At 40.2% G+C, this 72,089-nt stretch overlaps 1 protein-coding gene across 1 annotated transcript; it reads left to right on the top strand.

Moving 5' to 3' along the window:
* Positions 1-21,456: 21,456 nt before the first annotated feature.
* On the top strand, positions 21,457-66,978 carry SPATA5L1 (spermatogenesis associated 5 like 1). Its single transcript, XM_053717451.1, has 9 exons — positions 21,457-21,570; positions 25,464-26,550; positions 27,218-27,403; positions 36,658-36,816; positions 37,596-37,805; positions 39,169-39,387; positions 39,528-39,662; positions 40,891-41,016; positions 65,145-66,978. The coding sequence occupies exons 2-9, from the start codon at positions 25,483-25,485 to the stop codon at positions 65,295-65,297; spliced, it is 2,256 nt and encodes a 751-aa protein (XP_053573426.1). The 5' UTR covers positions 21,457-21,570; positions 25,464-25,482; the 3' UTR covers positions 65,298-66,978.
* Positions 66,979-72,089: the final 5,111 nt, after the last annotated feature.

The raw sequence follows: 72,089 nt of genomic DNA, 5'->3' as shown, positions 1-72,089 counted from the left end.
CTCTCTCCTGCGCCTCTCTCTCTCTCTCCTGCGCCTCTCTCTCTCTCTCCTGCGCCTCTCTCTCTCTCTCCTGCGCCTCTCTCTCTCTCTCCTGCGCCTCTCTCTCTCTCTCCTGCGCCTCTCTCTCTCTCTCCTGCGCCTCTCTCTCTCTCTCCTGCGCCTCTCTCTCTCTCTCTCCTGCGCCTCTCTCTCTCTCCTGCGCCTCTCTCTCTCTCTCCTGCGCCTCTCTCTCTCTCTCTCCTGCGCCTCTCTCTCTCCTGCACACCTCTCTCTCTCTCTCTCTCTCTCTCTCTCTCTCTCTCTCTCCTGCGCCTCTCTCTCTCTCTCTCTCTCCTGCGCCTCTCTCTCTCTCTCTCTCTCTCTCCTGCGCCTCTCTCTCTCTCTCTCTCCTGCGCCTCTCTCTCTCTCTCGCGCCTCTCTCTCTCTCCTGCGCCCCTCTCTCTCTCTCTCTCTCTCTCTCTCTCTCCTGCGCCTCTCTCTCTCTCTCCTGCACACCTCTTTCTCTCTCCTGCGCCCCTCTCTCTCTCTCTCTCCTGCGCCTCTCTCTCTCTCTCTCTCCTGCGCCTCTCTCTCTCTCTCTCTCCTGCGCCTCTCTCTCTCTCTCTCCTGCGCCTCCCTCTCTCTCTCTCCTGCGCCTCTCTCTCTCTCTCCTGCGCCTCTCTCTCTCTCTCCTGCGCCTCTCTCTCTCTCTCCTGCGCCTCTCTCTCTCTCTCCTGCGCCTCTCTCTCTCTCTCCTGCGCCTCTCTCTCTCTCTCCTGCGCCTCTCTCTCTCTCCTGCGCCTCTCTCTCTCTCTCCTGCGCCTCTCTCTCTCTCCTGCGCCTCTCTCTCTCTCCTGCGCCTCTCTCTCTCTCTCTCTCTCCTGCGCCTCTCTCTCTCTCTCTCCTGCGCCTCTCTCTCTCTCTCTCCTGCGCCTCTCTCTCTCTCTCTCTCTCCTGCGCCTCTCTCTCTCTCTCTCTCTCTCTCTCTCCTGCGCCTCTCTCTCTCTCTCCTGCGCCCCTCTCTCTCTCTCTCCTGCACACCTCTTTCTCTCTCCTGCGCCTCTCTCTCTCTCTCCTGCGCCTCTCTCTCTCTCCTGCGCCTCTCTCTCTCCTGCACACCTCTCTCTCTCTCTCTCTCTCTCCTGCGCCTCTCTCTCTCTCTCTCTCCTGCGCCTCTCTCTCTCTCCTGCGCCTCTCTCTCTCTCTCCTGCACACCTCTTTCTCTCTCCTGCGCCTCTCTCTCTCTCTCCTGCGCCTCTCTCTCTCTCTCTCTCTCCTGCGCCTCTCTCTCTCTCTCTCCTGCGCCTCTCTCTCTCTCTCTCCTGCGCCTCTCTCTCTCTCTCTCCTGCGCCTCTCTCTCTCTCTCTCCTGCGCCTCTCTCTCTCTCTCTCCTGCGCCTCTCTCTCTCTCTCTCCTGCGCCTCTCTCTCTCTCTCTCTCTCCTGCGCCTCTCTCTCTCTCTCTCTCTCTCTCCTGCGCCTCTCTCTCTCTCTCCTGCGCCCCTCTCTCTCTCTCTCTCTCTCTCTCTCCTGCACACCTCTTTCTCTCTCCTGCGCCTCTCTCTCTCTCTCCTGCGCCTCTCTCTCTCTCCTGCGCCTCTCTCTCTCCTGCACACCTCTCTCTCTCTCTCTCTCTCCTGCGCCTCTCTCTCTCTCTCTCTCCTGCGCCTCTCTCTCTCTCTCTCCTGCGCCTCTCTCTCTCTCTCTCTCTCTCTCCTGCGCCTCTCTCTCTCTCCTGCGCCTCTCTCTCTCTCCTGCGCCTCTCTCTCTCTCTCTCTCTCTCCTGCGCCTCTCTCTCTCTCTCTCCTGCGCCTCTCTCTCTCTCTCTCCTGCGCCTCTCTCTCTCTCTCTCTCCTGCGCCTCTCTCTCTCTCTCCTGCGCCCCTCTCTCTCTCTCTCTCTCCTGCGCCTCTCTCTCTCTCTCTCTCCTGCGCCTCTCTCTCTCTCTCTCTCCTGCGCCTCTCTCTCTCTCTCTCTCCTGCGCCTCTCTCTCTCTCTCTCTCCTGCGCCTCTCTCTCTCTCTCTCTCTCCTGCGCCTCTCTCTCTCTCTCTCTCTCCTGCGCCTCTCTCTCTCTCCTGCGCCTCTCTCTCTCTCCTGCGCCTCTCTCTCTCTCCTGCGCCTCTCTCTCTCTCCTGCGCCTCTCTCTCTCTCCTGCGCCTCTCTCTCTCTCTCTCTCTCTCCTGCGCCTCTCTCTCTCTCTCTCCTGCGCCTCTCTCTCTCTCTCTCCTGCGCCTCTCTCTCTCTCTCTCTCCTGCGCCTCTCTCTCTCTCTCCTGCGCCCCTCTCTCTCTCTCTCTCTCCTGCGCCTCTCTCTCTCTCTCTCTCCTGCGCCTCTCTCTCTCTCTCTCTCCTGCGCCTCTCTCTCTCTCTCTCTCCTGCGCCTCTCTCTCTCTCTCTCTCCTGCGCCTCTCTCTCTCTCTCTCTCTCCTGCGCCTCTCTCTCTCTCTCTCCTGCGCCTCTCTCTCTCTCTCTCTCTCCTGCGCCTCTCTCTCTCTCTCTCTCTCTCTCTCCTGCGCCTCTCTCTCTCTCTCCTGCGCCCCTCTCTCTCTCTCTCCTGCACACCTCTTTCTCTCTCCTGCGCCTCTCTCTCTCTCTCCTGCGCCTCTCTCTCTCTCCTGCGCCTCTCTCTCTCCTGCACACCTCTCTCTCTCTCTCTCTCTCCTGCGCCTCTCTCTCTCTCCTGCGCCTCTCTCTCTCTCTCTCCTGCGCCTCTCTCTCTCTCTCCTGCACACCTCTTTCTCTCTCCTGCGCCTCTCTCTCTCTCTCCTGCGCCTCTCTCTCTCTCTCTCTCTCCTGCGCCTCTCTCTCTCTCTCTCCTGCGCCTCTCTCTCTCTCTCTCCTGCGCCTCTCTCTCTCTCTCTCCTGCGCCTCTCTCTCTCTCTCTCCTGCGCCTCTCTCTCTCTCTCTCCTGCGCCTCTCTCTCTCTCTCTCCTGCGCCTCTCTCTCTCTCTCTCCTGCGCCTCTCTCTCTCTCTCTCTCTCCTGCGCCTCTCTCTCTCTCTCTCTCCTGCGCCTCTCTCTCTCTCTCCTGCGCCCCTCTCTCTCTCTCTCTCTCTCTCCTGCACACCTCTTTCTCTCTCCTGCGCCTCTCTCTCTCTCTCCTGCGCCTCTCTCTCTCTCCTGCGCCTCTCTCTCTCCTGCACACCTCTCTCTCTCTCTCTCTCTCCTGCGCCTCTCTCTCTCTCTCTCTCCTGCGCCTCTCTCTCTCTCTCTCCTGCGCCTCTCTCTCTCTCTCTCTCTCTCTCCTGCGCCTCTCTCTCTCTCCTGCGCCTCTCTCTCTCTCTCTCTCTCTCTCCTGCGCCTCTCTCTCTCCTGCACACCTCTCTCTCTCTCTCTCTCTCCTGCGCCTCTCTCTCTCTCTCTCTCCTGCGCCTCTCTCTCTCTCTCTCCTGCGCCTCTCTCTCTCTCTCTCTCTCTCTCCTGCGCCTCTCTCTCTCTCCTGCGCCTCTCTCTCTCTCTCTCTCTCTCTCCTGCGCCTCTCTCTCTCTCTCTCCTGCGCCTCTCTCTCTCTCTCCTGCGCCTCTCTCTCTCTCTCTCTCCTGCGCCTCTCTCTCTCTCTCCTGCGCCCCTCTCTCTCTCTCTCTCTCCTGCGCCTCTCTCTCTCTCTCTCTCCTGCGCCTCTCTCTCTCTCTCTCTCCTGCGCCTCTCTCTCTCTCTCTCTCCTGCGCCTCTCTCTCTCTCTCTCTCCTGCGCCTCTCTCTCTCTCTCTCTCCTGCGCCTCTCTCTCTCTCTCTCTCTCCTGCGCCTCTCTCTCTCTCTCTCTCTCCTGCGCCTCTCTCTCTCTCCTGCGCCTCTCTCTCTCTCTCCTGCGCCTCTCTCTCTCTCCTGCGCCTCTCTCTCTCTCCTGCGCCTCTCTCTCTCTCCTGCGCCTCTCTCTCTCTCTCTCTCTCTCCTGCGCCTCTCTCTCTCTCTCTCCTGCGCCTCTCTCTCTCTCTCTCCTGCGCCTCTCTCTCTCTCTCTCTCCTGCGCCTCTCTCTCTCTCTCCTGCGCCCCTCTCTCTCTCTCTCTCTCCTGCGCCTCTCTCTCTCTCTCTCTCCTGCGCCTCTCTCTCTCTCTCTCTCCTGCGCCTCTCTCTCTCTCTCTCTCCTGCGCCTCTCTCTCTCTCTCTCTCCTGCGCCTCTCTCTCTCTCTCTCTCTCCTGCGCCTCTCTCTCTCTCTCTCCTGCGCCTCTCTCTCTCTCTCTCTCTCTCTCCTGCGCCTCTCTCTCTCTCTCTCTCTCTCTCTCCTGCGCCTCTCTCTCTCTCTCTCCTGCGCCTCTTTCTCTCTCTCTCTCTCTCTCCTGCGCCTCTCTCTCTCTCTCTCTCCTGCGCCTCTCTCTCTCTCTCTCCTGCGCCTCTTTCTCTCTCTCTCTCTCTCTCCTGCGCCTCTCTCTCTCTCTCTCTCCTGCGCCTCTCTCTCTCTCTCTCCTGCGCCTCTCTCTCTCTCTCTCCTGCGCCTCTCTCTCTCTCTCTCCTGCGCCTCTCTCTCTCTCTCTCTCCTGCGCCTCTCTCTCTCTCTCTCTCCTGCGCCTCTCTCTCTCTCTCTCTCCTGCGCCTCTCTCTCTCTCTCTCTCCTGCGCCTCTCTCTGTGTATCTCACTTTTTCTGTTTCTCTCTTGCTGTTTCCATCTCTCTCTTTTGCTGTCACGCTTTCTTAAACTGTAAATAAGTTGTGTTTGTGGGTGGTTGTAAGTATTGATGGTTGGTAGTAGAATATTATATTTGTGTTTAACATTTTTTTTTCTTCACAGATATAAAGAAGATGTACAAGTTTTTGTCTGTTCAGCAGAAAATGCACTTCTATAAGAATAAAATAAACACTGTGTTATGTGCGTGATATACATCAGCAAAGTACCAAGTATACACCTGCTGAAAAATCCTGATGAGATTTCTGTTCCTGTTCTACCTTGTTGAAGCTAATTGGAGTCTTATCTCAAGTGTCATTTGAGACTCCTACTGACCCCTGCTCCTAAGTCTTTAGAAATAAATGCTGGAGCACATATTTTATCCCTTTAAATATGCATTAAACACTAGTTTTGTGATATAAAATGTTTAATAATGTGCAATTAAACAACTTTACCATATACTGTCATTATTTATTAATATGGCAGCACCATTACTTTTATGGAGATTAAAACTTTACTCTTACATTAGTTGTTTTAAAGGGAAAGTCTACTCTTTAATTGTTATAGTTTATAAAGATAGATAATCCCTTTATTACCCATTCCCTAGTTTTGCATAACCAACACAGTTATATTAATACACTTTTTACCTCTGTGATTACCTTGTATCTAAGCCTCTGCAAACTGCCCCCCTTATTTCAGTTCTTTTGACAGACTAACATTTTAGCCAGTCTGTGTTGACTCATAAATAACTCCACAGGACTGAGCACAATGTTATTTCCATGGCATACCTGAACTAGCACTGTCTAGCTGTGGAAAAACACAAAATGCACTGAGATAAGGAGGCGTCAAGTAGACTGCCCCTTTTATTATTTTAGATTAATTTAAATATATTGCATTTTATGTTATTGTGAATTGCATTAAAGGGACATTTCAGACAAAATTGGAATCCGCATGGATGCATTTGTTTTGAATAGCAGCATTTCCGTAATAAAGATGTATTAGCAAAAATGCTTCTAATAAAAGTTATAGCTGTTTCAAAAGTGTATTTAAGTATGCTCTGTGCACCAGCATTTTATACACAACACTTGCTCAGAGAGCCTAAGGTGCTTGTACCATCTGGTAATGACCCAATATGTTAATTGCTGACATAATACAAGCCCTACTGATGCTCTGTACAGCTGCAGTATTTAAAATACTGTTGAACTGAGAATATTTATGCCTCACATGCACGTGCAGAGAAAAATGTTAACACTAAAACAGTGATAACTTTTACTAGAAGCATTTTTGCCAAAACATTTATATTGCAAATATGTTTTTATTCAAGGATGTAATTCATCTGAGTGCATTTAAATTTTGACTGGAATGTCCCTTTAATACGTGATATTTAGTTTTGTCCTGAACAATCACAATCCCCCTTAGATCCATAACACATTAAGGAGAATATCGACTATAAACAAAGATGTAGAAATTCTTATAAATGTTTATTCTGTACAAAATAAATATTTCTCTGTTCCTACAAAACTGTCATCGGCATCACTATAAACTCACTATACACAAGCACTACTATAGACGCACTATACACAAGCACTACTATAGACACACTATACACAAGCACTACTATAGACTCTATACACAAGCACTACTATAGACACACTATACACAAGCACTACTATAGACTCTATACACAAGCACTACTATAGACGCACTATACACAAGCACTACTATAGACACACTATACACAAGCACTACTATAGACTCTATACACAAGCACTACTATAGACACACTATACACAAGCACTACTATAGACTCTATACACAAGCACTACTATAGACGCACTATACACAAGCACTACTATAGACTCTATACACAAGCATACTATAGACTCTATACACAAGCATACTATAGACGCACTATACACAAGCACTACTATAGACTCACTATACACAAGCACTACTATAGACGCACTATACACAAGCACTACTATAGACCTATAGACTCACTATGCACAAGCATACTATAGACTCACTATACACTAGCATACTATATACTCTATACACAAGCATACTATAGACGCACTATGCACAAGCATACTATAGACGCACTATGCACAAGCATACTATAGACGCACTTTACACAAGCATACTATAGACGCACTTTACACAAGCATACTATAGACTCACTGTACACAAGCACTACTATAGACCTATAGACTCACTATACACTAGCATACTATAGACGCACTGTACACAAGCATACTATAGACGCACTGTACACAAGCACTACTATAGACTCACTGTACACAAGCACTACTATAGACTCACTGTACACAAGCACTACTATAGACTCACTATGCACAAGCATACTATAGACTCACTATACATTAGCATACTATATACTCTATACACAAGCATTACTATAGACTCACTGTACACAAGCATACTATAGACTCTATACACAAGCACTACTATAGACGCACTATGCACAAGCATACTATAGACTCACTGTACACAAGCACTACTATAGACTCACTGTACACAAGCACTACTATAGTCTCACTGTAAAGAAAATGACAGGGGTAATTGACTACGTCCGGAAAAGAAAACAAGCTCACTATAAAGGGACCTCCTAACAAAGGACCCAGCTAATTACGTGGGAAAAAGTGACAGAATAGGAGGGCCAAAGGCTAAAGTAATCTATCAGGGCTATAAAAGAAACCTGCAACAGATAATGTTGCAGTGGGCCACTTAAAGACAAAGCATACAAAAAATGGTGACCTATCTAACAAATAGATAGTGGCCTATCGAACAAATAAATATTGGTAGCAGATATAAAAACAGATATTTAATTGTAGCAGATATAAAAACAGATATTTAATTGTAGCAGATATAAAAACAGATATTTAATTGTAGCGGATATAAAAACAGAACTATTTATACAGTTTACTAAATCTGGCTAAGCATAAGCAGATACATTAGGACCTGTGATAAGTGTGTGCCACCTTAAGGTGCAAATTATGTGCCAGATATAGTGAGTTACAAATAAATAACAGACACTGGCATATATACAATGTACAATAATACAGTCAAGTGGGTACCCAAGTGAATAAACGCCCCTCTTGGGGCAAAAAATGATTAATTGAAAAATGCAAAAATAGTGTACAAAAAGCGTCTCTGAGTGTTTTTAATAATCCCAGTGACAGTCTGTTCTTAGAACATATAAGTGAAAGGATCCTGAATAGTGTCCTATAGAATTTCCTGAGATAATATCCTAAAAGGGTGTCCTTAATAGTGCTGCAACAGCCTTGGTGGTGCGGAACAGCTAGGTATAACAACCAGTGGTCACGGGTCCTGGATATGCTCAGCCTGTAACAGTAAAAACAAATGCAAAAACCATCTAACCAAGAGAGTAAAATAGGGAATTAACTCACCAGTGAAGAATACAAGCCTGTCTAGCAATGATTTATTTGTTAGATAGGTCACCATTTGTTGTATATTTTGTCTTTAAGTGGCCCACTGCAACATTATCTGTTGCAGGTTTCTTTTATAGCCCTGATAGATTACTTTAGCCTTTGGTGCTCCTATGCTATAGACTCACTGTACACAAGCATACTATAGACTCTATACACAAGCATACTATAGACTCACTGTACACAAGCATACTATAGACTCACTGTACACAAGCATACTATAGACTCACTGTACACAAGCATACTATAGACTCGCTGTACACAAGCATACTATAGACTCGCTGTACACAAGCATACTATAGACTCTATACACGAGCATACTATAAACTATACACAAGCATACTATAGACTCACTATACACAAGCAAACAAAGTTTATATGTAGAGAAATGTAAAATAAAGTTACAGTACTGTTTGGTTTGTGGCCTTTATTGGGAAAAGCTGCCTTACTGCTGCTATAGTCTGATGATTCAAATGTGACTGATATTAATGAGAGAGTAAACTGACAAGTCAGATAGAACATGCAGTTTTAAACATTTTCCTATTTACTTCTATTAACTAATTTGCTTCATTACTTGGTATCATTTGGTGAAAAGCATACCTAGGTAGTCACAGGAGCAGCGATTCACTTCTCTCAGCTAGCTGGTGATTGGTGGCTGCACTAATATGCCTCTTGTTATTGGCTCACCCAGTTCCCAGTAGAGCACTGCTGCTCCTTCAAGAAATTATACCAAGACAATTAAGCAAATATCACAGTAGATGTAAATTGGAAATTTCTTTAAAATTGTATTCTTTTATCCCTTTAGGTGCTAGGAACATAATCTCAATAAACATGTAGAAGGGATTTTAACTTGGCGAAGAGAACATTCTAAACACGAGTTATATGATATCCTGGTCTTATCAATACAAGTGTAGCATAAAAAAAATAGTGAAACCATGCAAGGCACAACTCCATTACCTGGTGGCATAAAATTAGACACATTACAGTGATGCATTTTGGTTTTAACAGACACTTTTTTACAATAGACTTGTATTAACAAAGTAATGATACTGTCATCACTATATCAACAGCATATGCACATATGCTGTTTATGCCATATACACAAAGATTTAAACATGGCACCTTTTTAAAGAAAGGGCCCTGTTGAATATTGACCCCATTTATTTCATACAAGATGCCACAGTCTCTCTGAGCAGGGTGGTGTCTGATTGCTGGTGCATGGGGTGCACACAGCATATGTCATTGAAACACTAATAGCTTCTAAATACATACAAAGAATTATGTGGTTTAGCTTAGAAATGATCGTTTAGACAAAGGGCCAGGTGTACTATTGGCCGTGTGGACAGGGTTCTAAACTTGAATCTGTATGTACCAAAATTTACTGAGTGTGTACTGCCACCCCCTTCCCGCATGGCAGGGAAGGGCCTGTCAATCACTCCAAGCAAGCGTGCTCAGGGTGATTTCTCTCTGCCAACTCAGAGGTGACGGAGATTGAAAAAAGCAGCGGTTATCACACTACTTAATAAATGGAGCCCTTAAAGGGACAGTCTAGTCAAAATTAAACTTTCATGATTCAGATAGGGCATGCAATTTTAAACAACTTTCCAATTTACTTCTATTATCTAATTTGCTCAATTCTTTAGATATCCTTTGTTGAAGAAATAGCAATGCACATGTGTGAGCCAATCACACAAGGCCTTTCTGTGCAGCAACCAATCAGCAGCTACTGAGCATATCTAGATATGCTTTTCAGCAAGTGATATCAAGAGAATGAAGCAAACTAGATAATAGAAGTAAATTAGAAAGTTGTTTAAAATTTGGTTTCATGTCCCTTTAAAGCCTGAAGAACTCCAGGGTTGTCTCATCCACTTGTCTTCTATTTAATGTGTAAATGTTAGCGGCTTCTATGATCATTACAGAGAATTCACCACTTATAATCCCTATGCGTCCTATTGATGAGGGGCAAAATAACCTGCAGTCCCTGCTGCAGCTCTCCCAGCCCTTATAAATGTACTGTTTTGCTGAGGACCACCTGACCATGCCCTGATTTGCTTACTATCTGCCCTGCTTCACGCTGTCCTTTCTGGAGGAATCTTTTAAGGTTTGAAGTTTAATAGGGCATATTAGTATAATAAAAAGTTATCATTCTGTACTAAAACGCCACTGAAATACCTATCTTATAACGCCTTTCAGTTACTATAAGAGATGGGACACTAAACAGCTGTATAAGCAAGCTGTATATGGGCAACATGTTTTGCAGTATGTGATTTAACTCTGTCCCTATCCCTATACAGGACATGACCACTATGGGGCCAAAATGTCCTTTAGTAGTATGTGATCTAGCTCTGTCACTTTGAACAGGCTAATTCCCATCCCTATACAGGACCTGACCACTAGGGGGCAAACATATATTTTAGCAGTATGTGATCTAGCTCTGTCACCTTGAACAGGCTAATTCCCATCCCTATACAGGACATGACCACTAGGGGGCAAACATATCCTTTAGCACAGAGCTTTCCAAACTTTTCATGTTGGTGACACACTTTTTAGACCTACATCATTTCGCGACACAGTAATTTAGTTGTACTAGCAAACAGGAGGTTAAACTAACTTGTTTTAAGAGATACGGACACATACATAAATGATATAATAACAAAATGTATTTATAAGTAACAGTATATAAGTATGTGCAAGAATTAAAAAAAAGTTTTTTTACCACCAATAGCTACTTACTATTTTACTGGGCTGTGTGAGGTTGATGGGATGAACACAGTTTCTGAATATTTAGAGGAATTTTAGCTAAAGACACTCGCATTTCATCATCAAGCATTTTTAAGCTTCCACTTCCTATCCATATATCAAGAGCAGAAGCAGCAATGCACTACTGGGAGCTAGTTGCAAAAAAACCCCTACTGACTTCAGCTCAGCGTTTAAACTGCCGCCCTCAGAGCTCAGTGAGTCTGATTGACTACTGCCCACGCTGCAAACACACTGCTATCCCACTCACTGACTACACATGCAGTCACGAGCCGATTAAGAAAACTACAAGTGCAGTCAGGAGCCAATGTGCCGCCAATGGGAATAGTTTCAGTTCCCACTGAGCTGCGCCAATAGGTTAAGATGATCTGTGTCCCCCTAGGTATCAATCACGTGTCAACCATGTGATATGCGTAGCAGGCAGGCGGAAAGTCAGAAACCAAAATTTTTTTTTACAAAAAATGTGTGCTGAAGCAGGGACACACCTACACACTGCTGCTGACACACTAGTGTGTCCCGACACACAGTTTGGAAAGCACTGCTTTAGCAGTATGGGATCTATCTTTGTCACTGTGAGCGGGCTAATTCCCATCCCTATACAGGACCTGACCACTAGGGGGCAAGATGTCCTTTAGCAGTATGTGATCTAGCTCTGTCAATTTGAACAGGCTAATTCCCATCCCTATACAGGACATTACCACTAGGGGCAAAAATATCCTTTAGCAGTATGGGATCTATCTTTGTCACTGTGAGCGGGCTAATTCCCATCCCTATACAGGACATGACCACTAGGGGCAAAAAACAGAATTTATGCTTACCTGATAAATTACTTTCTCCAACGGTGTGTCCGGTCCACGGCGTCATCCATAACTTGTGGGAATATTCTCTTCCCCAACAGGAAATGGCAAAGAGCACAGCAAAAGCTGTCCATATAGTCCCTCCTAGGCTCCGCCCACCCCAGTCATTCGACCGACGGACAGGAGAAAAAAACAGGAGAAACTATAGGGTACCGTGGTGACTGTAGTTAAAGAAAGAAAATCATCAAACCTGATTAAAAAACCAGGGCGGGCCGTGGACTGGACACACCGTTGGAGAAAGTAATTTATCAGGTAAGCATAAATTCTGTTTTCTCCAACATTGGTGTGTCCGGTCCACGGCGTCATCCATAACTTGTGGGAACCAATACCAAAGCTTTAGGACACGGATGAAGGGAGGGAGCCAATCAGGTTACCTAAACGGAAGGCACCACGGCTTGCAAAACCTTTCTCCCAAAAATAGCCTCCGAAGAAGCAAAAGTATCAAATTTGTAGAATTTGACAAAAGTGTGCAGGGAAGACCAAGTCGCTGCCTTACATATCTGATCAACAGAAGCCTCGTTCTTGAAGGCCCATGTGGAAGCCACAGCCCTAGTAGAGTGAGCTGTGATTCGTTCGGGAGGCTGCCGTCCGGCAGTCTCGTAAGCCAATCGGATGATGCTTTTAAGCCAAAAGGAAAGAGAGGTAGCAGTAGCTTTTTGACCTCTCCTCTTGCCAGAATAAACGACAAACAGAGAAGACGTTTGTCTGAAAACCTTAGTTGCTTCTAAATAGAACTTTAAAGCACGTACTACATCTAAATTATGTAACAAACGTTCCTTCTTTGAAACTGGATTCGGACACAAAGAAGGCACAACTATTTCCTGGTTAATATTTTTTTGGAAACAACCTTTGGAAGGAAACCAGGTTTAGTACGCAAAACAACCTTATCTGAATGGAACACCCGATAGGGCGGAATACACTGCAGAGCAGCTAACTCGGAAACTCTTCTAGCAGAAGAAATAGCAACCAAAAACAGAACTTTCCAAGATAACATCTTGATATCTATGGAATGTAGAGGTTCAAACGGAACCCCTTGAAGAACTGAAAGAACTAAATTCAGACTCCAGGGAGGAGTCAAAGGTCTGTAAACAGGCTTGATCCTGACCAAAGCCTGAACAAAAGCTTGAACATCTGGCACAGCTGCCAGTCGTTTGTGTAACAAGACAGATAAAGCAGAAATCTGTCCTTTTAGAAAACTCGCTGATAATCCCTTATCCAAACCTTCTTGGAGAAAGGAAAGGATCCTAAGAATTTTAATCTTACTCCATGAGAATCCCTTGGATTCACACCAACAGATATATTTTTTTTCATATTTTATGGTAAATTTTTCTAGTTACAGGTTTCCTGGCTTGAACCAGAGTATCTATCACAGAATCCGAAAACCCACGCTTAGATAAAATCAAGCGTTCAATTTCCAAGCCGTCAGCTGGAGAGAAACTAGATTTGGATGTTCGAATGGACCCTGTACTAGAAGATCCTGTCTCAAAGGTAGCTTCCATGGTGGAGCCGATGACATATTCACCAGGTCTGCATACCAAGTCCTGCGTGGCCACGTAGGATCTATCAAAATCACAGAGGCCCTCTCCTGTTTGATCCTGGCTACCAGCCTGGGAATGAGAGGAAACGGTGGAAACACATAAGCTAGGTTGAAGGTCCAAGGCGCTACTAATGCATCCACTAGAGTCGCCTTGGGATCCCTGGATCTGGACCCGTAGCAAGGAACCTTGAAGTTCTGACGAGACGCCATTAGATCCATGTCTGGAATGCCCCATAATTGGGTCAACTGGGCAAATATCTCCGGGTGGAGTTCCCACTCCCCCGGATGGAATGTCTGACGACTCAGATAATCCGCCTCCCAGTTTTCCACTCCTGGGATGTGGATTGCAGATAGGTGGCAGGAGTGATCCTCCGCCCATTTTATGATTTTGGTCACTTCTCTCATAGCCAGGGAACTCCTTGTTCCCCCCTGATGGTTGATGTAAGCAACAGTCGTCATGTTGTCTGATTGGAATCTTATGAATCTGGCCTTTGCTAGTTGAGGCCAAGCCCTGAGAGTATTGAATATCGCTCTCAGTTCTAGAATGTTTATCGGGAGAAGAGACTCTTCCCGAGACCATAGACCCTGAGCTTTCAGGGAGTCCCAGACCGCGCCCCAGCCCACTAGACTAGCGTCGGTCCTGACAATGACAAGTCTGTAAAGTCCCCATTCCACTGTTTCAGCATGCACAGTTGTAATGGTCTTAGATGAATTCGAGCAAAAGGAACTATGTCCATTGCTGCAACCATCAACCCTACTACTTCCATGCACTGAGCTATGGAAGGACGTGGAACAGAGTGAAGAACTTGACAAGCGTTTAGAAGTTTTGACTTTCTGACATCTGTCAGGAAAATCTTCATTTCTAAAGAATCTATTATTGTCCCCAAGAAAGGAACTCTTGTCGACGGAGACAGGGAACTTTTTTCTATGTTCACCTTCCACCCGTGAGATCTGAGAAAGGCCAGAACGATGTCTGTGTGAGCCTTTGCCTTTGACAGAGACGACGCTTGTATCAGAATGTCGTCCAAATAAGGTGCCACTGCAATGCCCCTTGGTCTTAGAACCGCTAGAAGGGACCCGAGTACCTTTGTGAAAATCCTTGGAGCAGTGGCTAGCTCGAATGGGAGAGCCACAAACTGGTAATGTTTGTTCAGAAAGGCGAACCTTAGGAACCGATGATGTTCTTTGTGGATAGGAATATGTAGCTACGCATCCTTTAGATCCACGGTAGTCATAAATTGACCCTCCTGGATTGTAGGTAAGATCGTTCGAATAGTTTCCATTTTGAACGATGGCACTCTTAGAAATTTGTTTAGAATCTTTAAATCCAGAATTGGTCTGAAGGTTCCCTCTTATTTGGGAACTACAAACAGATTTGAGTAAAACCCCAGTCCTTGTTCTGGAACTGGGTGTATCACTCCCATTTTTAACAGGTCTTCTACACAATGTAAGAATGCCTGTCTCTTTATTTGTTTTGAAGATAAGTCACATGTGGAACCTTCCCCTTGGGGGTAGTTCCTTGAATTCCAGAAGATAACCCTGAGAAACTATTTCTAGTGCCCAGGGATCCTGAACATCTCTTGCCCAAGCCTGAGCGAAGAGAGAGAGTCTGCCCCCTACTAGATCCGGTCTCGGATCGGGGGCTACTCCTTCATGCTGTTTTGGTATCAGCAACAGGCTTCTTGGCCTGCTTACCCTTGTTCCAGCCTTGCATCGGTTTCCAAGCTGGTTTGGTTTGTGAAGCATTGCCCTCTTGTCTAGAGGCTGCAGAGTTGGAGGCCAGTCCGTTCCTGAAATTGCGAAAGGAACGAAAATTAGACTTATTCTTGGCCTTGAAAGGCCTATCTTGTGGGAGCGCATGGCCCTTACCCCCAGTTATGTCTGAGATAATCTCTTTCAATTCTGGCCCAAAAAGGGTTTTGCCCTTGAAAGGGATATTAAGCAATTTTGTCTTGGAAGATACATCCGCTGACCAAGACTTAAGCCAGAGCGCTCTGCGCGCCACAATTGCAAACCCTGAATTTTTCGCCGCTAATCTAGCTAACTGCAAAGCGGCATCTAAAATAAAGGAATTAGCTAACTTAAGTGCGTGAATTCTGTCCATAACCTCCTCATACGGAGTCTCTCTACTGAGCGACTTTTCTAGTTCCTCGAACCAGAACCACGCTGCTGTAGTGACAGGAATAATGCACGTAATAGGTTGCAGGAGGTAACCTTGCTGTACAAAAATCTTTTTAAGCAAACCCTCCAATTTTTTATCCATAGGATCTTTGAAAGCACAATTATCCTCAATAGGAATAGTAGTGCGCTTGGCTAGTGTAGAAACTGCCCCCTCGACCTTAGGGACTGTCTGCCATAAGTCCTTTCTGGGGTCGACCATAGGAAATAATTTCTTAAATATAGGAGGGGGGACAAAGGGTATACCGGGCTTTTCCCACTCCTTATTCACTATGTCCGCCACCCGCTTGGGTATAGGAAAAGCGTCGGGGTGCACCGGAACCTCTAGGAACTTGTCCATCTTGCACAATTTTTCTGGAATGACCAGGTTGTCACAATCATCCAGAGTAGATAGCACCTCCTTAAGCAGTGCGCAGAGATGCTCTAATTTAAATTTAAATGTCACAACATCAGGTTCTGCCTGTTGAGAAATTCTACCTGAATCAGAAATTTCCCCATCTGACAAAACCTCCCTCATGGCCACTTCAGATTGGTGTGAGGGTATGACAGAGTAATTATCATCAGCGCCCTCCTGCTCTACAGTGTTTAAAACAGAGCAATCGCGCTTTCTCTGAAATGCAGGCATTTTGGATAAAATATTTGCTATGGAGTTATCCATTACTGCCGTCAATTGTTGCATAGTAACAAGCATTGGTGCGCTAGAAGTACTAGGGGTCGCCTGCGCGGGCATAACTGGTATAGACACAGAAGGAGATGATGTAGAACTATGTCTACTCCCTTCATCTGATGAATCATCTTGGGCAACATTACTATCTGTGGCAGTACTGTCCTTACTTTGTTTGGACGCTATGGCACAATTATCACACAATTTTGAAGGGGGAGACACATTGGCTTCCATACATACAGAACATAGTTTATCTGAAGGCACAGACATGTTAAACAGGCTTAAACTTGTCAATAAAGTACAAAAACCGTTTTAAAATAAAAACGTTACTGTCTCTTTAAATTTTAAACAGGGCACACTTTTTTACTGAATATGTGAAAAACTATGAAGGAATTGTTCAATCTTAACCAAATTTTCACCACAGTGTCTTAAAGCAGTCAAAGCATTGCACCCCAAATTTCAGACCTTTAACCCTTAAAATGACAAAACCGGAGCCGTTTATAGTTTTAACCCCTCTACAGTCCCAGCTACAGCCTTTGCTGCGACTTTACCAAACCCAGGGGGGTATACGATACCAAATGAAGCCTTCTAGGGACCTTTTCAACTACTTCCAGACCCATACACATGCAGCTGCATGTCCTGCTCTCAAAAGTAACTGCGCAGTAATGGCGCGAAAATGAGGCTCTGCCTACTACATAGAAGGCCCTTCCTGACTGGGAAGGTGTCTAAACCAGTGCCTGACGTAAAAAAACGTTCCCCAAAGTTTATAAAGTGTGAATTTCAACATCAAGCTGTATAAAATGCCCAAATAAAGCAATCGATCTAGCCCATAAAAGGGTCTACCAGTTTTATAGCCCATATTAAGCCCTTTATTCTGTTTGAGACTAAGAAAATGGCTTACCGGTCCCCATGAGGGGAAAAATGACAGCCTTCCAGCATTACACAGTCTTGCTAGAAATATGGCTAGTCATACCTTAAGCAGAGAAGTCTGCTAACTGTTTCCCCCAACTGAAGTTATCTCATCTCAACAGTCCTATGTGGAAACAGCAAACGATTTTAGTTACTGCTGCTAAAATCATATTCCTCTCACAAACAGAACTCTTCATCCTTTTCTGTTTCAGAGTAAATAGTACATACCAGCACTATTTTAAAATAACAAACTCTTGATAGTAGAATAAAAAACTACAACTAAACACCACATACTCTTCACCATCTCCGTGGAGATGTTGCCTGTGCAACGGCAAAGAGAATGACTGGGGTGGGCGGAGCCTAGGAGGGACTATATGGACAGCTTTTGCTGTGCTCTTTGCCATTTCCTGTTGGGGAAGAGAATATTCCCACAAGTTATGGATGACGCCGTGTACCGGACACACCAATGTTGGAGAAATATCCTTTAGCAGTATGGGATCTATCTTTGTCACTGTGAGCGGGCTAATTCCCATCCCTATACAGGACATGACCACTAGGGGGCAAAATGTCCTTTAGCAGTATGGGATTTAGCTTTTTCACACTGAGTGAGCTAAATCCCATTCTCAGAAAGGACAATGTCCTTTAGAGGGATATAATCTAGTCTCAACCCAGAGAAGACTGTCACTCCTAGGGAATCCCTTACTGTCATTGCTAGTGTAGTGAGTAACATTACCAGCACCCAAAGAATGAACAATAATTATCAACCAGGTTATTATACACAAGGTATTTAAGATATGCAGTGACAATATAAGCTAGTTAAATCTTTCCTGTTCTTATGCTTTCATTTTAAATGCAAGTTTAAAATAAATAGCTTAATATTTCTAGCTGAATTGCACTAATTATGTTATGACGCAGTGACGTGCAGTAATAGGAGGCAGGGGAGGCGGCGCCTACCCTGTCCAATCAGAGAAGAAAGATTTCAAATAATGTTTATTAAAAAAAAACATAAATATATTTTTTTGTCTTTTTTTTTTTGGGACACCCCCACCCCCAAGGGTACACCCCCCCCACCCCCGGCGATCACCCACATGATGTCATCATCTTTATTTTGATATTTGCTACTGCGCATGCGCTGCTGAATTAAATTCAGCATTCATGTTGCGCAATTAGGAGGCAGTGAGCCGATCCGCTGCTCTCCATAAATTGCGCAACATCATCTGAATATAATTCCACTTTAGCGCCACCCAGTGGTGTTTTGCCGGGCCCCCATACAAGCTCTAATGGAAGCGGTTCTCAAAACCGCCTCCATGATGGAGCTAGCTCACTCAGCCTATCAGGATCAGCGCTGCCGGGGAGGCAAGCCTACTGGGTGACGTCACGCTGACACAGACTTCAGGCGGCAAGAAGAACTGCTTCAGGCGGGGAGCTGCTGAGAGTAGTCAGTGTGCGGCGTGCCTGCCCTGCCCTGCCCTGTGCTGAATTCATTTCATACTATAGTGCAGTTAGTGGTCTACTGGTCTGTGCAGTGTGCGGTCAAGTGAAGTGCCTGTGGAGTCAGACTTGGTCGACCAGGGACTCAGGAGACAGTCGCTGGACTATTACATAGATTTGCATCTCCCTGCTCCCCCTCCTCCTCCCTCCCCAGTGCGGTGCCTAGTCTCATCATGCTAAGTAGTGCTTATTCTTAATGCATGATAACACTTCTGGGTGTCGGCAGCTGGCAGCCTGGGCTATTACATTTGCAGCTCCCTGCTCCCCCTCCTCCTCCCTCCCGAGTGCGGTGCTTAGTCTAAGTCTCATCATGCTATGTATGTAAGTAATGCTTAGTGCATGATAACACTTCTGGATGTCGGCAGCTGGCAGCCTGGGCTATTACATTTGCAGCTCCCTGCTCCCCCTCCTCCTCCCTCCCCAGTGCGGTGCCTAGTCTCATCATCATGCTATGTAAGTAGGGCTTAGTGCATGATAACACTTCTGGATGTCGGCAGCTGGGCTATTACAGTAGCAGCTCCCTGCTCCCCCTCCTCCCTCCCCAGTGCGGTACTTATTCTCACGCTTCAACAGCTTAGTCTACAACTAACAGTGAAGTGAACAAGGTAAGAGGGTCTGTTTATCTTCATTGCTCCCAGCCTCCAGTCCAGCCCACAGCTTACAGCAGGACAAAGGTATTTCTTTTAACCTCTTTGCTCCTGTAGGTTTGGGTTTTAACATTTGTTATGCAATATGCTGAGTACTTCTCTCTTCTACTTTCTAACTCTCCCCAGCCATTTATCTGCCTTAAAAAATGTTTATATATATATATATAAATATAAATAAAATAAATATATATATATATATATAAATAAAAATAAATATATATATATATATAAATATATATATAAATAAAAATATATATATATATTTATTTATATATATATATATATATATATATTTTTTATATATATATATATAAATAATAAAAAAAAAAAAAAAAAAAATATATATATATATATATATATATATATATATATATATATATATATATATACTGTATGCAACACATATACATGTTAAAAGAAAGATATACAAATAAAGACAGGTGATAGCTTTGAGGGTGGTGTACAGTATCTAATTAGCTTTGTAATGAGAATATATATAGACAAGACAAAGCTCTTATTTATTATTCACAAATTATACTATTTATGCTAAAATAATTTACTAGTTCTCATCTGACACTTTTGAATATGTGCTTGACAAATAAAACTCAGTGACAAAAATTTAATTTTATATATATATATATATATATATATATATATATATATATATATATATATATATATATATCATGTTTGTCTGTCTGTGTGTGTGTGTGTTTATGCATCTGTGCATTTGTGCATGTCTAACTATGTGTATGTGTTTGTGAGTAACTCTGTGTTCGTGTATATGTTTGTGTATGTTGTGCCTGTGTATGTGTGTAACTCTGTGTCTGTGTATATGTTTGTGTATGTGTCTAACTCTGTGTTTATGTATATGTTTGTGTATGTGTGTAACTCTGTGTCTGTGAGTGTGCCTGTGTATGTGTGTTACTGTGTCTGTGTGTGCCTATGTATGTGTGTAACTATGTGTCTGTGTTTTAATGTTTGTGTATGTGTGTGCCTGTGTCTGTCTATGTTTGTGTATGTGTGTGTCTGTGCATGTATGTAACTCTGTGTCTGTGTATATGTTTGTTTATGTATTTCTGTATGTCTGTGTATCTTTGTGTCTGTGTATATGTTTGTGTATGTATTTCTGTATAACTCTGTATATGTTTGTGTATGTGTGCGTGTGTGTGTGTATTTGTGTAACTGTGTCTGTGTATATGCTTGTGTATGTGTGTAACTCTGTGTATGTGTGCCTGTGTATGTGTGTAACTCTGTGTCTGTGTATATGTTTGCGTATGTGTGCCTGTGTATGTGTGTAAATCTGTGTCTGTGTATATGTTTGTGTATGTGTGCCTGTGTCTGTGTATATGTTTGTGTATGTGTGCCTGTGTAGCTGCACTCTGTATGCAAGATTGCTGGTTATATCTGTACCTTATGTATTAATAAATGTGGCATTACTGGCTTTCTACAAGGTAGCATTGGCTATATAAACTTTGGAAATGCATTGAAAAAAAAGTCATATTATTGCCTAAAACCTGGGGTGGTAGCAGCAGAATTTTTAGTGCCTAGGGCAGCACAAAACCTAAATACGCCACTGGGACGTTGTCTGCTAATCATTATTGCCTGAATTGTGTTTGCTTATTTGTTTGTTTATTTTTTGTCTGTGCCATGACTGTCTAAGCAGAGTATCTAGCAATAAAGTTAAAAACTCTTACTGCTCAACTCTAGGGAGTTGAAAGGTCAAAGGTTGCAACCTTCTGTGGGGGGTGGGGTTTGCAGAGTCAAGAGTAAAAAAACAAGTGAAAATTTAGCAAGGAGCAGACAGAAGTACTGTATATCAGGATCAGTAACATCCACATGCTTATCTGTTTATCTCCTGTAAAGACAGAGCAAGTAACCCCTTACTGTCTTCTCTTTTATGAACTGCAGTACACTACAAGTGTTTGTTTTACTAGTAATCAATTCATTGTTGTGATTTTTTGGCAAAAAAGTTTAATGTGTGTGATATATATATATATATATATATATATACATACATATATATATATATATATATATATATGCACGCACACAGATAGACATACATATGCACATACACGCAGAAACTGTAACTTAGAAAATGTATTTGTAAGAGGCTGAGCTGTTCTGAGGTGCACAGATATTAAGGCAGTATGGGGTCCACATATTTGTTTCTCGGGCTTATCATAAGTGCCTCACCAGCCTCCGACCTCACTGCACGTCGATACCCTTAGAAACATACTGTATAAACAAACAGCAGTCTCCTGTAGATTTGAGTCGCCGCCCTTCTACTTCCTCAGTTCCTCAACTCTGTACCATGTGATCGCTGCAGTCACGTGACTGCTGTGATGTCAGAATCTCCTTTAGAGGGATGGAAACTAGCTGCTACCCGCTGTTTATACAGAAAGCAGCCATGTGACTTTGTTCCCTGACAGGAAGAAGTGCAGTTGTAGTGAAGCTCAACTCAGCCTCAACTAAACAAATAGGTAACTCTTAATTACACTAGATGTGTGCACTGTGTAGTGCAGAAGTTTAATGGCAGCACTTAAAATCATTTATTCTGTTTTTTTATGCATTCCCTATGTGTTTAAGAAAGTAAACAATCTGTTTATGCAAATAATATAAACAGTATGTTCACATAAGTTATAGTAATTTTTTTCATCCAGTTTACCTATTTTTTTTTTTAAAAGAAGTTATGTCTATGTATCTACTTATAACTGGCTGTCTTCTAGATTTCTCTCTCTGTGTATCTGTCTATACCTCCCTCTGCATCTGTCTGTCTAAATATATCGATCTCTCTGCTTATATCTCTCTGTATCTGACTGACATATCTATATATATATATCCCTCTGCATCTGTCTATCTCTCCTCTGTATCTGTCTAATATGTCTGTCCAGATATTAGAGTGGGTATCTATTACAGGAATCAATCTGGCTACGAAAATATCAGAAGAGAACATGCAGCTGCTTACTTCTGCATTTGGATCCTCACAAATGATCCAAATGCACATACCTAATAATAAAAAAATAATAATAAAAAATAAATAAATAAATAAATATATATATATATATATATATATATATATATATATATATATATATATATATATATATATATATATATACCTGTATCAGTCTATAACTATCTTATTATATACCTATAACCAGGGCTCGACAAACCCAGGAGCCTGGGAGCCACTGGCTCCTATAATTTTACCCCTGGCTCCTAATTTTTTTGGGTTATTCTCCATATATCTATTTACAAATACCACTGTCTGTCTCCTAAAAGTGTGCCTGGCTCCTAAATATTTTTACTGGCTCCTACATTTTAAACAGATTTGTCGACCCCTGCCTATAACTACTGTATCTGTATCATACTTATGTTTGTTTATCTATAATCTCAGTATCTGTTTCTGTCCATCTGTCATTATCATCTCTATCTACTTCTCTCTTTCTTTATCTATGTATCTCTTTACCTCTCTCCTAACTCTTTTCTCTATCTATCTATCTATCTATCTATCTATCTATCTATCTATCTGTCTCTAGTTTCTCTCATCTATTTGTATAACTACAGAGCTTCACGAATCATATATTTTATTATTTTACAAATATCTCTATGTTAAACCTGCCTGTCTTTTATGAAATGTAGCTGGATCCTCAGTGTTTGGCTGTATCTTATTTGATATAAACTTGGTTTTCCCAAATTAATTTATGGATGGTAGGGCAGATTCAAATATATCCAAATTGCCAAAAGAAAATAAAGACCATTACCAGCACAAAACTATTTAGTAAGCCATCAAACATACCACTGTATACAATGTGTGCACGTTTAGCAACCTATAAACGCAATATAGACATATATTGATTTGAAATATCCCATTTCTAATTTGAGCCACAAAGTCCTCAGTCACTGTGAGAATTAGAGATCAGTGTGTTTTCTGTGCATTCTACACCTGTAAAACCATTGATGTGTGAATCTTACCTGCAAAAAAATACTTTTAAGCACATTGTACATATTTAAAAGTAGTGATTTTTATTTATCAAATATAAACTTCACACGCTGCTCCTTCTTCCTCAACCATATGTGAGGGTGGTACAGCCTGAGCTGGTCTCATGTATGACGCTTGCCATGGTTAAAGTGCACATGTTCTATACCGGTGACATAAGAAGTCATGCCGTGATAATGTAAAGTACATGACCGGGGGTTTACTGTCCCTTTAAATACTCTATATCAAGTTCATAATAGTTTGAGTATGTAATCCTTAAAGATATTTCCACAGCAAAAATAATTAAAGTCTTTTCAGACCAAAGATATTGCCATAGCAGGAGTAATAATAGTCCTTTCAGACTAAGTCACTGGATATTACATTGCCCATTAAGATCCTTACAGCTGTCATAGAAACAAATAATCCGGCGAACACATAAATCAGCCCAACTGCATCCTTAAATTAAAATCAAACTTTGATTGCATGGATGTTCTTATAATTATATTCAAATTTCCTCGACTTCAGCGTGGGACTCTGAGCTGTGTTGTGCTGACTCTTAAATAACTCAACGGCATGAGCACAATGTTATCTATATGGCCCATATGAATTAGTAGTCTCCTGATGTAAAAAACAAATAAAAAAGCATGCGATAAGAGACTGCCTGTAGTGGCTTAGAAACATGCAGAAATGTAGAGGTTTAATGTTATAAAGTTTATTAATATAACAATGTTGGTTGTGCAAAGCTGGAGAATGGGCGTGTAAAGGTGTTGTCTATCTTTTTTAAACAATAGCATTTTTAGTATTGAATGTCCTTTTAAATAAAAAGTGGCGGGTGTGGGGTGTTAGAAGAAAAACAACACTGTAAAGTGCCTTTACATTTCGGTCTATGGGGAACTGTGTGTTCCCTGTAAATATATATATTTACAGGGAACACACAATACATGAGTTAATCAGATCGAAATATGGCCGCCTAACTCCCCCCACCGTTACGTATCTACCTTCTCTTTCAAAGCATCCGCCATTCAGAATGCAATCCTTGGTCAGATTTTTCAAACTCGTTCACAGAGTTTTGCGCATGCGCGATTGTATAAGAACCAAAAAAGCGAAACTTTATTTTGCACAATTGTTTCTGCTGGATTCTATTTGTAACAGTACCTTATTACGATAATAAGAGGTAATTGTCACCGGCATTGAAAGGTTAAGTCCGATTTCTGACTGCGATCTGAATTGTTAACAAATGCTCATGCGCAATGATGTATGATGAGCGTCATCAATACCTACATGAACGAGCCTGAAATGGCATAGAGATGGGGAAGAAGGATAAGGGGGAGGAGTTGGGCGGCCATATTTCGAGCAGAATAACGCATATATCGTGAATGATTACTAGGACAAGGAAATAGGTAATACAGAAGGGATTCAAAAATATGGGATCCTGTTGTGTCGAGTGTTGACTGTCCCTTTCATGTTGATTTTTTTTTTTCTTTTTATTTATGTAATGGAACTGATCAAATAAACAAAGCACTAAATAATAAATAAAACTATATGCTCCTATTTTCATGTGTAAGGAGTCTGGACAAAGACATTCATTTTATTACAACTTAAAAAAAGAAGAAATGTATAAAAGTGTATTTATTTTTTAAAAAGATAGATAACTCCTTTACTACGTATTCCCAAGCTTTGCACACCAACATCTTTATATTAATATACTTTATAACCTTTAAACCTCTAAATTTCTGACCGTGGAGTTATTTATGAAGCAGCACTAACTGGCTAAAATGCAAGTTTGTCAATAGATAAAGAGGCCGTCTGCAGAGGTAATCACAGAGGTAAAAATTATATTAATATAACAGTGTTGGTTATGTAAAAATCGGGAATGGGTAATAAAGGGATAATCTATCTTTTTAAACAATACAATTTCAGGTAGATTGTCCCCTTTAAAGTTAAGTATATAATGATTTCAAAATTGATAGTGTACTCGTAAACTAGGACTAGTAGCATTTTGCGATTATTTTAATTTGGACTACAACTACCATAATGCAACAGGCAGTTCAATATCCTGATATAGAACATGGCAGCAGAGCAAATTGTTACTATATCCATAATATAGCAATCGGCTGTTAGTTACACAATCAAGATTCTGTTACATGGAAACACCATGTAACAAGCTTCCATTTATGCCATTATCTTTCAACATAGCAAACAGTTTGTTATGAAATATCTGACAAATTTATAGAAGTGGCATAACGACTTAGCAGTTTACTGCTGGAGTTTGACAGGGGTATCCTACAGTTACAGTTCCTCTCACTATATATATATTGTGTGTTAGTTTGAAATGCATAACCTGTTTACTTTTAGTAATTGACTTTCTTTTCTATTGCTTATTTTGGTATTCAGAGCATTTAATGTGTTCCTTATGGATGCCACCTTAAAATTGTTGTCGTTAAACCCAGAAGACCAGGGTACACAAAGATGTCGACTTGGACCCAAAGCAATGTCTCTTATTGGTGCAAAGATAGGATCCCCTGTCTTAATCATTTTACCAAGTTGCTACTGCTTGTGCACAGTTTGGCCAAGAAAAGATTTGTGTGAAGGATTTTTGCAGATTGATGTTATGTGTTCTACAGTACTAAAATCTTTGGAGTCATTTAGTGAAAAAACCTTAAGTTTGAACCAGTTAAAATGCTTAAACGTTGTTAGATTAAGGAAGATTACAGTAAAGGTAGTTTTAAAAAACTTAAAAATGAAACAAATTACCAGTGGAACAACACTCCACGAGATTGTGAGAGACATGCTAAGGAATGTCTATGTGTTATCTCAGTTTGTTGTATCTGTTAAAGAAGATTCACCAGTTGCAAATGTGGAGGTACTTGATACTGATCAGTTATTAGAAGAGGCTGGGCTTGTTACAGCAAAAACAAACATATGTATAAAGGAGGTTATTACGCTTGAGTGGTACAATCATGTATTTCAGTCTGTCCCTGGATATCAGATTGCTGGAATGGATGATGTATGTGACTTACTGAAAGAAATCATTCATTTACCCATGCGTTATCCAAAGACAATATCCAAATTAGGTCTTGCTTGTCCCAAAGGATTACTGTTGGTTGGACCTCCTGGTGTTGGGAAGACTCTGTTGGTAAAAGCTGTTGCAAGAGATGTTGGGGCATATCTGATTAGCATCAGTGGTCCTTCCATTTATGGTTCAAGACCTGGAGAAAGTGAAGAGAGTTTACGGACAGTCTTTGAAAAAGCAAGAGACATCTGTGCTGAAGGTCCATGTGTTCTTTTTATTGATGAAATTGACTCTTTGTGTCCTAAACGTGGGAATTCAAATAATGCTCCTGAAAACAGAATTGTTGCTCAGCTTTTGACACTTATGGATGGTATTCACAGTGATAACAAAATGGTTATAGTCGCTGCAACAAATCGACCAGATGCCTTAGATTCAGCACTAAGAAGACCTGGCAGATTTGACAGAGAGGTAAATATTGATACCTTAAGAAGACATATTTTATTTAGAGCACAAAATGACACTACAATATTTTACATATACTCTTAAGGAGGCCAATGCTTTTGAAGCATGTACAATATAAGGGCAACCACTCTAAATAAAGTATAACAAATTCCACCCACTTTATTGTACCACAACTGTAGAGTTTTGTGTGAGTAATGGACCTTCTGTTTTTTGATAAAGATCAGATATAAGGAAAATTAAAATTGTGCTGCACCGTTTTATTTTGAAAGCTAGTGTGTCTTATTTGGAGGGATTGTCCTCATTTTACAGTACATTGCAGTTCCAGTAGAAGCACCTTAAGAACTTTTACCTGCATTAAATGTATATATATGTTTGTACATGTTTGCCAGCAATCTTACCTTAAAGGAATAGAAAGGTCAAAAATGAAATATACCCAGATATACCCTAATTTGAGGATAACCCCTTCTTGTTTTGACTATAGAGTTTAGAAAAAAACAATATGCAATATATGTGGGTTTCTCAGTGAAAATTTCCTTTAGTAGGGCTTAAATATGGGCAGCATCTAAAAATTATAAAATGGCTAAACACATGGATTAAGGGGGTTAAAATATATTTGTATAAGGGGTTAAAATATATTTGTTGTATGAAATCCTAACTATATGTGTTTATTCAGATTGTGATTGGAACCCCAACACTCAAACAGAGAAGAGCTATCCTTGAAGTCTTGACTTCAAATTTGCCCATTAGTGCAGATGTGGATGTGAACAGTTTGGCGGACATGACTGTGGGGTATGTAGGAGCTGATCTTACAGCCCTCTGTAGAGAAGCAGCCATGCAAGCTGTGCTTCAAACGTGTGTGGTAAGACATTACATAATAAATTAATTTTGTCAGAGTTAGTGATGCATTAAGTCTCATATGTCTTTCACATAACTGTTTGGACCTGCCTATAGGGTGATCGGGGAAAGTAATAATAGATGTATTCATGATCAGTACTAGATTAGATGACATGGGCTTGTCAACCATATGTCCATTGATTTCAGATCAGTCCAATTGCGACCTCAGATCAAACCTGAATGCTTGCAGCCCTATATTGGACCCTAGATTAAACCCAGTCAGTTTGGTGTCTAGTTTTTTACTTTTTTAAAAATATAATTTATATCTTTATTTAAGTGTATATAGCAGGTGCAAAAATCCAAGAAAATCAGTAAATCATACAATAATCGTATGCTTAAAAAGCACAATTACCCGTCCACTTTCATAAGATCAATCAGAGATAAAACTTTATAAAAGTAGTAATCATCATAATAAGTGGGACATAAGAGCTTAAAGGGATATGAAACTCACAATTTTTTTTCTTTCATGATTCAGATAAAGCATGCAATTTTAAGTAACTTTCTTATTTACTCCTATTATCATTTTTTCTTTGTATCTTTATTTGAAAAGCAGGAATGTAAGCTTAGGAGCTGGCCAAATTTTGGTTTAGCACCTGGTTAGCGCTTGATTGGTTGCTAAATTTAGCCATAAATAATAAATATTCAGTGTAAAACATTATGAATTAGATAGCATCACTCTTTCTCATGAAATCATACCACTGTGTCCATATTAATATATTCATGTCAATAGTACCTAAGGAGTTGTGCACATATTCTTCAAGTTTCCTTATATTTTTTTCTAATATAATCAAATATATTTAAGACCAGTCCAGCTTGGTGTTTTCTCTTAATAACCAGGCTCTCGCTAGGGCTAATTTGCAGGTTAAGAGGATTGTGATAAGAGACTTTAGTTATTATTATTATTATTACCATTTATTTGTATAGCGCTGCCAAATTCCGTAGCGCTGGGTACAATGATAGGGGTATACAATGACAAAGATTTGTGATACAATACAAAACGTAACAAGACTAAACAAATCTAGCACAGGAGGAAGTTCCTGTTTTATTTTTGTGGTGGAGTATAGCTATCTTGGGATCGAAGTGCAACCTATGACCAAGGGAGGAGCACACAACAAACACCTGTCTCTATAGGGGTACAATACTAGGGCATTCCCACCAAACGTGAAGGGGGGCACCATCAGAATTACTTTTTCTCCAACACTGATCAGATTTATCAGGATATATTCTGTGTATCATCTGAGAGACCACTTGCCATTTGACCAGTAGTTTGTAGTTTGCAGTTTACAGTCAGTTAATACTGGAAATCTGAAATCCTATTTATAAGCAAAAATCAACACAATGTTTGTTTTATTACTGATAGCAAAGGGTTACTAAAAACAAGGTTTATCTTTACTTAAAGGGACACTGAACCCAAATTCTTTCTTTTGTGATTCAAATAGAGCATGACATTTTAATCAACTTTTTAATTTACTCCTATTATCAATTTTTCTTCGTTCTCTTGCTATATTTATTTGAAAAAGAAGGTGTCAAAGCAATTTTTTGGTTCAGACCTCTGGACAGCACTTGTTTATTGGTGGGTGAATTTATCCACCAATCGGCAAAAACAACCCAGGTTGTTCACCAAAAACTGGCCGGCATCTAAACGTACATTCTTGCTTTTCAAATAAAGAATGAAGAAAATGTGATAATAGGAGTAAATTAGAAAGTTGCTTAAAATTGCATGCTCTGTCTGAATCACAAAATAATTTTTTTTTGGTTCAGTGTCCCTTTAAACTGTGTAAGCACATACAAAGGTTCATAAATAAGATTTGACAGCTGTCCCATTTCAAAGGGACAGTAAATGATTTGTGATTTTAAACAACTTTCCAATTTACTCCTATTATTATTAAATTTGCTTTGTTCTTTTGATATCCTTTGTTAAGAGTAAAACTAGGTCGGTTGATAGGAGCTCATCAGCGTGCACATGTCTTTATCAGTCTATATATAACACTGCTATAAACAGTGCTGCAAACACTGCTGCTAGAGGTCTAGAGACATGCACACCCTCCTGAACTCACCTAGGGTTACTCTTTAATAAAGGATACCAAGAGAACAAAGAAAAACTGATAACAGAAGTACACTGGAAAAATGTTTAAAATTTCATGCCCTTATTTAAGTGTTTTCATTTTGATTTTACGGTCCCTTTAACATTACTGAATGACCATCCATCAAGAGAATAGGGAAATTGGTGCCATGACTAGACCAATGGCTGTTCAGCTTCTGTAAGTCTATATCTGTGACTAGATCAGATACGTAGCTGTGAATCCCTTGTCTGGTATATGCCACATCATATCAGGCTCAATTACACATATATTATTGGAAAATAAAACTTTCAAAGCACTGGATTGTCCCGTTAAATACCGAACTGCAGGAAGCCCTAGCTATTACGTTTAAGAGATAAAATGTTTACATCTCCTTCACTTGACTGGATCTTAAAACCAGATTTAGAGAGATATGAATTATAATTGAACCCAGACATTGACTCTGGGTAAGGGGACATGAAACCCAAACATTTTATTTCAAGATTCATTTAGAGCAAGCAATTGTAACACGTTTACAATTTTGCTTCTGTTATCTAAATAGCTTCATTCTCTTGGTATCCTTTGTTGTAAAAGCATACCTAGGTAGGCTCAGGAGCAGCAATGCACTACTGGGAACTAGCTGCTGATTGGTGACTGCACATGTATGTATTCAGCTAGCTCCCATGTGCACTGCTGTTTCTTCAAGAAAGGAAATCAAGAAAATTAACCAAATTAGATAATAGAAGTACATTGGGACTTGTTTGCTCTGATTCGTAAAAGAAACATTTTGGGTTTTATGTCCCTTTTAAAAAAGAAGGCAGGCCTTCATATGACGCCATTTTATATGTGGCGCATTGTTATTATAAATGTTCTTTTCTGTCATAGGGTCCAATTGTCTGATCTCCTCTGGTCAGGACAAATTCTCAATGTCCTTTATAGGATTCTCAAAGGGCAATTGTTACATTGAGATCTGTGTATTTGAGTTGTACACCCAACATGCCTGTATGCAGAGGAGAGACATGCATTACAATAGAGAGCTCAAAAGGAAATGCAAGTGCAAAATGAAATTGAAAGTTCAATATAAAAATCGTACACATTTAAAATAATAGTAATAGTACGCAATCAAATTCTAAAGAAAAATGCACTGCAAAATTTAATTAATACAGTAAAATTTCATTTAGACTATGCTGAGAAAAATAATGAATGTACACAGTAAAAATCATATTTAATGTCACAATATAACGATAAAATCATACCAAAAAATAAAAAAATGTAAAGTGTAGTTTTATTTCTCTATTATTATGTGTCTCATTGTAACTGCAATGGGCTCACAATATGAAATTGTATTTAGTATTTTTAGGTTACCATTTAGGCAGGCCATATGAATGTATAGGTGGGTAGAAAAAAAAAGTTCTGCTATAGCATGAGGAAGTATTGGTTTCAAGACCTTCTTACTACAGGCTAGATTACGAGTGGGGCACAATTTAGCTCTCCCGCTTTAGCGTAAACTGTGCTAGACTGCTTTTTGCGTGTGTTGGTTTGTGCTCGTATTATAATTTGAAAGTAAAAAGGTTTTGCTTGAGCAAAAAACCCAGATGCACGCTAACAAAATATTGCAACCCTGTTAACATATTCTCCCATAAACTTCAATAGAAAACAAAAAAAATCACCTAAAACCCAATCTTGCCCGCTAACCCAACCGCGTTTATTCCTATGTGTTGAACCTGACATGAATTATGAATATTTCACATTCCAATGTTCTTCACTTACAGGATAATGTACTTTTTATTGTAAATGCATATTTAGTGTGTGTATATGTTATATATATATATATATATATATATATATATATATATATATATATATATATATATATATATCTGTATATCTATTCCTATAGGTATCAATATGTATTTTACATAACCAGTATTAGATATACATTAAAATATATATTTAATAATATATATATATATATATATATATATATATATATATATATATATATATATATATATATATATATATATATATATATATATATAGAGGCTTCGATTTAGTGCACTCTCACTGGCCAACCCAGACACAGACCAGGGTGCTTAACGGACTGAACAATCTGAATAGGAATAAGCACTCACTGGATTTCAAAACAACAAATATTTATTTGGCAGTGACATTTCGGGGCATTCACCCCTTCCTCAGACAACCCAAAATGTGAAACAAGCAAAGTTAAATAATGACTCAAACCCCTCCCTCATCAAATTTCAGCCAATCAAAATACATCCAAAGCAATCAATAGGGGATGTATGTTAAACAAAAACAATTACATTTCTGTATAATATCAATAAAGTGTATACTTTTACAAAGCACATGTGTGATATAACCATATATAGTGTATTGTATTAAGGTGTCAGTGACAGTGAAGTGGATGGCTGTGGAATATTCCAACAGATAGTGCAAAATACATCTGCCTTCTTGTAATACATTCTGTACTCAAAACATAAGGAATTTACTGGACTTGTTGTTACCAAGAAAAGTAGCTTATTAATACCGCATGTAAACTGCTTAGAGACATTTACTCACTTAGCTGAAAGGCAACTTACTGTGCATCAAAAGCATATAAAACTTCATAGGGGATGGATACTCCGCCATTAGTTATCACGCTGGCCACCGCATGGTCGGAGGGGGCGTGTCAGCATCCGGGTTAGCATCTTGACACGCTACTGAAAATCCGAGCCCTAAGCGTTGTTATGCGTTGCCATAGCAACCTATCATGATCGCTTGCTTAATAAAGCAGAATTAACACTCCTCAATAGAGGTTTGACATTTGTCCCTACACAGAGACCAGACGAATTTGATATGTGGTTGGACATCCAAAAGTTTAAAAGAAATCTTAAGCTTAAAGATCATTTCAAAATGACAGAACAGCAAGAAATGGGGACCATCTTTAGAAACAAGAGCACATTTGACCCCCAACATACGGCTGCCAGTATACAAACCTACACTAGATTGGTTTTACAGGATGCTGCAACAATGCCGAAAGAATTATTCAGACACAACATCTCCAAAGAGGAACATGTGGCAATTGAAAGTCTGGCCCGTGACCCCAACATTGTGATCCGCAATGCGGACAAAGGTGGGGCCATTGTAGTCCTGAATTATAAGGATTACAAAGAAGAAATACTCTCACAACTAAATGATGACCAGGTATACCTACCTCTCAAAAAGGATCCTACCAAGCTCTTTCAAGAACGAATTGACAATCTACTGCTTGAAGGGGTAGTGGAAGGTTGGGTCAGTAAAGATACATATGATTGGTTGATGGTGGCATATCCGATTTGCCCTATTCTTTATACCCTGCCCAAAGTGCACAAGAGCCTGGAGAAACCCCCTGGGCGCCCGATCGTGTCTGCAAGGGGTTCCTTGTTGAGCCCTCTGGCAAAGTGGATTGATTCATTCCTCCAACCACTGGTGAGACACATGAAATCATACGTTAAAGATTCGAGTGACGTATTGGGTCATCTCTCGCAGGTTCAAGATCTATCTACAGATGACTACCTGGTGTCTATGGATGTCACAAGCCTATATACCATCATCCCTCATCAAGATGGAATGAGGGCAGTCACAAAGGCTCTCTCTAGATATCCCTATGTCGGGCCTAGCAGTACCTATATTATCAAGATCCTCGAAATATGTTTGACTTTAAACTTCTTCAGGTTTGAATTGAAATACTTCCAACAAATCACGGGGACCGCCATGGGGTCAAATATGGCCCCATCCTATGCGAACTTATTCATGGAGGATTATGAATCTAACATCATGAAGGTCTATGAGATTCCTGAAATTATCAAATACATGAGATACATCGACGATGTGCTACTGGTGTGGAGAGGTACAGAAGAGCATCTACAGAGGTGGATACAAGACCTCAATGATCTACCACATCCGGTGAAGTTTAAGATGGTGGCCAGCAAAGAAGCCATTGACTTCTTAGACCTGATAATATTTAAGGAGAATGGGCAATTAGAAACCACCATGTACCATAAACCTACAGACAGGAACTCCCTATTGTTGGCAAGTAGTAGCCACCCAAGATCTCTCATCAGAGCCATCCCATTGGCACAACTCTACCGAGTAGTGAGGAACAACTCTATAAGGAACAATGGCGAAAGACAGCTAGAAGAAATGTCAACTAAATTTCTCCAGAGGGGATACTCCTATACAACCATTCAAAAAGCCCATAAAATAGCCAAGGATACAGAAAGGAGCACCCTACTGAAAACAGGAGGAAGGAAACCTGTTGAAAAACGGATGACTTGTACTATGACATATTCACCTAATATTGGGATTGTAGCACAATCAGTGAAGGAACATTGGGATCTACTAACCACAGACCAACAATTACCTTTCAAAGAATTCTCCCCACCAAGAATGGGATATAAAAGAGGGCGTAACCTCCAAGATATGTTGATGATCACAGATCCAAGACATGCCTACATCAAGGAAACCTGGCTAAAATCGAAGAAACAGGGATGCTTTAAGTGCCTTGGATGCACAACGTGCAACTCGATGATCCAGAGCAAAACCTTCCATCATCCGCACACAAATCAGAGTTTTAAGATCCAACACCATCTAACCTGCTCTACCCCATTCGTAGTCTACCTGTTGAATTGCACATGTGGGATGTATTACGTCGGTAAGACGGATGATGACATTAAGAAGAGGATGGCTAACCATCGGAGTGCCATCAGGATTGCACTTAAAGATGGTACATCGGAACAACCGGTGGCACGCCATTTTTTACAGAGGAACCATACTGTGAAGGACTTGCGCTTCATACTTATTGATCATGTACCACCTTTGATACGGGGAGGCAACAGAAAGAAGAAACTCCTACAAATTGAGGCCAAGTGGATCCATAAACTTGGAACAGTACATCCAGGAGGATTGAACACAAATGTGGACTGGCATTGTTTCCTGTAGTACCTCTTCTAGGGACATAACTGGGAGGATGTCTATAAACATCCCATTTGCTAATGAGAGTCCATGTACCTACCTACTAGAGATCATTTGTAATACCATACTCTGGGAGACACGAAGTTCCATTCTCAGGTAGGACTTTAACGATACATTACCATACTGTCAGGCTTTTAAAATTAGTGTACCCAGTTAGTTAATCTGGCCTTGAGTTGATTTAGATATATGTGGTGTCCTGGATATCTCACTAGTCTATAGGCTCAGACCCCTATTAAGAAATTACAGAAATTACAGGATTTAGAGCATCCCCAATACACTCTATGAATGTCCATTTTGACAATAATTTTAGACCCAGTCATTATGCCGAGAGTAAGTCAGTATGTCTAGAACAGGACCTTTTTGATCCAACGGTTAACTTATATATTAGCCTGTGTAACATTTTAATACACGACTCACAATTTAGACTCGTGTTAGAGTTTGTTTGAATAATTGATGGCTACAGATCCCTCAATATTTGATCCCCTTTATAAGATTTGATTACACCCAGTATTGTCTTAGAGATCTTCTTTGAGCATATTATACACCAGTGAGCTTTAATGCCCATAACCGCTGTTACTTTTATCACTGGATAATCCCCAATGCGTTAGTTTATAATTAACCACATATCTAGTTGCCACATCAGCATGTTTTTGATAAGTGAAACACTATTCGATCTTATTATGACACTAGCTATGTCTATAGCATGACATTGTTTGTTGGGTTGCCATGGTGACCTAGTACAGACCTACGTAGCAAAGCCTCGGTCTGGTGTGGTTGATGACGCCATGATAGGTTGCTATGGCAACGCATAACAACGCTTAGGGCTCGGATTTTCAGTAGCGTGTCAAGATGCTAACCCGGATGCTGACACGCCCCCTCCGACCATGCGGTGGCCAGCGTGATAACTAATGGCGGAGTATCCATCCCCTATGAAGTTTTATATGCTTTTGATGCACAGTAAGTTGCCTTTCAGCTAAGTGAGTAAATGTCTCTAAGCAGTTTACATGCGGTATTAATAAGCTACTTTTCTTGGTAACAACAAGTCCAGTAAATTCCTTATGTTTTGAGTACAGAATGTATTACAAGAAGGCAGATGTATTTTGCACTATCTGTTGGCATATTCCACAGCCATCCACTTCACTGTCACTGACACCTTAATACAATACACTATATATGGTTATATCACACATGTGCTTTGTAAAAGTATACACTTTATTGATATTATACAGAAATGTAATTGTTTTTGTTTAACATACATCCCCTATTGATTGCTTTGGATGTATTTTGATTGGCTGAAATTTGATGAGGGAGGGGTTTGAGTCATTATTTAACTTTGCTTGTTTCACATTTTGGGTTGTCTGAGGAAGGGGTGAATGCCCCGAAACGTCACTGCCAAATAAATATTTGTTGTTTTGAAATCCAGTGAGTGCTTATTCCTATTCAGATTATATATATATATATATATATATATATATATATATATATCCTGTAGTGAAATACCAGCACTCACTGTTACTTAAGGCAAAGTCGTGGTGCTCTCAGAATTATGTAGAATGTCCAGGGAGAGCACTCGCCGTGAATAAAATATTTATTAGTGAAGTTAACGTTTTCGGGGAACAACCCCCGTCCTCAGACTCCTGTGAAAAAGTCTAAGAATCTTACACAAATATCCAACATAGGCTTAAAAGGGAAGCCAAAGCTCTAAAGGAATAAACCCTCATCTAAATAATGCTTCTAATTAAGAATCCTTCATGAGGTCTTCTGACGTAACTGACTGGTTTTATGGGATATACTCTGTGAAACACTACCATAAATCTTTCTACACAAACTGCTAGTACTTTCTAATGGCACTGGCCTTCATTGTGCATGTACAATGCCCTCAGTACCGGCAGTGTGACATAAAAACTTGTGTTGGAATATGGCAGCAGATGGGGAAGGGATTATGTCAATGAATATGACTGAATTAAGGTTTTAGAACAATATCTTGCCTATGTTAATCTTGTTTCACATATTAAAGGAATTACAAATTCAAATTACTGCAGTGTAGGTCATTTAAATGTTATATTATTATTTACACAACCAATGTTTTACAAACATCACTACATAGCCTCTGAATTTGAATCATGTGTTTACATTTGTATTGCAGGATGATCAGGATAATATAATCAAAGGAACTCATTTTTATGAAGCTTTTAAAAAAATCTGCCCTACATCTGTCCGGAGTTCTATTGGGCAAGTGGAATTAAAACCCATTTATTGGGATCAAATTGGTGGCCTTGAGGACATCAAACTACAATTACAACAGGTACAATATTGATAGTAGAAGGCTTTAAATTTAAACATACAGTAATTTTATGGGCTAAACATTACTAAATCCAGAAAGATTTAAAAAAACAAAACAAAAAAACCCAAGAGGAAAGAAAAGAATAAATTCAGATGCATCAAGAGATTTAGAATGTACATGACATCATTTTATTGCTTGTGGAGATCAGGTTTTAGAAGGCTGTCATCTTTCTTTTAAAGTAGAATTTACAAATACAGGTAAATTATTCTGAAATCCAAACGTTTTCATTAATAGTGTTTAAGAAATAAAATGATTAAAAAATAAAATTTTCCCACCAGAAAGTCATAAAAGATTGTTTGTGTTCTTAGATGCAAATGATAGTCTGTATTTATTTAAAACAACGGTCACCTTTCTGATTACAGTACTGTGTTATCTTTCTGATGGTAATACATATACAAAAGTATTAAAAAGGATATAAAGCTACATTGTGAGTATAAGGTGTATTAGAAAAATGACATAAGTTATTGTCGTCTACACTTGGCTCCATCCCCTCTCCCATTTTACAGATGCAAATATACAAATATTCTAAAAGCCAGACCTTTTCCCAAGCAGTTTGGAAAAAGGGTTTTGTACCTGTATGTTCAAGCACTTTGATCAGATGTTCTGGTATATAACCTGTTTTAAGGCACTTGGGTAAGGAGACCATTTTTTAGATAATTACTAGGGCACCTTTTATCCACCTTTTATTACTAGGTCACCTTTTATTTTACCACCATATTTTTGCTTCAATATCTTTTTAGAGCATCGAGTGGCCAATGAAATATCCAGATGCCTTTATCAGAATGGGTTTGTCCCTGCCAAAAGGAGTGCTTCTTTATGGACCCCCAGGATGTGCAAAAACCATGCTGGTGAAAGCTGTAGCTACAAGCTGCCATTGCTCATTCTTATCAGTTAGTGGTGCTGATCTGTTTTCACCATATGTGGGGGATTCCGAAAAGACTCTAGCACAGGTGACATTTTTTTTAATTTGTATTTCTGTCATAAGTGGTTCTAAATTTTCTTCTGCTAACTAAATATTATATCTAGGGTTGCATGTTATGCAGATTCCACATGATGAGTTTTCAATAATAATAATAATAATAAGCTGCTGTGAACTCAGTTGAAATACAATGCCTGTGTTTCTTATGCTAAACACTGATAAGGGGGGTGAATCAGACTACTCCAGACAGCATGGCTATGTAACTAATTTTGCTTATTTTTGAAAATTATTTTAAAATACTTGCCAGCAATTTTTAATCATTTTTTTTATACAAACTTGTTTTACTTAATTAGCCCTTTTAGAATATGCACAGATCTCAACATGTTTTATGGCACTTTAAACTAGTTCCTCATGAGAAATACATTGCATTGTTGTCCTTAAAGGGATAGAAAGGACAAAATTGACTGCATTTCAGTTTTAAAAAGAATGTATACAATTTTTTTTAGTAAAAGTTATTAGTGTTTTTCAGCAGCATACGCACATATGCTGTGAGTGTCTTGTGCACCAATATTCAAACACCACATCTCAGAGTCAGCAGTGGTTTGTATGACACAAATTATGTTAATTATCCTTTTAAAAAGGGGACAGATTAAAAAAAAAAAAAAAAAAATACTAAAGGTACACATTTCTCAGATATTCACTAGATGTTTCTTCAGGGATGGCAAACAGGCGGTCCCTGGGCCAAATGCGGCCCTATGCACAAGTTTTTTTGGCCCCAGGCAAAAAGTAGAATTAAGAATGTGTGCCACAGTTTTTTTATGGCCCAGGAAAAAGAGGCGCTAAATAGATGTGCTTTGGGGACTTCTGGTTAGTGGGCAAACTCAAATGAGCCCTCTAAAGGGGAGAAAAGCAGATAGAGGGTACTCTTGCAACATTACTTAAATCTGTCCCTGTGGAATTTTTAGGAAATATATTATATGTGTTTTCCATATCCACAAATTTTATATGTGATCTTTAAGCCTTTTAAATTATTGGACTGCGGCCCCCATGTGTTAGGAGGTTGGCCCTTGCTGTGCTATATCATAACTTCCTAATTAAAACATATGCTTTTTACTCAAGGTCTTAGGTGTGTGGCAGAATGTACTGTGGCAACTATAGGAAATCAAACAACAGTCTTATGTTTAGAGGCTAAAAGAGTTCTCTTGGAAGATCTGACTTTTGTGCTACATTTATTTTGCTTTTGCCATTTTTTATATCTGTCGTTTCATCTGGGCCAGTTACTCAGGTAAAATAATAGTAGCTCCATGTTAGACATCTCTAATTGTTATAATTTCTCTCATTTTAATGTTTTTAATGTTGGAATACGACATATAATCTTGTGTTTGGTGACACAGGTTTTCAGACAAGCAAGGGCAAGCACTCCAGCCATTGTATTCCTGGATGAAATTGATGCTATCCTGGGTTCTCGGTCAGAATCCAGTACAGGTGCTGGGGTCCAGGAGAGAGTTCTGTCTGTACTTTTGAATGAGCTGGATGGTGTGGGAATAAAAATAACAGAACGCAGAGGAAATCATGTGCAGCTTGAAGGTCATAAAAATGATTATAATGAAAAGGTAAATTATCCTAATTTTAGCTTTATATGTAATATAATATTGAGAAACTAGCATCACACTTTGTAGAAATGTCCAATACTTTTTTTTCCAGAACTGTGAATACTTTAACATTTCCTCTGTTTTTTTGTTTTTATTTCCAGTTTGAATTTCAGGAGGTTGTGAATAAATCTGTGATGGTTGTGGCTGCAACAAACAGGCCTGATAGTTTAGATGATGCATTGTTGAGACCTGGAAGGCTGGATAAGCTTCTCTACATACCTCCGCCAGATGAAAAGGTTAGGAATGGGGTTACAGAAGGTATAGACGGGAATGATATTGCAGCCACAGAACAATAAATTAAACAACCTGAGGTGGTCATTTTCTTTAGTATTGAGTACTGACACCACAAAGCAAATAATCAACTCCCTTGTAATTTTTTGACTTGACTACTACAATAACCTACTCACTGGCCTTCCTTTCTCTCGCCTCTCCCCCCCCTTCATTCCATCTTAAGTGATCTGCCAGGCTAATCCACCTATCTGGTCGCTCTGTATCTGCTGCACCTCTCTGCAAGTCCCTTCACTGGCTCCCCATTTACAGCAGAATTTAAATTCAAAATTCTCACCCTGACCTACAAAGCCCTTTCCAACGCCACTCCCCACTACCTATTCTCACTAATATACTTCAGCCTTCTCCCTAAGATCTAACAATGACCTGATACTTGCATCTCAGATGATCACCTCTTTGCATACTAGAGTGCAGGACTCGTGTGCGGCACCTACTCTCTGGAAAGCTCTCCCTCACGCTGTCAGACTTTCCCCTAATCTCCCTTATACGCTCCCTAAAGAATTATTTTGATCAGGGAAGCCTACAACCAAACTCAGTAACAAATGAGTTCCATGTACCTAATAATTGTTGTTTAACTCTGTATTAACATAATTCTCACCCTTGCCGTCCTCACCTCCTGTTTATCACGCTCCTACCTTGTAGAATTGTAAGTTCCCATGGGAATAGGGCCTTCAATTACTCCTGTATGTTTTTATCAAATTTTGTCTTGTCTCTTAAGTTTAGTATCATTGTTTTATTTAAATGAATTGTACCCATGGACAGCGCTGCAGAATAGGTTGGCGCTTTATAAATAAAGTATTATAATAATATTAGTATAATAAGAACAATGTTTTGTCTGTTCATGGTGTTATGTTGTATTCACCTTGGTTGTCAAAAACGCTTCTGGAGAATATGTAGCTCTCCCAAGTGACTGTTTTTTTCACAGTTTAACTAGACATAAGTGTAGTTTAATTTAATTTCCTTAGCACAATTTTACACGGTTTTGCAAACCAATAGCAAATTGGGCATATACTCTGAAAAGCCTTGTGGAATCCATGTCCTCATTCCCTTTTGCTATGGTCCGTTAAGGGCTGATATAAATGAGCTTGTATGCTGTGCAAACCAATCGCTATTGCAGGTGACCTAAAAGAAAACTGATGAACTAATGAGTAATTAATACTTTCATGTTTATGACAGGCACGTTTATCTGTACTTAAAATCTGCACCACCACTATGCCATTAGATCCCGATGTGTGTCTAGAAAACCTGGCAGCTGATACTGCATCTTATTCTGGAGCTGATCTCCAAAATCTCTGTAAAGAGGTAAGGACAAACTAGAAATAAAGCTTTATTTCTAAACACTGGACAGGTTATTTTTAATCACAAAAAGTAATTGCAGTAAACTGCCAATATACACTACAGATAACTCCTCACCTGTATTGCTTAACTTTCAGTCCAGAATTCTCTATGGTGATGCCTTTATGTCTGTGATAGTAATGTGTCACTAGTGGAGCTTTCTTTCATCCCAGACCCATGTTATACAATAGCAATCTGCCACTAGTGGAGCTTTCTTGCATCTCAGATCCATGATATACAATAGCAATGTGTCACTAGTGGAGCTTTCTTTCATCACACACCAATGTTATAAAATAGTAATCTGCCACTACAGGGAGTGCAGAATTATTAGGCAAGCTGTATTTTTGAGGATTAATTTTATTATGGAACAACAACCATGTTCTCAATGAACCCAAAAAACTCATTAATATCAAAGCTATATAGTTTTGGAAGTAGTTTTTAGTTTGTTTTTAGTTATAGCTATTTTAGGGGGATATCTGTGTGTGCAGGTGACTATTACTGTGCATAATTATTAGGCAACTTAACAAAAAACAAATATATACCCATTTCAATTATTTATTTTTACCAGTGAAACCAATATAACATCTCAACATTCACAAATATACATTTCTGACATTCAAAAACAAAACAAAAACAAATCAGTGACCAATATAGCCACCTTTCTTTGCAAGGACACTCAAAAGCCTGCCATCCATGGATTCTGTCAGTGTTTTGATCTGTTCACCATCAACATTGCGTGCAGCAGCAACCACAGCCTCCCAGACACTGTTCAGAGAGGTGTACTGTTTTCCCTCCTTGTAAAACACACATTTTATGATGGACCACAGGTTCTCAATGGGGTTCAGATCAGGTGAACAAGGAGGCCATGCCATTAGATTTTCTTCTTTTATACCCTTTCTTGCCAGCCACGCTGTGAAGTACTTGGACGCGTGTGATGGAGCATTGTCCTGCATGAAAATCATGTTTTTCTTGAAGGATGCAGACTTCTTCCTGTACCACTGCTTGAAGAAGGTGTCTTCCAGAAACTGGCAGTAGGACTGGGAGTTGAGCTTGACTCCATCCTCAACCCGAAAAGGCCCCACAAGCTCATCTTTGATGATACCAGCCCAAACCAGTACTCCACCTCCACCTTGCTGGCGTCTGAGTCGGACTGGAGCTCTCTGCCCTTTACCAATCCAGCCACGGGCCCATCCATCTGGCCCATCAAGACTCACTCTCATTTCATCAGTCCATAAAACCTTAGAAAATCAGTCTTGAGATATTTCTTGGCCCAGTCTTGACGTTTCAGCTTGTGTGTCTTGTTCAGTGGTGGTCGTCTTTCAGCCTTTCTTACCTTGGCCATGTCTCTGAGTATTGCACACCTTGTGCTTTTGGGCACTCCAGTGATGTTGCAGCTCTGAAATATGGCCAAACTGGTGGCATCTTGGCAGCTGCACGCTTGACTTTTCTCAGTTCATGGGCAGTTATTTTGCGCCTTGGTTTTTCCACACGCTTCTTGCGACCCTGTTGACTATTTTGAATGAAACGCTTGATTGTTCGATGATCACGCTTCAGAAGCTTTGCAATTTTAAGTGTGCTGCATCCCTCTGCAAGATATCTCACTATTTTTGACTTTTCTGAGCCTGTCAAGTCCTTCTTTTGACCCATTTTGCCAAAGGAAAGGAAGTTGCCTAATAATTATGCACACCTGATATAGGGTGTTGATGTCATTAGACCACACCCCTTCTCATTACAGAGATGCACATCACCTAATATGCTTAATTGGTAGTAGGCTTTCGAGCCTATACAGCTTGGAGTAAGACAACATGCATAAAGAGGATGATGTGGTCAAAATACTCATTTGCCTAATAATTCTGCACTCCCTGTAGTGGAGCTTTCTTTCATCACACACCCATGTTATACAATAGTAATCTGCCACTAGTGGAGCTTTCTTTCATCTTAGACCCATGTTATTCAATAGTAATCTGCCACTAGTGGAGCTTTCTTTAATTACAGACCCATGTTATACAATAGTAATCTGCCACTAGTGGAGCTTTCTTTCATCACACATCCATGTTATATAATAGTAATCTGCCACTAGTGGAGCTTTCTTTCATCACACACCCATGTTATACAATAGCAATCTGCCACTAGTGGAGCTTTCTTTCATCACACACCCATGTTATACAATAGTAATCTGCCACTAGTGGAGCTTTCTTTCATCACACACCCATGTTATACAATAGTAATCTGCCACTAGTGGAACTTTCTTTCATCACACACCCATGTTATACAATAGTAATCTGCCACTAGTGGAGCTTTCTTTCATTTTAGACCCATGTTATACAATAGTAATCTGCCACTAGTGGAGCTTTCTTTCATTACAGACCCATGTTATACAATAGTAATCTGCCACTAGTGGAGCTTTCTTTCATTTTAGACCCATGTTATACAATAGTAATCTGCCACTAGTGGAGCTTTCTTTCATCTTAGACCCATGTTATTCAATAGTAATCTGCCACTAGTGGAGCTTTCTTTCATTACAGACCCATGTTATACAATAGTAATCTGCCACTAGTGGAGCTTTCTTTCATCACACACCCATGTTATATAATAGTAATCTGCCACTAGTGGAGCTTTCTTTCATCACATACCCATGTTATACAATAGCAATCTGCCACTAGTGGAGCTTTCTTTCATCACACACCCATGTTATACAATAGCAATCTGCCACTAGTGGAGCTTTCTTTCATCTTAGACCCATGTTATACAATAGTAACCTGCCACTAGTGGAGCTTTCTTTCATCACACACCCATGTTATACAATAGTAATCTGCCACTAGTGGAGCTTTCTTTCATTTTAGACCCATGTTATACAATAGTAATCTGCCACTAGTGGAGCTTTCTTTCATTACAGACCCATATTATACAATAGTAATCTGCCACTAGTGGAGCTTTCTTTCATCTTAGACCCATGTTATTCAATAGTAATCTTCCACTAGTGGAGCTTTCTTTCATTACAGACCCATGTTATACAATAGTAATCTGCCACTAGTGGAGCTTTCTTTCATCACACACCCATGTTCTATAATAGTAATCTGCCACTAGTGGAGCTTTCTTTCATCACACACCCATGTTATACAATAGTAATCTGCCACTAGTGGAACTTTCTTTCATCACACACCCATGTTATACAATAGTAATCTGCCACTAGTGGAGCTTTCTTTCATTTCAGACCAATGTTATACAATAGTAATCTGCCACTAGTGGAGCTTTCTTTCATCACACACCCATGTTATACAATAGTAATCTGCCACTAGTGGAGCTTTCTTTCATCACACACCCATGTTATACAATAGTAATCTGCCACTAGTGGAGCTTTCTTTCATCTTAGACCCATGTTATACAATAGTAATCTGCCACTAGTGGAGCTTTCTTTCATCTCAGACCCATGTTTTACAATAGTAATCTGCGACTAGTGGAGCTTTCTTTCATCTTAGACCCATGTTATTCAATAGTAATCTGCCACTAGTGGAGCTTTCTTTCATTACAGACCCATGTTATACAATAGTAATCTGCCACTAGTGGAGCTTTCTTTCATCACACACCCATGTTATATAATAGTAATCTGCCACTAGTGGAGCTTTCTTTCATCACACACCCATGTTATATAATAGTAATCTGCCACTAGTGGAGCTTTCTTTCATCACACACCCATGTTATACAATAGTAATCTGCCACTAGTGGAGCTTTCTTTCATCACACACCCATGTTATACAATAGTAATCTGCCACTAGTGGAGCTTTCTTTCATCTCAGACCCATGTTTTACAATAGTAATCTGCGACTAGTGGAGCTTTCTTTCATCTTAGACCCATGTTATTCAATAGTAATCTGCCACTAGTGGAGCTTTCTTTCATTACAGACCCATGTTATACAATAGTAATCTGCCACTAGTGGAGCTTTCTTTCATCACACACCCATGTTATACAATAGCAATCTGCCACTAGTGGAGCTTTCTTTCATTTTAGACCCATGTTATACAATAGTAATCTGCCACTAGTGGAGCTTTCTTTCATTTTAGACCCATGTTATACAATAGTAATCTGCCACTAGTGGAGCTTTCTTTCATCTTAGACCCATGTTATTCAATAGTAATCTGCCACTAGTGGAGCTTTCTTTCATTACAGACCCATGTTATACAATAGTAATCTGCCACTAGTGGAGCTTTCTTTCATTACAGACCCATGTTATACAATAGTAATCTGCCACTAGTGGAGCTTTCTTTCATCACACACCCATGTTATATAATAGTAATCTGCCACTAGTGGAGCTTTCTTTCATCTTAGACCCATGTTATTCAATAGTAATCTGCCACTAGTGGAGCTTTCTTTCATTACAGACCCATGTTATACAATAGTAATCTGCCACTAGTGGAGCTTTCTTTCATCACACACCCATGTTATATAATAGTAATCTGCCACTAGTGGAGCTTTCTTTCATTTCAGACCAATGTTATACAATAGTAATCTGCCACTAGTGGAGCTTTCTTTCATCACACACCCATGTTATACAATAGTAATCTGCCACTAGTGGAGCTTTCTTTCATCTTAGACCCATGTTATACAATAGTAATCTGCCACTAGTGGAGCTTTCTTTCATCTCAGACCCATGTTTTACAATAGTAATCTGCCACTAGTGGAGCTTTCTTTCATCACACACCCATGTTATATAATAGTAATTTGCCACTAGTGGAGCTTTCTTTCATCACACACCCATGTTATACAATAGTAATCTGCCACTAGTGGAGCTTTCTTTCATTTCAGACCAATGTTATACAATAGTAATCTGCCACTAGTGGAGCTTTCTTTCATCACACACCCATGTTATACAATAGTAATCTGCCACTAGTGGAGCTTTCTTTCATCTTAGACCCATGTTATACAATAGTAATCTGCCACTAGTGGAGCTTTCTTTCATCTCAGACCCATGTTTTACAATAGTAATCTGCGACTAGTGGAGCTTTCTTTCATCTTAGACCCATGTTATTTAATAGTAATCTGCCACTAGTGGAGCTTTCTTTCATTACAGACCCATGTTATACAATAGTAATCTGCCACTAGTGGAGCTTTCTCTCATCACACACCCATGTTATACAATAGTAATCTGACACTAGTGGAGCTTTCTTTCATTTCAGACCAATGTTAAACAATAGTAATCTGCCACTAGTGGAGCTTTCTTTCATCACAGACCCATGTTATACAATAGTGTATCACCAGGAGAAAAGGGAGGGAAACTCAAAACATATATTTAGGGCCAGCCCTAGCCATTGCAGGGCCCAAGGCAGGATGCCAAAATGGGGCCCCCTATTACTCCGCCCCCAACCACGCCCCCAAATGTTTAAAAAAATATGGTCGAAAAACAATAAACCATGGAATATCTGAAAGCTCCTTGCACTGAGAAGCACAAATAATACACTTGTGCTGTGCTACTGATTTGAGAAAAGAGAAAGTTGTGTTTTCTGGGGCAGGGGTTTATGTTATTGATTAGTGCAAGCTGTTCAGAGCTCTTGTGGCACTTAAAGGGACAGTTCACGGTTCACAAAAAAAAACTTCTCCCATTTAAATTGTTCTCAATGATCCATTTTACCTGCTGGAGTTTATTAAATTGTTTACAAGTAGCTCCTTTACCCCTATTTTGGATTTTTAAATAGCTGATTTAGCTTGTGGTATCCTAACCTATACTGAAAATTTTTATACTGGAGTCTCAGCTATTGCATAGCATAAGTAAACACAGCCAGCAGAAAAACTCACAGTGGGGTGCAGGATAATTAAGTAATAAAATGATAATTTTCCATTGTTCTCTCTATGTATTGAGCTTTAGTTTTCCAGACAAATATAAGATAAGGAAGCAAGTGTGTGTACACAAAGTGATAATTATCATAACATAATAAGATCTGATATTACCTCCAAGCTCAACCCATTTTAATAGGCTGTGGCTTAAAAGCACAATTTTTTTTTTTACAGTGTACTGTCCCTTTAATCTCAGACTCTCTGTTAACAAAGTCACTAAGCAGCTCCCTCTCAATAATAAGAGTTTTATTCAACAAGAGATTACATTACATTACAATTCATACATTGGATCAAACATTTCTCCGCTGGCTGGCAAAACTGACTGTAGAATATTTTTTTTTCCAATTAAATTAAGAAAAAAATATTAACTCCTTCATAGCCAAATAGAAGAGCAAATGTGATACATACACCTTTAGATCACTCTGACTTTATATTTTCAATGTACAGGGAAAAATAAAAACCATCCAAACAAATATTTTATAAATATTGAATATTTTGAATTAATTATATTTTGGGTAACAGCCTAGGTAGTTTAAAATTTTGGTTCCTCAGAGTTTTATTTGATTTAAAAGTACTCCCAAAAACACAAAAAAACACAAAACATAATAATTAAAGGAAATAGAAAAAAAAGGAAAATAAATAAATAAATTTAAAAGAAAGAGAGAGAAATAATTTAGGTATTACAAATGGACAGTACATGATTGGCTAAGCTAGCATTATTTTTAATACCTATCGATTTGTAAATGTATATATTATAATTTTTATTATGCATTCATTGGTTGCATTGCAATTTTGAAAATCAAAGCCTATCAATTGGCAATCATTATCTGGCAGGTCAGAGCCGGTATTTGTAATTTTTATGTACAGTCGAGGCCGTGTGTACTAGTAGGGAAAATGGGAAAAGCTTATAGAAAGAGACTGAGTAGTAGTTCTTCTAATCTTATATATCATCTGACTCTTAGCTCGCTCCTCTGCTTAGTGCTTACCAATATATATCAACTGTCTGCAGTCTGCAACAGAAACTACCCAGGCAGCCAGCCAGCCCCTGACTAATCCCGTCTCCTCCTCGGTCGGTCCCAAACACTCCCTCTTGTCTCTGAATGCTGCTGCAACTCCCACGGTTACCCACTCTCTCTGTGCGCCTCACTGACTGGACTGAGTTTATTCAGGGCCGGTCCAAGCCATTGCGGTGCCCATTGCGGCTTCTCTGGGATCTCCTTTGTCCTCTCACTGTTCCCGCCTCCAGGTGCTCCACCTCCTCCCCTCTCACCACCAGTCACCAACCTCTTAGCCTTGCAAGAGCTAAATAATTGGAGAATAATCGTGTATATCCTCTAATCATTCAGATTGTAGCATGATGCGTAAGTGCTGTGCCTGTCACCTGTGCCTCCGCTCGGCCACTCCTCACTCCTGAAATTTTCCCTGGGTAAAAACTGCACCAAAAATTAAAATGGTGCCAAAAATATATATATATTTTTGAAAAAATGGCAGAAGCAAAAAAATAAATAAATTTTTTTGTTTCAACCAGCGCAGCGGGGCCCCCCTGACCGCGGAGACCGAGGTGGCCGCCTTGCCCTAAGGCCGGCCCTGCATTTATTCTTCCATGTAACTCATTGAAGAGCGTAGACTAATGTATTGTCCAGATCACTTCTCATACTTGCCTGGAGAAACAGAGGCTACATAGACAAAATACTGAAATATAAAGAAACACTTAAAGTGACTATATACATGCTAGATATAATGATGCATTAAAAGATTAGCCTGATAATAATATACAGATGCAATTGTTAATCTTATATTAGTTATTTAAATCCTGAATAAATAAGTGTAAAGACCTGGTTGCTGGATAATGGCTTCCTTAACCCCTTACTGACCAGACCATTTTCCAATTTTCTTACCTTAAAGGGACATTATACACTAATTTTTTCTTTGCATAAATGTTTTGTAGATGATCTATTTATATAGCCCATAAAGTTTTTTTTTTTAAAATAAATGTATAGTTTTGCTTATTTTTAAATAACATTGCTCTGATTTTCAGACTCCTAACCAAGCCCCAAAGTTTTATGTGAATACCGTCAGCTAACTTCTCCAGCTTGCTCCTGTTTGTGTAAAGGGTCATTTCATATGCAAAAGAAGGGGGAGTGGGGGGAGTGTCTTATTTGCCACTTTCAGTGGGCTTTCCAGCTACCTTTTCAACAGAGCCAAACTGACAGCTTCTAAGTAAGTTTTTAAACTGTTTTATACTGGATTTTTATATTAGTATCTGTGCATCTTATTCTTTATAGTAGTGTCTATTACATGCAGTTATATGAAAATGAGTGTATACTGTCCCTTTAAGGACCAGGGCTATTTTTATATTTCTGCAGTGTTTGTGTTTAGCTGTAATTTTCCTCTTACTCATTTACTGTACCCACACATATTATATACTGTTTTTCTTGCCATTAAATGGACTTTCTAAAGATACCATTATTTTAATCATATCATATAATTTACTATAAAAAAATTATAAAATAGGATGATTTTTTTAAAAAAAAAAAAACACACTTTTTATAAATTTGATCCCCAAAATCTGTTACACATCTACAACCACCAAAAAACACCCATGCTAAATAGTTTGTAAATTTTCTCCTGAGTTTAGAAATACCCCTTGTTCACATGTTCTTTGCTTTTTTGCAAGTTATAGGGCAATAAGTACAAGTAGCACTTTGCTATTTCCAAACCATTTTTTTTCTCATAATTTGCAATAGTTTCATTGTAACACTGATATCTGTCAGGAATCCCTGAATAATCCTTCACATGTAAATATATTTATTTATTTTTAGTAGAGAACCCAAAGTATTGATTTAGGCCCATTTTGGTATATTTCATGCCACCATTTCACCACCAAATGCGATGAAAAAAAAAAAAAATTGTTCACTTTTGCACAAACTTTAGGTTTCTCACTGAAATTATTTACAAACAGCTTGTGCAATTATGGCACAAATGGTTGTAAATGCTTCTCTGGGATCCCCTTTGTTCAGAAATAGCAGACATTTATGGCTTTGGCATTACTTTTTGGTAATTGGAAGGCCGCTAAATGCTGCTGCACACCACACTTGTATTATGCCCAGCAGTTAAGGGGTTAATTAGGTAGCTTGTAGGGTTAATTTTAGCTTTAATGTAGACACATCCAACCCCCTGATCCCTCCCTGACCTCCCTCAAACAGCTCTCTCTCTTCCCTCCCCCACCTCACAATTGTCACTGCCATCTTAAGTACTGGCAGAAAGTCTAAAATAAAAGGCTTTTAAAAAAAATATATAATATAATATATGTATATATATATATATAAAATGCAGTGTTGGATCTTGCCAGTACCCAGTGTTGCAGTTGTCTGCCAGTACCCAGTTTGCTAAAACAAAAATATATATATTTTTTTATTATTATTTCAAACCCAATTTTCTGTAGTCTAGCTGCCCCCCCTCAATACCCTACCCCACTCCCAGATCCTTTTTCCAACATTTATTCCTCCTTCCCATACATTTGCTATTAATGTGACTGAGTCTCGCACTCATACTTATCCAGCTCACTCGTGCGCACTGCAGGGACAGGATCCGGAAGTCCCTCCAACAATGGGCCGCCTCCCTGCTATGGCTCCCACCCACCAACGATCGGCACCATCGCTGGCCAATGCAGAGAGGGCCACAGAGTGGTTCTCTCTGCATTGGATGCTAAAAAAAGGGTATTGCAGGATGCCTCAATATCGAGGCATCACTGCAATACCCTGAAAGCGGCTGGAAGCGATCACGATCGCTTCCACTGCTTGAAACCCCTGAGGACGTGCAGGGTATGTCCTTGGTCATTAAAGGGACACTGAACCCAAATTTTTTCTTCCATGATTCAGATAGAGCATGCAATTTTAAGCAACTTTCTAATTTACTCCTATTATCAATTTTTCTTCATTCACTTGCTATCTTTATTTGAAAAGCAAGAATGTAAGTTTAGAAGCCGGACCATTTTTGGTTGACAACCTGGGTTGTTCTTGCTGATTGATGGTTAAATGCACCCACAATTAAATAAGTGCTGTCCAGGGTGCTGAACCAAACATTGACTGTCTCCTTAGCTTAGATGTCTTCTTTTTCGAATAAAGATAGCATGAGAACGAAGAAAAAATGATAATAGGAGTAAATTAGAAAGTTGCTTAAAATTGCATGCTCTATCTGAACCATGAAAGAAAGAAAAAATATAATTTATGCTTACCTGATAAATTCATTTCTCCTGTAGTGTAGTCAGTCCACGGGTCATCCATTACTTATGGGATTATAACTCCTCCCTAACAGGAAGTGCAAGAGGATCACCCAAGCAGAGCTGCTATATAGCTCCTCCCCTCTACGTCATATCCAGTCATTCGACCGAAACCATACGAGAAAGGAGAAACTATAGGGTGCAGTGGTGACTGGAGTTTAATTAAAATTTAGACCTGCCGTAAAAAACAGGGCGGGCCGTGGACTGACTACACTACAGGAGAAATGAATTTATCAGGTAAGCATAAATTATATTTTCTCCTGTTAAGTGTAGTCAGTCCACGGGTCATCCATTACTTATGGGATACCAATACCAAAGCTAAAAGTACACGGATGACGGGAGGGACAGGCAGGATCTTTACACGGAAGGAACCACTGCCTGTAGAACCTTTCTCCCAAAAACAGCCTCCGAAGAAGCAAAAGTGTCAAATTTGTAAAATTTTGAAAAAGTGTGAAGTGAAGACCAAGTTGCAGCCTTGCAAATCTGTTCAACAGAGGCCTCATTCTTAAAGGCCCAAGTGGAAGCCACAGCTCTAGTAGAATGAGCTGTAATCCTTTCAGGAGGCTGCTGTCCAGCAGTCTCATAGGCTAAACGTATTATGCTACGAAGCCAAAAAGAGAGAGAGGTAGCCGAAGCTTTTTGACCTCTCCTCTGTCCAGAATAAACGACAAACAGGGAAGAAGTTTGGCGAAAATCTTTAGTTGCCTGCAAATAAAATTTCAGGGCACGGACGACGTCCAGATTGTGCAAAAGTCGTTCCTTCTTTGAAGAAGGGTTAGGGCACAATGATGGAACAACAATCTCTTGATTGATATTCTTGTTAGTGACTACCTTAGGTAAGAACCCAGGTTTAGTACGCAGAACTACCTTGTCTGAATGAAAAATCAGATAAGGAGAATCACAATGTAAGGCCGATAACTCAGAGACTCTTCGAGCCGAGGAAATAGCTATTAAAAACAGAACTTTCCAAGATAACAGCTTGATATCGATGGAATGAAGGGGTTCAAACGGAACACCTTGCAGAACGTTAAGAACTAAGTTTAAGCTCCACGGCGGAGCAACAATCTTAAACACAGGCTTAATCCTAGCCAAAGCCTGACAAAAAGCCTGAACGTCTGGAACTTCTGCCAGACGTTTGTGTAAAAGGATAGACAGAGCTGAAATCTGTCCCTTTAACGAACTAGCAGATAAACCCTTTTCTAAACCTTCTTGTAGAAAAGACAATATCCTAGGAATCCTAACCTTACTCCATGAGTAACTCTTGGATTCGCACCAATATAAGTATTTACGCCATATTTTATGGTAAATTTTCCTGGTAATAGGTTTCCTAGCCTGTATTAAAGTATCAATCACTGACTCCGAGAATCCACACTTTGATAGAATCAAGCGTTCAATCTCCATGCAGTCAGCCTCAGAGAAATTAGATTTGGATGTTTGAAAGGACCCTGAATCAGAAGGTCCTGTCTCAGAGGCAGAGACCATGGTGGACAGGACGACATGTCCACTAGATCTGCATACCAGGTCCTGCGTGGCCACGCAGGCGCTATTAGAATCACAGATGCTCTCTCCTGTTTGATCCTGGCAATCAATCGAGGAAGCATCGGGAAAGGTGGAAACACATAAGCCATGTTGAAGACCCAAGGTGCTGTCAGAGCATCTATCAGCACCGCTCCCGGGTCCCTGGACCTGGATCCGTAACAAGGAAGCTTGGCGTTCTGGCGAGACGCCATGAGATCCAGATTTGGTTTGCCCCAATGATGAAGCAGTTGGGCAAACACCTCCGGATGAAGTTCCCACTCCCCCGGATGAAAGGTCTGGCGACTTAGAAAATCCGCCTCCCAGTTCTCCACGCCTGGAATGTGGATCGCTGACAGGTGGCAAGAGTGAGACTCTGCCCAGCGAATTATCTTTGAGACTTCCATCATCGCTAGGGAACTCCTTGTTCCTCCTTGATGGTTGATGTAAGCCACAGTCGTGATGTTGTCCGACTGAAACCTGATGAACCTCAGAGTTGCTAACTGAGGCCAAGCCAGAAGAGCATTGAAAATTGCTCTTAATTCCAGAATGTTTATTGGAAGGAGTCTCTCCTCCTGAGTCCATGATCCCTGAGCCTTCAGGGAATTCCAGACTGCGCCCCAACCTAGAAGGCTGGCGTCTGTTGTTACAATCGTCCAATCTGGCCTGTGGAAGGGCATCCCCTTGGACAGATGTGGCCGAGAAAGCCACCATAGAAGAGAATCTCTGGTCTCTTGATCCAGATTTAGCAGAGGGGACAAATCTGAGTAATCCCCATTCCACTGACTTAGCATGCACAATTGCAGCGGTCTGAGATGCAGGCGCGCAAATGGTACTATGTCCATTGCCGCTACCATTAAGCCGATTACCTCCATGCACTGAGCCACTGACGGGTGTTGAATGGAATGAAGGACACGGCAAGCATTTAGAAGTTTTGATAACCTGTCCTCCGTCAGGTAAATTTTCATTTCTACAGAATCTAGAAAGGGAACTCTTGTGAGTGGCAATAGAGAACTCTTTTCTACGTTCACCTTCCACCCATGCGACCTTAGAAATGCCAGAACTAACTCTGTATGAGACTTAGCAGTTTGGAAACTTGACGCTTGTATCAGAATGTCGTCTAGGTACGGAGCTACCGCTATGCCTCGCGGTCTTAGTACCGCCAGAAGAGAGCCCAGAACCTTTGTAAAGATTCTTGGAGCCGTAGCTAACCCGAAGGGAAGAGCTACAAACTGGTAATGCCTGTTTAGGAAGGCAAATCTTAGATACCGGTAATGATCCTTGTGAATCGGTATGTGAAGGTAGGCATCCTTTAAATCCACTGTGGTCATGTACTGACCCTCTTGGATCATGGGTAAGATGGTTCGAATAGTTTCCATTTTGAACGAAGGAACTCTTAGGAATTTGTTTAGGATCTTTAAGTCCAAGATTGGTCTGAAGGTTCCCTCTTTTTTGGGAACCACAAACAGATTTGAATAGAATCCTTGCCCGTGTTCCGACCGCGGAACTGGGTGGATCACTCCCATTAGTAAGAGGTCTTGTACACAGCGTAGAAACGCCTCTTTCTTTATCTGGTTTGCTGATAACCTTGAAAGATGAAATCTCCCTTGTGGAGGAGAAGCTTTGAAGTCCAGAAGATATCCCTGAGATATGATCTCCAACGCCCAGGGATCCTGGACATCTCTTGCCCAAGCCTGGGCGAAGAGAGAAAGTCTGCCCCCCACTAGATCCGTTTCCGGATCGGGGGCCCTCACTTCATGCTGTCTTAGGGGCAGCAGCAGGTTTTCTGGCCTGCTTGCCCTTGTTCCAGGACTGGTTAGGTTTCCAGCCCTGTCTGTAGCGAGCAACAGTTCCTTCCTGTCTTGGAGCGGAGGAAGTTGATGCTGCTCCTGCCTTGAAGTTACGAAAGGCACGAAAATTAGACTGTTTAGCCTTTGGTTTGGCCCTGTCTTGAGGCAGGGCATGGCCCTTACCTCTAGTAATGTCAGCGATAATTTCTTTCAAGCCTGGCCCGAATAATGTCTGCCCTTTGAAAGGAATATTAAGCAATTTAGATTTAGAAGTCACATCAGCTGACCAGGATTTAAGCCACATCGCTCTACGCGCTTGAATGGCGAATCCGGAGTTCTTAGCCGTAAGTTTGGTTAAGTGTACTACGGCATCAGAAATAAATGAATTAGCTAGCTTAAGGGCTTTAAGCTTGTTCATAATCTCATCCAATGGAGCTGTGCTAAGGGTCTCTTCCAGAGACTCAAACCAGAATGCCGCCGCAGCGACAGGCGCGATGCATGCAAGGGGTTGTAATATAAAACCTTGCTGAACAAACATTTTCTTAAGGTAACCCTCTAACTTTTTATCCATTGGATCTGAAAAAGCACAGCTATCCTCCACCGGGATAGTGGTGCGCTTAGCCAGAGTAGAAACTGCTCCCTCCACTTTAGGGACCGTCTGTCATAGGTCCCGTGTGGTGGCGTCTATTGGAAACATTTTTCTAAATATAGGAGGGGGTGAAAAGGGCACACCGGGTCTATCCCACTCCTTGTTAACAATTTCTGTAAGCCTTTTAGGTATAGGAAAAACGTCAGTACACGCCGGTACCGCAAAATATTTATCCAGCCTACATACTTTCTCTGGAATTGCAACCGTGTTACAATCATTCAGAGCCGCTAATACCTCCCCTAGTAATACACGGAGGTTCTCAAGCTTAGATTTAAAATTTGAAATGTCTGAATCCAGTTTACTTGGATCAGATCCGTCACCCACAGAATGAAGCTCTCCGTCCTCATGTTCTGCAAATTGTGACTCAGTATCAGACATGGCTCTATTATTATCAGCGCACTCTGTTCTTACCCCAGAGTGATCGCGTTTACCTCTTAATTCTGGCAATTTAGATAGTACTTCAGTCATAACATTAGCCATGTCTTGCAAAGTGATTTGTATGGGCCGCCCTGATGTACTTGGCGCCACAATATCACGCACCTCCTGAGCGGGAGGCGAAGGTACTGACACGTGAGGAGAGTTAGTCGGCATAACTTCCCCCTCGTTGTCTGGTGATATTTTTTTAACATATAAAGTTTGACTTTTATTCAAAGTAACATCTATACATTGAGTGCACAAATTTCTATTGGGCTCCACATTGGCCTTTAAACATAGTGAACAAACATATTCATCTGTGTCAGACATGTTTAAACAGACTAGCAATAACACTAGCAAGCTTGGAAAAAAACTTTTAAATAAATTTACAAGCTATATAAAAAACGCTACTGCGCCTTTAAGAAACATAAAAATGTGACACAGTTGAATTAACAATGAACCAAATATGTTAAAACAACCAAATTTTAACAGAAAATGTATAAAGTTAGCAGAGGATTGCACCCACCAGCAAAAGGATGATTAAACCCTTAATACCCAAAACGGATAACAGTTGAAATAATAAACGTTTTTATCACAGTCAAACACACTGTCACAGGTCTGCTGTGACTGATTACGTCCCTCAAAACTAGTTTTGGAGACCCCTGGGCTCTGTAGAGACGTCCTGGATCATGGAGGAAGAAATAGGAAGACTGTGACTAAATTTTTACTGCGCAATAAAGCACTAAAATAGGCCCCCTCCCACTCATATTACAACAGTGGGGAAGCTCAGTAAACTGTTTTTATTCAGAAAAAAACGACAGCCATGTGGTAAAAATCATGCCCATAAAGTTTTATCACCAAGTACCTCAGAAAAAACGATTAACATGCCAGTAAACGTTTTAAAAATTGAAAATTATGAAGTGTTATTAATAAGCCTGCTGCTAGTCGCTTTCACTGCAGTTCAGGCTCAAATATTACTTTAATATTGACAGTATTTTCTTAGTGAAATTCCATTCCCCAGAAATACCTCAGAGTATACATACATACATATCAGCCTGATACCAGTCGCTACTACTGCATTTAAAGCTGCACTTACATTACATCGGTATTAGCAGTATTTTCTCAGTCAATTCCATTCCTTAGAAAATAATTTACTGCACATACCTCCTTGCAGGTGGGCCCTGCATGCTATCCCCTGTTCTGAAGTTACCTCACTCCTCAGAATGGCCGAGAACAGCAAGTGGATCTTAGTTACGACCGCTAAGATCATAGACAAACTCAGGTAGATTCTTCTTCTAATGCTGCCTGAGAACAAACAACACACTCCGGTGCTGTTTAAAATAACAAACTTTTGATTGAAGAAATAAAAACTAAGTTTAACACACCACAGTCCTCTCACACGTCCTATCTTTAGTTAGGTGCAAGAGAATGACTGGATATGACGTAGAGGGGAGGAGCTATATAGCAGCTCTGCTTGGGTGATCCTCTTGCACTTCCTGTTAGGGAGGAGTTATAATCCCATAAGTAATGGATGACCCGTGGACTGACTACACTTAACAGGAGAAAATGGGTTTAGTGTCCCTTTAAGTGCCTGTTTTTGTAGGACGTACCCTGCACGTCTTTGGTCGTAAAGGGACATGAAACTCACATTTTTTCTTTAATGATTCAAACAGAGCATGTGATTGTAAACAGCTTTCTAATTTTCTTCTATTATCTAATTGTCTTTGTTCTTTTGGTGTTAGTTGAAAACAGACCTAGGAAGGTTCAGGAGCAGCAATGCATTACTAGGGGCTAGCTGTTGATTGGTGGCTGCACATAAATGCTCCTTGTCATTGGTTTACCATGTGTTTGACTAGCTCCTAGTAGTGCATAACTACTCCTTCAAAAAAAGGATACCAAGAAAATGAAGCAAATTTAAAAGAAGTAAATTGGGGGGAAAAAAATCACATGCACTTTCTGAATCATGAAAGAAAACTTTAGGGTTTCATGTCCCTTTTAAGAATAGAAGGTTTAACTAGGAATGTATCTGCACTAAAACAATATGCCTACTCAGTTACTTTAGTTGTGGCTTGTACGACACAAACTGATTCATCGCTAGCACTATACACGCCACTGAAACAGCGATAGTTTTACTGGAGCCATTTTTAAAATGCAAGTTTGTATCTATGATGTCCCTGTAAATAGTGCTTGTCTTCATCAGAATGATAGGAGCAGATGTAAGTAACTCTACTTTCTTAGGAGGCAGCTTCTACAGCTTTTGACATTTTTCCTAAGTGCTATGAATATAGGTTTGTTTGCAGTACTTTGTAGTTAAAAGGTTATTATTATTGCAGGCTCTGAAATACTTTTATTTTCAAGCATCTCATTTATTTATGCTATTTAAATCTGGTTCTTTAAACCTTTGTTCCTGTTATCCTTGGCCCAGTGTTTATTCCATCTGATTTTTTTAAATAGAATATTACTTCCTTTGTCTAGGAGGTGGTAACTTTCACGCATTACTAATTCATAAAGCTTATGTTAAAGCTTATATAAGATTATGTTTCACATTATTGAGGTTTTATTTGGAAATCCTACAGATTATATGTTTGCTCATTCCGGTGCCAGAAAGGAACATAAGGCTTCTATATCTCATTTAGAGCTAGATTACAAGTGGAGCACTGAGTTAATGTTCACCCGTAAAGGGGCGCATGTTAAATAACCAGCCGTTACAAGTGGGTGGTTAATGCTACCGCAAGCATTTATTAACCAGAGAACAGACCTCTGATAAATGAAATAAATGTCCCCCAGTTTCCCTTAAAATAAAGTGTACTGTTCCTTAAAGGGGTTAAAGTGAGGAGGTGAGAAAAAAACTGGATTGAAAAGTGCCTTTACATAGCGGTCTATGGGGACTGTGTTTCAACTGTAAATATATACTGTATGTATATGCTTGTATACATATATATGTGTTAAAATGTGTATATACACATACATAAATAAAAATATATATGTATATGTAAATATATAGATATTTTAAATATGCTGCCTAACGCTGCGTGACTTACCCCCTTTCGCTGCACTTGGTTCTGTGCCTTGTCTATCAGCATCAGAATGAGGCTCCTTTAGGAGCCTATGGAAGCGTGCTCTCGTGAGCGCAACTTTCCATGCAATGCGAATGCAAGATCGTGTTCGCATTGTGCTTTACTTGTAATACTAGCGCACATTTTGCGTGCCGGTATTACTGAGTGGAGCGCAAATATTACACACTTTTGCGCTCCACTCGTAATCTGGCCCTTAGTCAATTGAATTTGCTCTGAGATCCTTATAACAAATAAGCTAAAGAAGATGACACCACCTTTGAAAAGTACATAGCTTTTTCATCAGATCTTTAGTTTTTTATGGATTGGCTATGTAACACAACCACTTGTCCATTCATACCTTTTATAACATTTTAACAAGATAATGTGTTTGTCCAAAAGTTAGCAGCATGTGATTGGCAGATTTATAGTTTGTAGACAGTGCATCCTCAGACTTTAGATGGTATTTTTTATATTTTTATTTTGTTTCTCCACACTTGCCTTTGCTTGGATAATTCTAATATTTATCAGTCCTGAATATCTTTATACAATCGCAAACATTTTTTAGACTTATTGATAAATCCATTTCTTTGTATTTGTAGTAGGATTATAAGAATCCCCAGAAATGATTGGGATCAGCCCTCCCTTTTTTTTTTTTTTTCTCACTAAATAGGTTAATTGCTTAGTTATACTACTAATGTAGGCAAGAAGGGAAGTGCTCTATATAGGAAGGAGGAACTCCCTGGAAGACTTCTGGGAGGTTTCTACCTAATCCAAGTAGCATCATACTATATTCAATCAGACCTGACAAGACTACTTTTGTATGTGAAGAAATAGATGTATTGGTAAAAACCTTGTTTTTATTGGCTATAACTAAATATGTATATTTAAGAAGAGCTATCATGCATGTACCCTGCAGCTGTTCTATTCAAACCTGTTCAGCTCTTCAAGGAATTTCTCAGAACTTTGATTTTATAATAGCAATATTCTGCAGATATGTACTAAAGAGGTGTAGTGGAGGAGGCCTTAAATGTTTGTTTCTCTGGGTTGGAAAATATTTCATGCCAGTGTTATTTTATTTGTAGTTTGTTTATATACCAATCAAATATATTATCTTTCCTAAGATATGGTGAGTCCACGGAGTCAGCAGGAGGAGGCAAAGAGCACCACAGCAAAGCTGTTAAAGGTCACTTCCCTTCCCACAATCCCCAGCCATTCTGTTTGCCTTCGGTGCAAGGAGGAGGTGAAGTTTTTGGTGTCTGATGAAGATTGGATTATTTCACTTCAATCAAGATTTTATTATTTTGAAAGCCAGAGTAGGTTTGCTCTGATCTTTCTTCTCAAAATTGGGTATAGCCGTACTCCATGTTAGTCTCTTCAGTAGAGCAGTGGTGGCTTTAAAGCAGTTAGGAAAATGCAGCAAGGCCCATATCACAAGTTCCTAACATGTTGCTCCCCTGGTATAGAAAACCTAAGTAGGTTTACTTTGTTATTTCTTTTCTTCACAGGTCCCTGTGAGGAGTGGCATCCTCTCATACCGGGTGAGCTGTCCTCGTGCCGGACAGCTGAATGTACAGGTAAGTGTCTTTTTGTCTTCTGGGGCTAGGATGCTGGCACTGAAGGAGTTAAAGACTCTAACAACTGAAAGCCTGTACTTAGTTTGGGACACAAATCCTTATGAAGGATGGTTTATGGCAGTGGGCAGGCACAAATCTGGCATGTGTTTGTGGAGACTTGAGAGTTAATCTTCTTCAAGGAAGGAGTTAACTCTCTTTGGGGCTCAGAGTTTTAGGTATCCCTCTCTTGGCTATGATTCGGTTAATATAAGTTTCAGAGGGGAGATGGACAGTGTAGGACCCGATTAATTTTCCATTAAGAGCGGGACTAATGTATAATTGCTTAATTCTGCCTACGCCATTATTGTGGCTGATAGAGGAACCTTATAGGAGAGCGCACTCTTCTTTGTGGCGCCTTGCTATGAGAAGGGGAGTGAAGAGTGGAGGTGCCATTATGTTTTTATTTATGTTGACCTAGGGGATATCGGCACAACTCTGTTAGTGTTTGTTCCCCAGCTAGTTTTCGCATCTGTTCCTGGCGGCAGTATCAAACGCGAAGTATGCACGCTTCATCTTGATGCTGTATGCAGCTCCCGCCTCCTTCTTCTCAGGGTGGCACCATCTTGTGCTAGGTTAATCTGCAATAACCCTGCTTCATTCTCCGTCTGAGAGCGGAGCAGCGGTATTGGTTTGACAGTCCCTGATGAGCGGAGTTATTGAGGCTCATTTAGTATTCTGGTTCCGGAGACAGCAATGAGAGGAAGCAGTTTAGTGACTAAGATACTCAGAACTGCTATAATATTATTATATTATTATTAATATTTTTGTTTTATAAGCAACAAATATGTTTTACTTTAATCAACAAAAGTATGTTTTATTTTAAACAAGTATGTATGTTGAAGCACATATATTTCTCTGTTCCTAAGAATATTTACAGGAAATCTTTTTTTTAAAATAAAAATTATTCTTTTTTGTTGGATATGTCTTCAGAAAGATTTTGAGACAATATCCAATATACGTTCAAGACTGCTTGAATAGCATATTAGCTAAGAAGCAGTTTAGTGACTAAGAATTTCTGAATTGTTTCCCTATTTTATAAATATAAAAGGTTGTTGCCCTCTGAGCCTCATGTCTCCTAGGATGATACCCCGCGCTCTTTTAATAAAGGTGTCCCATTTGGGAGTGCTACCTTTTGCTGTGTTTTTTTAATTCCTAGGATGATACTGTTCAGGCAATACCACAGTTTTCTCCTTCTGCATCCCAAGCCTCTATGGTGGCACATGCAGTGCCCTGTGGTTCCTCTCATACTCTTAGAAGAGTGTAATTACCTGCAGATTTTTCAGCTCAGATATCCTCTGCGGTATCTTCTGCTTTATCTGTTTCTCGTATCCTACAGGGAAAATGCAAGAGGACATTTGAAGATTAAAATAGTAAGGTTTCTGTTCCTCATTCTGCTACATAGAGTGCTCTCTCTCCTAAGTTTGTGAGGAGGATTCGCTGGTAGCTTGAGGGTAAAATTTCAAATTCGGACAGTGTAATTCCTTCATCTAATGCTGAAGTGGTCTACTTCAGATGTATGCTTGCACACCTTGTGTACTGTTGAAGGAGGTTTTTGGCTACTTGGATGACATCGATACCCCTGTCGTTGAAAGTTTTGTGAACGTTATCATTTCTATGATGTTCCTTCCTATGAGGAAGTGTTTCTAGACTTGCCTTGGATATTTTCACCGGAATAGGAGAAGCTAGGGATAACTTTTCTCCCTGTTTCCTGTCCTTTAAAGGATTTTCCTGTCGCTGACTCCATTAAAATGCATGGTGCTCTAAGTAGAAGGGAGCTTTTCTACTATGGTTCAGAGAACATTGATTGCTATGGAGGGTAGCTGCTCCTTTACGGATCCATGGATAAGAAGCTGGAGGTTTAATTGTTCATTTAGAGCAACGCCTTGTCTTTTTCGACTTGCTGTGTTAGCCCGCCGGCATTGTGGCTGAACCCTTGGTTCAAGACCTTCCTCTCTGGGAGGGATAGTTCCAGTCCCAGTTTGGGAACGGGATCTAGGTATTTACCTCAAGTTTCTCAGGTTCTGACCTTCAAAGTTGTATCCATTCTCCTTTGGTTCAAGAGGGCCTGTTCATAACGAACATAGACCTGAAGGATGTGTATTTACTGTTCCCATTATTCGGGATCTTCTCAAGTTTCTGAGTCATCTTACAAAGACTTTTAGGTCTTGGAGTATTGCAAAGGTGCTCTTCTGGACAATATATGATTCAGGTGTCATCCTTCTTCGAGCAAACTCTCTTTCAAGAGATCTTGTCCAATTCTCTTTCCCATGGATGGGAAATTAATCTGGAGAAGAGTTCCCTTGTTTCATCTACAAGAATGATTTATTTGGAGACCTTAATAGATTCTCTATCTAGGAGAAGATTTCTAACAGAGGTCAGATTATCAAGGATTTATTCCTTTTTCCTTTCTCTGCAGTCTACTGTCTGGCTAACAGCAAGCTCTTGTGGTCTGGTAAATAGCTTAGCCATTTTGCAACCAGAAGGTTGGGAGTTTGGATCTAGCTGCAATTGATTTTATCTTCACTTTTCAGTGACTCAATGTATGGAGAGAATTGGTCTGATGTTATCATGGGCATCAATCCCTTTGCTATTTTCCATAGAATGGAGAACATTCGGATCTGTCTCAGAGGATAGATCTAGATCAGTCGACAAGAGACTCTCTCCCGTAGTGGTTTCTCAGGAGTATCTGTCTCAGGGTGCATGCTTCTTGAGACATTCCTGGGTGATGTGACCACGGACACCAACCTGCTGGGCTGGGAAACAGTCTGGGTCTTGTTTAAGGCGCAGGGATTATGGACTCAGAAGTGTCTGCTCTCCTCTTTAACATCTTGGAGTTGAGAGCGATTTACAATGCTCTAATGGCTTGGCCTCAGTTCCAGTCGGACAATATCACTTCAATGGTTTACATCAACAACCAGGGAGGAACTCGCAGTTCCTTAGCCATGTAGGAGGCGACTTGGATTGTTCAGTAGGCGAAAGCTCTCAATTGTTGTCTATCTGCCATCCACATTCCAGGAGTGGACAACTGGGAAGCGGTTTTCCTGAACAGACAGATTTTTCAACCTGGGGAGTGTGAACTCCATCCAGAGGTGTTCTCCAACTTAACCCTCAAATGGGGGGTCCCGGAGTTGGATCTGATGGCGTCTCGGCAAAATGCCAAGCTGCCAAGGTACGGTGTGAGGTCAAGAAATCCACAGGCCGCTCTGAAAGATGCTCTGGTGGTTCCTTGGGATTTCAGGCTGGCATACCGGTCTGCTCTCCTTCCACGAGTCACTGCTCGTATCAAACAGGAGAGAGCGTCGGTAATTCTAATTGTCCCTGCTTGGCCTTACAGGATCTGGTATGCAGACCTAGTGGAGATGTCATCTCTTCCACCTTGGAGACTGCCTCTAAGGAAGGACCTTCTGATTCAGGGTCCCTTCTCTCATCCAATTTTTTTTTCTCTGAAGCTGACTGCTTGGAGATTTAATGCTTAGTTCTCTCTAAGCGTGTTTTTTCTGAGTCAGTCATTGAGACCATGATTCAGGCTTGCAAGCCTGTTACGGGAAAGATTTACCATAAGATATGGCATATATATCTTTATTGGTGTGAATCCAAGGGCTACTCTTGGAGTAGGGTCAGGATTCTTAGAATTTTGTCCTTTCTACAGGGAGGTCTGGAGAAAGGTTTTGTCAGTCAGATTTCTGCATTAATTCTTTTTGCTGCATAAGCGTCTGGCAGATGTGCAATCTTTTTGTCAGGCCTGTGTTTAAATTTGTTGCTCCATCTGGGAGCCTTAACTTTGTTCTTAAAGTTTTGCAGCAAGCTCCGTTTGAGCCATTGCATTCCATAGATATTAAATTGTTATCTTGGAAGGTTTTGTTTCTTATTGCTATCTCTTCTGCTCGGAGAGTGTCGGAACTCTCAGCTTTGCAGTGTGATTCGCCTTATCATATCTTTCATGCCAATGAGGCGGTTCTTCGTACTAAGTTAGGTTCCTTCCTAAAAGTGATTTCGGACAGAAATTTGACTCAGGAAATTGTTGTTCCTTCTCTTTGTCATAGTTCTTCTTTTCTGAAGAACGTTTGTTGCACAACTTGGAGGTTGTGCATGCTTCAAAATTTTATTTACAGGCGACTTGAGATTTTCGCCAGTCTTCTGCCCTGTTTGTTTCTCTGGGAAACGTAAAGGTCAGAAAGCTTTTGCTATTTCTCTTTCTCTCCGGTTGAGAAGTATAATTGGTTTTGTTTATGAGACTGCTGGGCAGCAGTCTCCTGAGATAATTACAGCTCATTCCACTAGGGCTGTCTCTTCTTCTTGGGTTTTCAAAAATGAAGCTTCTGTGGAACAGATTTGCATGGCTGCAAATTGGTCTTCTCTGCATACCCTGTCCAAATTTTAAAAATTTGATTCTTTTGCCTCGACTGAGGATCTTTTTGGAGAAAGGTTCTTCAATCGATGGTGCCTTCTGTTTAGGTTACCTGTCTTGTCCCTCCCTAATCATCGGTGTCTTCTAGCTTGGCTATTGGTTCCCAAAAGTAATTGAGGATTCCGTGGACTCACCGTATCTTAAGAAAGAAAACAAAGTTTATGCTTACCTGATAAATTTCTTTCTTTCCTCAAGCACCTCTACACCTTGTGTTATTTCGTTTTTCTCCATTTTCCTTTGGTCGAATGACTGGGGATTGTGGGAAGGGAAGTGACATTTAACAGCTTTGCTGTGGTGCTCTTTGCACCCTACTGCTGGCCAGGAGTGATATTCCCAACAGTAATTGATGATTCCATGGACTCACCCTATCCGGAAAGAAATACATTTATCAGGTAAGCATAAATTTTAGTTTTTTCATTTCTAGTTAAACAAGCAACAACAACAAAAAGCCACTGTGGTCCATTATCTGAAACTGTTGGCACCCAGGATCTACAATTTATACATTCTGACCTGTGACTTTTATCTTGTGTATTTTTAGGCTGCTCTTGTGGCACTGCATGTGAATGGACTACAAACATCATCAGTGAAGCAGGAGCATTTTCAAAAAGCATTGACATCAGTAAAGCCATCTTTGAGTTTCAAGGATCTGCAAATGTATAAAAACCAGTTTGGACATAATAGCCGTGTATAACCCTTTAGGAGAACACTCATATTACATTTTTATCTTAAGGATAATGTGACTTTTTACATCTCAGTGCAAATTCCATTGTTAAATAGATATTTACATTACTTATTTTGATACTGCTTTTCAACCACTAGTTGAAATGTTCTGAAAGCAGAAAGGAAATGGTAGTTGGAACATTTAGGATTCTATTGTATAAGAGATTATCACTCACTGTTTCAAGCAACAACAAATATCACTTTAGTCTTTAGGAATATTTTTTCATGTCAAAACTAAGAAATGAAGAAAGTCCCTAGGGCAGGAAACCTAGTGGTTCAGAATTCCATTTTTCCTCCATAAAAGGTACCAAGGCAACTCCGCAGGTAGGTGTTTTCCTGTTCTTAAAAGGGACAGTCAAGTCCAAAATAAACTTTCATGATTCAGATAGGGCATGTAATTTTAAACAAATTTCCATTGTTTCCAATTTACTTTTATCACCAAGTTTGCTTTGTTCTCTTGGTATTCTTAGTTGAAAGCTAAACCTAGGTAGGCTCATATGTTAAATTCTTAGACCTTGAAGGCCCCCTCTAAACTGTATGCATTTTGACAGTTTTTCACCACTAGAGGGCGCTAATTTGTGTATATCATAGATAACATTGAGCTCACTCACGCACATGAAGTTACCTAGGAGTCAGCACTGACTGGCTAAAATGCAAGTCTGTTAAAAGAACTGAAATAAGGGGGCAGTTTGCAGAGCCATAAATTGAAGGTATTTACTGAGGTAAAACGTGTATTATAACTGTGTTGGCTATGCAAAACTGGGGAATGGGTAATAAAGGGATTACCTATCTTTTTTAAACAGCAAAAATTCTGGTGGTGACTGTCCCTTTAAGATAGGAGACATTGAATGATACTTAACAATTCAGGTTCCAGTAGGGGGTGTCCTTCCCCACTGTCATTTCTCAGGTCAGCAGTTTGTTGTCCTTGGTTTTCTCCTGGCTAGTTTCTCTGTATTTTGCAGTTTATTTTATTTGCTTTCCTGTATATTATTAGCCTTTATAAATGTGTTTCAAGTGGTTAGCGCCATGTCACTCTCTGGGCGGTGTGACCACTTCAGACAACACTAGGGTGATCTTGTTGGCATTATTAAATACAGCTTTCAGTATAACTCCTGTTACAAAAGTGCAGTCAGCTGATACGCAGGATCCCAGGCTTGAATTGTCCCAGACACCAGAGAGAGCAGCCATTGATGGAGTTATCTTGACACTGATTATTATTATCATCATCAGGTATTTGTAGAGCGCCAACAGATTCCGCAGCACTGATATTCTCATCTTGGCGACAGCAGGACAAGCCACCCGCCTTAGGTTCTTTTAACCTTTTTTCCAAGACACCGTATTTTGGTCCCTGCAGGTCTGGGGCTGGATAAGTACCTACAAATTCCATGCAATGTCCTCTGTATGAGTGGTATATATTTGTTTGTGTTAATATCTATGGTAAATATGCCCTTCAAATTTTATTTCATTTACTATTTGCCTGCAATAGTCATTGTAGTTTCACTTCACATTTCTTTATGCTTCTGCTATATTTTTTGTGGTTTATTTATAGGCCATTTAGTGTAATGTTCAGTACAACGTTACTTAAAGTGATGGTAAACTTTATCTTCAAATGCTATATATGTAATTTTTGCTATTAAAAAAGTATATGTGTACATTTTGTTTGTTTTTATATATATATATATATATATATATATATATATATATATATATATATATATATATATATACATATATATATACACACACACACTTTTAGTAAGGAAAAATTCACAATTTGATTGGAATGTTTTCGGGGAAAACTTCCCCTTCATCAGCATGATAACACTGTGACAAACTCACACTTTCATGATTCAGATAGGGCATGTAATTTTAAACAACTTTTCAATTTACTTTTATCACCAATTTTGCTTTGTTCTGTTGGTATTTTTAGTTGAAAGCTAAACCTAGTTGGTTCATATGCTAATTTATTAGACCTTGAAGGCCGCCTCTAATCTAAATGCATTTTGATAGTTTTTCACCACTACAGGGCATTAGTTCATGTGTTTCATATAGATAACATTGAGCTCATGAACGTGAATTTACCATGGAGACACCTCTGATTGGCTAAACTGCAAGTCTGTCAAAAGAACTGAAATAAGGGGGCAGTCTGCTGAGGCTTATATACAAGGTAATTACAGAGGTAAAACGTGTATAATTATAACTGTGTTGGTTATGCAAAACTAGGGAATTGGTAATTAAGGGATTATCTATCTTTTTAAACAACAAAAGTCTGGTGTTGACTGTCCCTTTAATGACAAAATTCAAAAACCTGTGTACACACTCAAAATAGCTATGCGTTCCAGTGCAATCCCAACCGGAAGTGAGTCCAGCCGTGTCACTTCCGATATAGCAAATGTATGCCACATTGCATTCCAATGATTCACATTAAATTATCAAAGTATGGGACATTAGAAAAATCTCAAACACAACAATAATATTGTAGTAACATAACCTGCCAAACTTATAAGTGCCTAATATGTGCCCCATATCTCCGTGTCAAACTTTGGCTGTTTAGCGCCGATTTTTCAAAGTCAAAACTACTCATTTTGTTTTAGAAACCATGTGGTGTGTGAATATAGATTACTACCTTTGTAGTCCTACTTAACCAGAGTCTACCGCTAAGGTGCAGATCTGGACCATCCTACTGGAACGGACGTTATGCGTTCCACAATGCGGAGAAACCGGAAGTGACATTCTAACAACTTCTGGTTAAATCTGATTCATATGAATGTCCCAATGTGTTATCTCCGACCTAATTACACAACATTAGCGCAAACAGCACTAGCCAAAGCACGCTCAAGGTGAGACATACAGTGTCCAATGAGTCTAATGTCCCAATGCAACATGTGAAACCCGTAACAGAATCCAGACAGAGCTAAGCAGAGAAATCGGCAAACGTTCACTTAAAGGGACCTTTAACACTTGTCTACTAATAATCCCCAAAACCTACTTTTTCTTATAAATAAAAAACATAATTTATGTAAGAACTTACCTGATAAATTCATTTCTTTCATATTAGCAAGAGTCCATGAGCTAGTGACGTATGGGATATACATTCCTACCAGGAGGGGCAAAGTTTCCCAAACCTCAAAATGCCTATAAATACACCCCTCACCACACCCACAATTCAGTTTAACGAATAGCCAAGAAGTGGGGTGATAAAAAAAGTGCGAAAGCATATAAAATAAGGAATTGGAATAATTGTGCTTTATACAAAATCATAACCACCACAAAAAAAGGGCGGGCCTCATGGACTCTTGCTAATATGAAAGAAATGAATTTATCAGGTAAGTTCTTACATAAATTATGTTTTCTTTCATGTAATTAGCAAGAGTCCATGAGCTAGTGACGTATGGGATAATGATTACCCAAGATGTGGATCTTTCCACACAAGAGTCACTAGAGAGGGAGGGATAAAATAAAGAGCCAATTCCTGCTGAAAATAATCCACACCCAAAATAAAGTTTAATGAAAAACATAAGCAGAAGATTCAAACTGAAACCGCTGCCTGAAGTACTTTTCTACCAAAAACTGCTTCAGAAGAAGAAAATACATAAAAATGGTAGAATTTAGTAAAAGTATGCAAAGAGGACCAAGTTGCTGCTTTGCAAATCTGATCAACCGAAGCTTCATTCCTAAACGCCCAGGAAGTAGAAACTGACCTAGTAGAATGAGCTGTAATCCTCTGAGGCGGAGTTTTACCCGACTCAACATAGGCAAGATGAATTAAAGATTTCAACCAAGATGCCAAAGAAATGGCAGAAGCTTTCTGGCCTTTTCTAGCACCGGAAAAAATAACAAATAGACTAGAAGTCTTTCGGAAAGACTTAGTAGCTTCAACATAATATTTCAAAGCTCTAACAACATCCAAAGAATGCAACGATTTCTCCTTAGAATTCTTAGGATTAGGACATAATGAAGGAACCACAATTTCTCTACTAATGTTGTTGGAATTCACAACTTTAGGTAAAAATTCAAAAGAAGTTCGCAACACCGCCTTATCCTGATGAAAAATCAGAAAAGGAGACTCACAAGAAAGAGCAGATAATTCAGAAACTCTTCTGGCAGAAGAGATGGCCAAAAGGAACAAAACTTTCCAAGAAAGTAATTTAATGTCCAATGAATGCATAGGTTCAAACGGAGGAGCTTGAAGAGCTCCCAGAACCAAATTCAAACTCCAAGGAGGAGAAATTGACTTAATGACAGGTTTTATACGAACCAAAGCTTGTACAAAACAATGAATATCAGGAAGAATAGCAATCTTTCTGTGAAAAAGAACAGAAAGAGCAGAGATTTTACCTTTCAAGGAACTTGCGGACAAACCCTTATCTAAACCATCCTGAAGAAACTGTAAAATTCTCGGTATTCTAAAAGAATGCCAAGAAAAATGATGAGAAAGACACCAAGAAATATAAGTCTTCCAGACTCTATAATATATCTCTCTAGATACAGATTTACAAGCCTGTAACATAGTATTAATCACAGAGTCAGAGAAACCTCTTTGACCAAGAATCAAGCGTTCAATCTCCATACCTTTAAATTTAAGGATTTCAGATCCTGATGGAAAAAAGGACCTTGTGACAGAAGGTCTGGTCTTAACGGAAGAGTCCACGGTTGGCAAGAGGCCATCCGGACAAGATCCGCATACCAAAACCTGTGAGGCCATGCCGGAGCTACCAGCAGAACAAACTAGCATTCCTTCAGAATCTTGGAGATTACTCTTGGAAGAAGAACTAGAGGCGGAAAGATATAAGCAGGATGATACTTCCAAGGAAGTGATAATGCATCCACTGCCTCCGCCTGAGGATCCTGGGATCTGGACAGATACCTGGCAAGTTTCTTGTTTAGATGAGACGCCATCAGATCAATTTCTGGAAGTTCCCACATTTGAACAATCTGAAGAAATACCTCTGGGTGAAGAGACCATTCGCCCGGATGCAACGTTTGGCGACTGAGATAATCCGCTTCCCAATTGTCTATACCTGGGATATGAACCGCAGAGATTAGACAGGAGCTGGATTCCGCCCAAACCAAAATTCGAGATACTTCTTTCATAGCCAGAGGACTGTGAGTCCCTCCTTGATGATTGATGTATGCCACAGTTGTGACATTGTCTGTCTGAAAACAAATGAACGATTCTCTCTTCAGAAGAGGCCAAAACTGAAGAGCTCTGAAAATTGCACGGAGTTCCAAAATATTGATCGGTAATCTCACCTCCTGAGATTCCCAAACTCCTTGTGCCGTCAGAGATCCCCACACAGCTCCCCAACCTGTGAGACTTGCATCTGTTGAAATTACAGTCCAGGTCGGAAGCACAAAAGAAGCCCCCTGAATTAAACAATGGTGATCTGTCCACCACGTTAGAGAGTGTTGAACAATCGGTTTTAAAGATATTAATTGAGATATCTTTGTGTAATCCTTGCACCATTGATTCAGCATACAGAGCTGAAGAGGTCTCATGTGAAAACGAGCAAAGGGGATCGCGTCCGATGCAGCAGTCATAAGACCTAGAATTTCCATGCATAAGGCTACCGAAGGGAATGATTGTGACTGAAGGTTTCGACAAGCTGAAATCAATTTTAGACGTCTCTTGTCTGTTAAAGACAGAGTCATGGACACTGAGTCTATCTGGAAACCCAGAAAAGTTACCTTTGTCTGAGGAATCAATGAACTTTTTGGTAAATTGATCCTCCAACCATGATCTTGAAGAAACAACACAAGTCGATTCGTATGAGATTCTGCTAAATGTAAAGACTGAGCAAGTACCAAGATATCGTCCAAATAAGGAAATACCACAATACCCTGTTCTCTGATTACAGACAGAAGGGCACCGAGAACCTTTGTAAAAATTCTTGGAGCTGTAGCTAGGCCAAACGGCAGAGCCACAAACTGGTAATGCTTGTCCAGAAAAGAGAATCTCAGGAACTGATAATGATCTGGATGAATCGGAATATGCAGATATGCATCCTGTATATCTATTGTGGACATATAATGCCCTTGCTGAACAAAAGGCAAGATAGTCCTTATAGTTACCATCTTGAACGTTGGTATCCTTACATAATGATTCAATATTTTTAGATCCAGAACTGGTCTGAAGGAATTCTCCTTCTTTGGTACAATGAAGAGATTTGAATAAAACCCCATCCCCTGTTCCGGAACTGGAACTGGCATAATTACTCCAGCCAACTCTAGATCTGAAACACAATTCAGAAATGCTTGAGCTTTCACTGGATTTACTGGGACACGGGAAAGAAAAAATCTCTTTGCAAGAGGTCTCATCTTGAAACCAATTCTGTACCCTTCTGAAACAATGTTTTGAATCCAAAGATTGTGAACAGAATTGATCCAAATTTCTTTGAAAAAACGTAACCTGCCCCCTACCAGCTGAGCTGGAATGAGGGCCGCACCTTCATGTGGACTTAGAAGCAGGCTTTGCCTTTCTAGCAGGCTTGGATTTATTCCAGACCGGAGATGGTTTCCAAACTGAAACTGCTCCTGAGGATGAAGGATTAGGCTTTTGTTCTTTGTTGAAGCGAAAGGAACGAAAACGATTATTAGCCCTGTTTTTACCCTTAGATTTTTTATCCTGTGGTAAAAAAGTTCCTTTCCCACCAGTAACAGTTGAGATAATAGAATCCAACTGAGAACCAAATAATTTGTTACCCTGGAAAGAAATGGAAAGTAGAGTTGATTTAGAAGCCATATCAGCATTCCAAGTCTTAAG

Source organism: Bombina bombina, chromosome 6 (assembly GCF_027579735.1).
Source record: "Bombina bombina isolate aBomBom1 chromosome 6, aBomBom1.pri, whole genome shotgun sequence".
Lineage (NCBI taxonomy): Eukaryota > Metazoa > Chordata > Amphibia > Anura > Bombinatoridae > Bombina > Bombina bombina.
This window is presented reverse-complemented; position numbering and strand designations above follow the sequence as displayed.

Coding starts and splice junctions, on each gene's coding strand:
- SPATA5L1 (XM_053717451.1), top strand. CDS start 25,483: ATGGATGCCACCTTAAAATTGTTGTCGTTAAACCCAGAAGACCAGGGT. Junction 27,404..36,657: donor CTGTGCTTCAAACGTGTGTG/GTAAGACATTAC, acceptor TTTGTATTGCAG/GATGATCAGGATAATATAAT. Junction 39,663..40,890: donor TACCTCCGCCAGATGAAAAG/GTTAGGAATGGG, acceptor TGTTTATGACAG/GCACGTTTATCTGTACTTAA.